This window comes from Lepisma saccharinum, chromosome 14 (genome assembly GCF_977018435.1).
Source record: "Lepisma saccharinum chromosome 14, izLepSacc3.1, whole genome shotgun sequence".
Lineage (NCBI taxonomy): Eukaryota > Metazoa > Arthropoda > Insecta > Zygentoma > Lepismatidae > Lepisma > Lepisma saccharinum.
This window is the reverse complement of record NC_139242.1, coordinates 63,315,563-63,383,512: the sequence shown is the minus strand read 5'-3', so window position 1 is coordinate 63,383,512 and position 67,950 is coordinate 63,315,563. Positions and strand designations below refer to the sequence as shown.

At 38.0% G+C, this 67,950-nt stretch overlaps 1 protein-coding gene across 1 annotated transcript; it reads left to right on the top strand.

Annotated features, from left to right (window-relative positions):
• Positions 1–29,782: 29,782 nt before the first annotated feature.
• Positions 29,783–55,616, top strand: TP53INP (Tumor protein p53 inducible nuclear protein). The gene is made up of 4 exons (XM_083135785.1): positions 29,783–29,851; positions 35,668–35,806; positions 36,604–37,145; positions 49,673–55,616. The coding sequence occupies exons 2-4, from the start codon at positions 35,674–35,676 to the stop codon at positions 49,820–49,822; spliced, it is 825 nt and encodes a 274-aa protein (XP_082991911.1). The 5' UTR covers positions 29,783–29,851; positions 35,668–35,673; the 3' UTR covers positions 49,823–55,616.
• Positions 55,617–67,950: the final 12,334 nt, after the last annotated feature.

The window sequence follows — 67,950 nt, the reverse complement described above, 5'->3', positions numbered from 1 at the left end:
AAATTGAGTCGCAAGCCCCGGAACCGTAAATTCATCAATGGATAAATGTCACAAGAACGTGTTCCCTATATCTCCTTACACATTTCCCTAGTGCATTCAGGAAGACAGCAGTACACCGTTGTGTACTCGATAACCTCACCGCAACATGTGGTGGAGGAACGTTGTTGTGTGTTCAACTAATCTGTTACAGTTGCCGTGAGCCGAGACAGTCATCTTCCTCTAGAATTGTGGTCTTGCCTGCATGGTTGCCAACTCAACAAGTTCATCGCTGATTTTCAGCAACAGTGCCAACAGTTTCTTATTTTAATTTTGTGATAGTATTGAGTAAATCAAGTGACAGTGATATCTCCTCGCAATTAACAGTAATTGTAAGTGACAATGATTAGCTTACCGAGTTTTCTGCAAGAAGCTTAATCACTGCTTGTACCAATTTTTTACATCGTCAAGGACCATATTCATTCAATGAGTTGGTAACTTGAGACTGGGTAAGATATTTTTCACTTCCTATGGGTGTCACGGCACACTGGTTGAGATTCCCTGTCTTAAAACAACTAGGACGTAGAATAAAAAAGTACCAAAAAACCCAATGGGCAATTTGGTTACAATTGCCTGAACTACAAAATCTGTATTCACACAAAAAATATCCTTTTAAAAGATCGCACAGCATTTCATAATACCCTTTACTCAGCAGAATTCGTGATGTCTGAAGCAAACACACATGAATAGTGAATACAATATATCGTCTTGCAGACAGCAACAAAGAAGCTTCGTGAATATTATTACAGTAGTGACACGAACTCGAATAACTAGTTCAGATTCTTCTTTATCCTGTCTGGAAAACTTGACCGCCGAGAAATAACATGTCTGAATTTGATTAGGCAACGCAACTGAAACGTTCAAAGCGAAAATGTCTTGCCCCCCGCCCCTCCACCCCACAAACGTTTGTATAGTGTCGTGATGGCACGAAGTTACTTTCCCCCCATAGTCATAACACAACCGGTTCCTCGTATTGCAAGACGAATTCAAGGCCGAAACCTACAAAACGTCAGACAATGTAAAGTGAAAGTCCGAACTGACGTAATGAGAAATTTGGGTTTACAGAGTCCGTCCGTTTTCAACTGTCTTTTTTTTCATTATAGTGTATAGATTTTGTGAATTCACCCGGGTTACCTATGAACACGGGGGAAAAATGCTAATTTAATTCAGCTTTATGAACGTTCAACAATAATTATTTTTATGATTGTCCATGTCTCCATGCATGGCTTTCTATCTGACATTACGAACCTTTGTCTTTCTCTCACATTCTGTGAAATGTACTTATTTCCAAGAATTTGAATTAGACATACGAGCCGGAAAAATATTTCTATATTGTTACTCATTCATCTCCTGTTTCATAAATTATCCAATAAGTTCAATATTCACGACAAATTTCTAACATTGCTTGAAGATTACCTTAGCTGTCACCAACAACGTAGCTACTGTTACTTCGGATTCGGAAACTGAATCAAGCTTTCTTCATGTTCTTTCTGCTGGAGTGCCCCGAGGCAGTGTTCTAGGACCACTCTCATTTCTCCTATTCGAAGATGACATGGCAGACAATCTTACAGCTCCTTCTATCAACTGCATTCATTGTTGCAGTTGACTGAAAAATCTTCATGGAATCTCAAATTCAATTGATGTTCATCGGCTATTCTCTGCCTTAATTTCTTCCTTTTCCTCCTTTTGTAATTTCCCTACATTTTCTTCATATTTTTTGTTTCCTTTTAACTTTCTGTCGGTTTCTTCTTCCTTTCTCGTTTTGTTTATTCTTTCTTCTCTCTCTTTCGTAGTTTTCTCCCCGCGTTATCCCCAGCTTCTTTATTTCTGTCTTTTTCTCTTTTCTAGATTGCTTCACTCTACCCGTGCGCGTATTTACAAACCCTATAGTACTGCAGAACCTCCAGCGATATTTGGCTACTGATTGGCTGCCATTCCGGAAGTTGATGCAGCGTTCCTTCAAGTTAACGCTAGATGGCAGGGTTCAAATTAACAGTGTAGATTTCAGATATCCATCCCAACTAGATAAGAAACCCATTTACACTAAGGTTCATTTCTTAGCAAAATTATTTAAATTAATTTTTTAGAAGACAGAAATCAGAACTCTTCTTGAAGTGAATGAATTTTCTATTTAAAGCCACATCAGTGCAAACATTGTAACTACCAATGACTATTGAAAAAAATATGTATATCCAACGTATAACGGTATAACATTTAAAACATTATATTTTATTATATAAACGTATATTTCTTAACATAATTTCGACAATATGATTACAAACTTTATTACTATATAATCACAAGGCTTATTTTTCCATACGTTTGCTGTAAATGAAGAAGCAAGGAACATTGGACACGGAACATAAACACTTCCGGTGCACACAGCCAATAAGAAAGCGTTATATACATCTGGTTCTGCAGCACTATAGGGTTTGTAAATACGCTACCCGTGCTTCTCATTTTAGTGTCCTAAACAAGTCACGACCAAGAACCTTGTACAAACTTAATGTAGAACATCGTTAGCCCAGTAAATAAAGGGCTATAAATAAGGTCAAGCTCAAATAATTTATATAAAGCTAAAAATTTCAGGATTGTTTTTCAAGTTATTTGGAATAACTTCCTGAAAGTCGCGGAGAATCGCATGTGTGCGTCATCCTCAAAATGGCGGACAAAGATGGCGGCCAGTCGATATGAGTACAGTTCGGAATTTTGGTCATAGTTCGGAAATGATAAGGCCTAGTTCACTTGTGTAAAATTATTTGAACTCTAAAAACACCTAATTTTAACTCTAAGTGTAACAGTTTTGGATCCAATCACTTTTAAAGAATTTACATCCATTTAAACCTGAAAAATGTAGGAATTTTGGCCCTTACTCTGGCAGTTTATGCAAAAATCTCCTTGTCTATTAAGAAATAGACAGTATTTTATTATTTAATTCTCATTAATATAGTTATTTCGACAAGTGGCATGTAAACGAATTTTATCAACACTACGAGAATAAGTTTCTAGTCCATCATTGCGGGTCACATTAGCTTTAATAACATTTGGGAGACCTCTAGCAACGGTCACAACCTCTCCTTCGTTGAGTGATGTATTGCAGATTACACATTCTCCGGACTCCATAGCGTTTCCGTCCAATGACAGCGTTCTCCGACCTGCTACTTCTAAAGTTGAAGAAACGATGACTGACTGTGAGACCTGCAACAATAGTAAATATTGCACATTCACAGTTTTACAGCAAAATTTGAAATGAAAGGTAGCAATTGTAACTACAATTTTTCACATTTATATTTCTAAAAATCTTTCTCCGCGATTCGGAAAGGGTATACAAGTAAAATTTGTTGCAGAGACTTTCATTGCACAAAAAACTTTGAAACACAATATGTTTCAAAATTAATTATCTGAGATAATTTTTATCCGATCTGAACAAGCTTTTTCTTTAAGTGTAAGTAATGATTAGCTCATTAAAAATATTACAATATTTACCGTCTAATTCTTAATCGATAAGGAGATTTTTGCATAAACTGCCAGAGTAAGGGCCAAAATTCCTACATTTTTCAGATTTAAATGGATGTAAATTCTTTAAAAGTGATTGGATCCAAAACTGTTACACTTAGAGTTAAAATTAGGTGTTTTTAGAGTTCAAATAATTTTACACAAGTGAACTAGGACTTACCATTTCCGAACTATGACCAAAATTCCGAACTGTACTCATATCGACTGGCCGCCATCTTTGTCCACCATTTTGAGGATGACGCACACATGCGATTCTCCGCGACTTTCAGGAAGTTATTCCAAATAACTTGAAAAACAAATCCTGAAATTTTTAGCTTTATGTAACTTATTTGAGCTCACAACCCTTTATTTACGTGGCTACATACACTGTAATTCTGCACGAGAGGAACGTATAATTCACGACAGGCGAACTCTTTTATTTTCGCAGCAAGAGCTGTGGGCAAGGTTAAAGCTGGATGAACGTTGCGGAAGATAAAATCATAATAAAAAAGACAGTAGCTTGTCTGCTCCTGCTCGACCAGCTGTTGATAAGATCACATTGACTTCTCTCTGCAATCTGAGAATGTGGGAGTAAGAGAGAGAGTGTGTAACTGTGAGCCATCATAAATAAACATATGGTAAGCAATAATCCTTATTCACAGATATCTAGTACTAGATTGGAAGTTTATGATTTATAGTACCGTGCATATTCCTCGCGCATGGCTAAAATTGCCTGTGAGATGGCACTGGAATGAATTGGCGAAAACAACAGCCAATTAGAAGATTTTGTTTGATGGATTGAGTGATGATACACAGTGCGGCAATTTGAAATCGGGACGGATTTTTTCTTTCGGGTGGCACCACTGTGCACTGTGGTGCGAACAAGTGAGGGGTATCTCACGAACAATCGATGCAGAGCTCGTTGACTTTGAGCGACATTGCCGATTGTGGCTTTGTTGAATGTGGGTACGTGTCGTGAAAGTGCGTCGTGATTTCAACATGGAACAAAGAGCAAACATTCAAGTTTTGTGCGCTCTTGGGTAAAACTGCTACGGAAACATTTCACACGTTGCAGCCAAGTCTATATGGATAATTGTTTATCCTGTACGCGTGTATTTGAATGGCACAGGCGTTTCAGTGAAGCACGGGAGTCAATTAAAGACGACGAACCTCCAGGCGCAGTAAGGACGGTAAGAAAACCGGAATTGGTTGGGAAAGTGAGAACAATCATTACCGAAGACTGAAATTTCAGACAGACTGTTACTGCAGCATTTTATCTTGGGGTACTGAAACGTTTGATGCAAAGAAAAACACATGTGAGGCCCGAGTATCGGGATGATGGCTGCTGGCGTCTGCTTCGTGACAATGCCACAAGTCACATGACTGTGATTGTGAAGGACTTTCTGGCCCTAAAGGGACTCTTTGTAGTGTAATACTCTGCCTACTCACCGGATCTGGCTCCGTGTGATAATTTTCTATTTCCTAAACCGAACTCTGCACTGAAAGGTTCCTACTTTGATGATGTACCAACAAACAAGAAGGCTACGACATGGATTTTAAACATCATTACACAAAACAAATTCCAGCAATCATTCCATGCACTGGTAGCCATTGCGCTACGATGTGTGGATGCAGGAGTGTCCTACTTTGAATGATCTAAGGTAAATAACATTCAATGAAGACTTGTTCATTTTTACAGCACCAGTCCCGATTTCAAATTGACGCACTGTGTATATTGAAAGTGATGAAAGGACAGAACAAAGTGCACCATTTCTCCAACCCCCACCCCGTTATATCCATGCCCAGGCCGGGATTCGAACCCAATACCCCTTGAACTGTAGCACTCTGTGCTAATCACTCCGCTCAAGATTTTGAGAAGTGAAAATACGGATAATATAGCGTTTAACATAAAGTGTACGTTAATGTCAAAATGAATAATACAATGAGTACAAAATATGAGTACATAGCAACCAGTGTCATATTTACGGAGGGTGTCTATCGGGCTTGAGTACCTCGAAATGTACTTGTACTCAAAGGAAATCGTTCATCACTTGCCGAGTTAAAAATTGTCATTTTGTAAAGTACAACTTACATATTGCAAATGTTCTAAACTACAACTAACTAACTAACTAACTCTCTAGCCTTCTTAAACCCGAAGGTTCATGGCTGCAGCAACACAGGCCTTCCATCTGTCCCTATCTTGAGCAAGATCTATATACTCTTTTCCATCCCTACCGATTTCCCTTAGGTCCATCTCAACGTTGTCCCTCCATCTTCGTCTTGGCCTTCCTACTGGTCTCTTACCATCAGGTTTCCCAACAAGAATCCTGAAAACTCCTCTTTCCTCTCCCATTCGTGCCACATGGCCTGCCCACCTAAGTCTTCTTGATTTAATTATTCTAATAATGTCTGGACATGAATACAAATTATGTAGTTCTAAATTATGTAACCTTCTCCACTCACCTGTCTCCTCATCCCTTTTAGGTCCAAATATTTTCCTAAGGATCCTATTTTCAAATACTCTCAATTTATGTTCCTCTTTCAATGTAAGGGACCAAGTTTCACACCCATATAATACTACAGGCAAAATTACTGTTTTGTATATTTTAACTTTTAGATTCTTAGATATTAAACGAGAAGACAAAAGTTTATGAAGAGAGAAGTAACATGCATTTCCTGAATTAAGCCTACTTTTTATTTCCTCTTTAATGTAATTTTCATTTGTTAATATTACTCCTAAGTATTTGAATTTGGAAACTGTTTCAAACGAGTTGTTATCAATAATTAGATTTTGATTATTACCTAACACTTGGTTTCGGCCTGTAAGCATATATTTAGTTTTCTCTTTGTTAACTTCCAAACCTATCTCTTTAGCAGTTTTGAAAAATATTTTAGCATTATTCTTAATTGTATTCACATCATCCCCCAGTAAGTCTACATCATCTGCATATGCTAACAACTGAGTCACACCATTTAATTTTAGTCCTTCTTTAGTTTCTTTTACCTTCCTTACAGCATATTCTAAGGCAAAATTAAAGAGCAATGGAGATAATGCGTCTCCTTGTTTTAACCCATCATGAATTGTAAATTTGTCAGACATATTAATACCCACACGAATTTTACTTTCTGTTTCACTGGTGCATATTTTTATCATACTAACAAGCTTCTTAGGTATTCCAAACTCTACTAATATATTATATAATTTATCTCTTTTGACCGAATCATATGCTTTTTTGAAATCAATGAATAGCTGATGGACATTTTGATTATATTCCCACTTTTTTTCAAGTGTCTGTCTGATGTGAAAAATTTGATCTGTAGTTGATCTGTTGCGTTTAAATCCACATTGATAATCACCTATAATTTCATTAGCATATGGGGTTAGTCTTGTTAAAAGAATGTTAGATAATATTTTATATGTTGTTGAGAGTAGAGAAATTCCACGGTAATTATTGCAGTTCATTTTATCACCTTTTTTAAACACAGGAACAATTATGGATTCTTTCCACTGTTGAGGGATTTCTTCTTTATTCCATATTAAACAAATTAATTTATGAATTTGACAAATTAATGAATTTCCACCATATTTAATTAACTCAGCTGGTATTAAATCAATGCCAGGTGCTTTGTTATTCTTTAGCCTTTTAATAGCATCTTTAACTTCAGTCAAGTTAGGTTCTGGGACTAAAGGTTCTGCTGTGTGTACTCCATTCACTTCTGATTTATCTCCTACATGGACATTTAAAAGGTCATTAAAGTAGTTCTTCCATCTATTTAGAATATCGCTTGGGTCAGCTAGAAAATCACCGTCTTTATCTTTTATCAAGTTTACTTTAGGTTGCCACCCCTTTCTAAACTCATTTACACCTTTATATAAATCTCTGATATTTTTATTTTTGCTGTTTGTTTCAATTTCGTTAATTTTGCTTTTCAAGTAATCTCTTTTTTTACTTCTAAACGTGCGGTTAACTTCTCGCTTTATTCTATTATAATTGTTTAGATTTGTATCATCAGAGTTATTTAACCACCTAAGTCTAGCCTGATTTCTTATTTCTATTAGATTATGACATTCATTATCAAACCATGGCTTACTTTTTCTCGGTTTATGGTATCCTATACTTTCTTTAGCTGCTGATTCTATTGCATTACGTATGTGCTCCCAATGTGTTCTAAACTACAACTCAAATCATTTATTTTGCGTGCTGAAAACAAATTTGCAATTTACGCAACTTAAGGACAATAAAAATAAGCTAGCCCGCGCGAATGAAATCTTAAATACGGCACTGAATAAAACTAGGAATTGTAGCTTTCTCGGTGACGTGATTCGAACAAGTGTTCTCGGATTACTAGCCAGGTTAAATCGACGTTAGCTTCCAACGTTTCGAGCGCATATAAGCTAACGCCGATTTAATCGATTGATTGATTGCTTTGGTTTATTTTACTTCACATTTCTGCCACTTTTGGCTAATCCCGAAGATGAGGAAGAGTGATGGTATTATGAAATTCATGAAGGGACACTCACAAGAACACCCATGTCCAGGCAGGAATTCGAACCCGGGACCTCTGGCGTCGTAGCGCTATTTTTTTTCAAGAAATTTCCTCATTTTTCATCCACTGATTTTTTTCAAGCGAGGCGACCGATTCCTTGACGCCAGCAACTTCCTTTGCGGGAAGATGGAAGTTGGAAGTGTTCGCTCAAACACATGAGTTTTACTGTACCTTTGAGTTTAACAAAACGTTCGCCTCAATGTTGTAGCGCTCGACGACCTTCCATGGTAAGTTTTATGATCCAAGTATACCGTAAGGGGTGTGGTGTTTGTGTTTGCACTTGAAAACATTGATGAGCAACGATATTACAGATATCTCCTAACAGGTTTTCCCTTCAAAGCAACAACCAGCAATAGTTTTACAGCTCCTTCGCCAAACCGTCAACGAAAAGTCTACGTCAATACACCTCAAGAGGATTTTGTCTCAAATACAGCTGACTTCGCTTCCTGTTCCTGGTTGAGACGAATGTCCTCATGATAACACACAGATTGCGAGTAAACAAACAAGACTGTGGTCATAGCAAACACGTTCTGATCAAATGAATGTCTAATGGAAAGACAACAAAACACCGCTTGCTAGACTTTATTTGTATATGTCGTGAGATTAGCTAATGAGAGAATGAATTGGCCACTACAAGGAAGCAGACACGACCTGCGTATCAAGTAAATAACAATTGCTTCTTATCTTATCAGATATGTTTGTAGACCGCTAAAAAAATGAATGGGGTGTGAATTAAACGAAGGGATGTGCCATGGACTTTCAAAATGTCCACCCTTGTCAACGGTGATTTTACCATATTTGTGTCACGAATAGTTTCCATTACGTTTTAAAAATTGAAATTATTTATCAAACACGTATCATTTCACGCTTGTAAACGTCATCAATGCTATAGACGGTACATTATTAAGAAATACCCAATAGAAGTTCAAGTATTTTTTATTACTGGCAAAAAATATAAATATATCAACATTTTAATATTGGATTTAACCCCAAAATTCCAAATCTGTCTTTAAGTGAGGATTTGACTGATGCAGTTTGAATTTTTGTTATTTAACGTTCATATTTCATCCACTTCTGGCTCATCGCGACAATGAAAGTGACGAAGAGCACTCATAATTGCACAAATGTACATTTTGCGTCCACCCGAGAGAACATGGCCCGCAAAGTAAGAAAGTTTAATTCACACATTTTGTTTCCAAATCGCGTGTAACCCTAAAACTTCAGTTTCATCTGACAGGTGGAAACAAACGGATGAATCAAATTACAAGCTTTGAGTTGAGAAAAAAACTTGAAAAGAACCCCTCACTTTCAACATGAACAGCTGTTGTTTTCTTGCATTCAAAATATAAAAATAACTTAGCTTCGATCTTTTTCTAGCGCTCCCCTGACCTTCTCCGCTCCCAGCTATTTGTTTTTGATCCCATCAGTGTCATTGAACTTGCAAAATCCGCGCTTTGCTGCTTCCACCCAGCAAATGAGGTCACGTGATATTGGGGAAACTTGCACAGCGTGGGACGGTCGCATAAAAACTCTGCCTATACGCTGGTCAAGTCGTCTGCTGGTCCCGCGCATGGGTGCGGCCATATTGGCAATAAACAACCGGTTGCTAAGGTCGGTAACATGGCGTTGGCTATAGAGCGTTGCTGAGGTTTTGGAAAGATGAGCCGAAAACAATGAAGGAGGGAGGGTTAGCATGTAAGGAGAACCACTTTCGTAGTTTCAGATGCACAAGATAAGAAGGCGTCGTCAAAGTAAGGGTGAAAGCAAGCATGAAGGAAAGAATATGATGTTAAGAAAAGCGATACTTAGATGTCGCACGTGTTGTGACTAGCACTTCTTCCAAAATTTTGCAATAGCTTTGTGTATGTGCGAAGAGATAGATGTCTTATTATCTTTCTTTCAGTGGCGGCAATTAGGGGGGGCGAGGGGGCAATTCCCCCCACTTTTTCGCCCACTTTTGCTCCCGCACTATGTTAAATCTTATCTACAAAGGAAAATTACTGTCTTTACCTCCCAGTTTTGACACCTTGCCCCCCCGGTTTTGGAACGCAATCGCCGCCACTGCTTTCTTTATATTTACGTAAACCAGATTAAATATTTTACATAACCAATGTAGCCTCTATTCCTTTGTTACGAGCCTATTACGAGGGCAAAAGGGTTGAACACAACATGTGCCGTTTCCTCTGTCCATCATTATCTTGTTATTATTTCAACTTATCACTTTATCATGTTCTTTTATGCAAAAATATTAGAATGAAAACAATTTGTTGTAATTAATAATGGGCTGCCAAGCTGAAAACACCTTCAGGTCGATCAGTAGGCTCCATGCGCCAGGAATGTATCCAGTAGCGTAACACATGCTCTGCGCACCCCAGCCCCCCGCGCAACTTTCAGTTGTGTGCCCATACTCGTCTAAAAATATACAAATATATTTCTTGTCTAAAATATTAATTCACGCCCACATTTACATTAGGTATATAAAAACATGAAATGCATACATGTAATTTGAATCAATGTAAAAACTGATACGAAAGGTTAAGACAACAGAGAAGCTGTAAAAAATTATATATGATAATTATATATGAAAACAGACTGTTATTACAAAAATTACGATATTGTCAAATGATCATTAGCAGTCCTCTGCATTTTTTCATGGAAGCAAATTCTTGTTTGATAGTTTTCGAACTCGATCACTCTCACTCCTGACATTGTGCTTCTCAAGTAATTTTTGATGAATTTTTTTAGCTTGGAAAATCATTTCGTCGAGGAAGAATTTTTTTAACTTCTCTTTTCCGTTTGTTAAAAATTGTAAGTAGGGTGAAAATTAGCGTTGCCAGTGTGTTCTCTTGCCTGTCGTCTACCCTTCGGCTACGTAAATCATTCAGCTAATGAAGTTTTGTTTTCTAATCTGGTAATCCACTTTCTACTTGTGATTAACATTTTCTGTTTGCAGTTGGGGGCATAAAATATAATATGTTCGGTTGAAAATATATTTTAACGCCGAAAGTGAACTATCGGTCTTTCTTAGTTTATCATTCTTACTGCGCCCTGAAGCTCGTGCGCCCCCACCCGCGCACCGCGAGGGTGTTATTTACGCCACTGCATTTATCACATGTTCAATCTTTCGTTCAATAGTCCTTAATGCACACAGCGATATGCATAACTCGGAAAAGGGGTGAATTTCCAAGAAGCGGGAAGATAAGCTTCTAGGGGAGAGATTTCTTTCGTATTATCTCAATTCCTCATAATCTATAATTGGCAGTAAAATATTTTCGATTAGAAATAGCTTATTTACGAGTTACGATTATTCAGAATTTCTGGAAATTCAAGAACATAATATATTTTGGAAAGTGCCATTCGTTTAAGATGTAAATGCGAACTTAATTTCCTGAAATAACAGACGTGATACACCTTGAGTTTACACATTTACTTTGGATGCAATAATAATAATAATAATACGGTGGAGGCACATAGTGGTTCGAATTACAATTTAAACTGTAGGTCCAGTCCCGATTAGCCTTATTGTGCATAAACTTGACTTAAAACATCAAATCAACCAATCAATAATAATAATAAATCATTGTTATCTTCATATGCATTTATTATTGTTGTTGATATTAGTAGTAGTCCCTATTCATTTGTGGTTGCTGTTCCGGCTATTGACTGAAATCACTTTAGACACTCCCAATATTACTACTACTACTATTAAAATATGTCAATGGCCTGACTACCCCTACAAGAATTTCTTTCGACGTCTATGACTATGTACTACACATATGTATTCTTCCGATCGAGAAAATGCATTGTAGTTTTTGAATACCCATTAGTGCAAAGGCACGAAATAAGCCTAATGTGCACAATGATTGTAATCATACGCATAGCAATAAGACATATCTGACCACAGACAAAGAACCATGCGACTTCCGTTCATTTACCCGTCAGCAAGCCTGTGTAGCGGAAACCGAAGAAATCGTAAGTTGCCGGTCACTTTCATGGAAAGTGCCTGCTTTTGTTCTTCCATTTCTTCTTTAACTTGTCACCTGTAAGCAACCTGTATCTTATGTACGTATTCTTCTGAATCTAATCTTTACAATGGTGTAAGATACATATTACCATTTTCGTTGAAAAACCCTGTCACTAAGAACAAAAGGTATCCCTTGCGGTCCGCTTCCAATACTCACTGCATGGGGAAAGTACGGACAGCGCGTTGTATATTGCCAGGTATACTGTTGCTATGGCAACAGCGCCGGAAGTGACGTTCACTAGACCAGCGTATAGACAAGTGGAAGGAAAGAAGGGGGGGATACTGCGAGTTTCAGTAATTGCGTTCTACTGACTCGATTGAAGAATCACGTAGTAGTTACGCAATGAACCAAACGCTTGGTGATGCGTTTAAAGTATAAAAGGTAGTTGGTTTACGTGTTTGTTTATTTCCGTTAGTCAAGCAGAGAAAAATACATATCCTGTAAGGTGTGTGCAATTGCGTCCGCTGAACCTAAAATGTATTTCAGTCAGAAACAAAAGGAAGTTCTATATCTACATGCTTCCAAAGTGAAATTAGTACTTCCAAAGCTATTTGCGCCCTTTCTGCTAATACAATTCAAGGACAATAAAATATATTAGTGTTGGAGTTTTTGCCTGCTATTATAATGAGTTATTGACTCAAAATACGAGATCAAAGAAAAATATAGTTTTCTTGCATACAGAAATTCTACAAACAATGCAGATTTACAGGTTTATAATCATAATTATACAGTATATTATGGCTTCAAAGTTATATTTGGGTGGTATTTAGGAGTATAATCCCCCGGAAAATACCCCCCCCCCACAAACCTCTTCTGCCTCCCCACTCAATTTTTTCGGTGCCGTCACTGGAATTCCGTTCGCTGCACAGCGACAACCCCTACCATTGCACTGGTGGCGAAGCGTGGTTCCTTCAACGAGGAAAACAATGACATAAGCAATGTATATATGAGGCTTCTTTAAGACAAATATTCATTGGAGGCCGTCCGTGTATATTCCTTGCATGTTGAATAGAAATTTGGAGAAAAGAAAATAGAAGGAAATGGCGCAACACATTTCCCAATACAGAATTAATATTAAATAAGTCCACACAGCGAAAAAATAATGGGGTGAGAACAAATAGAATAACATGAATAGAAAGAAATAAGAAAGAATTATCACGAAAGGAAGAAGTCAACACGAAACTGAACTGCGAAAGAACGAACAGAATTATCGCAAAATAAATTATGCAGAAAATAAGGTCCAGTGTACGAAATGAACATCGACAAAAAGGGAATACTCTAGAAACAATAGGAGAGAAAAAAGAATAAAAAGAAGAAAAGTAAGTAAGGGAAAAGAGAGAGAGAGAGGAGAGAAAAGAAAAGTAAAAAGGTATCCTTACAAATCGCCGTAAAATTTACAACCTTCTACCTTTAAAATGTACAAATTTGACAAATTAATTAAAAAGCAAAAACAGATTGCAACAGTATTTTTTTGTGAGCGTAGGCGCATTCATGTTGTCTTTGTGCTGTGGCTAGAATGGGACTTAAACATACTTTGGAATTTTAAACACAAGCATATGGGCCTGTAGTATAGAATTGAGGCATGTCTTCTTTCAAATTTAAATATTTTCTCTTCAATAAAGATAGATAATCGTTATAAATTACAATTGAATGCACCGCACCCTATTTAATAAAGAACTGAATCAATAAAATTACATTAATTACGTTAAGTATGTAATAGCTATTAATACTTTAAAACAGCCGTGGTCATTTTTACGGTATAGTTGGATGGTTAGCGGAAATTGACGGTCTCTGGCCGTTATTTCTTCAGGCAAATGTCAAGTGTACAGAACAGTTTCATACATTCAGGTTAATAGTACTTATCTAATATAAGTGCCTCGCCGATGGCCTGGTGGTAACGCTGTAGCCTTGTGGCCAAGGTGTCCTGGGCTCGATTTCCGGTGGAGGAACATTGCACAGTATAGTTAGTCTTCGATAAAAATAATTTAAAGAAAAATAAATGGATTAAGGAAGTATATGTCACTCGAAGGTTACCAAACACGGTCTAACTTTGTCTATCTAATATACTATACTAATAATGAATATGCAACATGCAGATAATGAAAAGAAAATAACGGATTCAGAAGAAAGCATACTTTAATTTTGTAACTACGTATTTTATAAGGCGAAAATTGTTTGTAATTCCTTTCAAATTGATTATTATTTTGTTTTTTTAAACGATAGTTATATTTTACAAAGATGTTAATCGAGACTGAACTTACAGTTTATGCAAATCGGTTGGCAGTGGAGAATCAGATAATTTATTCGCTGTCGTCTTGTAATCAAGGGGCCAGGGTTCGATACCCGGTGTAGGCACATAGAGGTTGGGATCCCACTTTAAACTGTAGGTCCAGTCCCAATTAGGCTTACTGTGCATAAAGTGGACTTAAAACACCAACTCAAACAATCAATAAATCAGATAATTTATTGAGAATAAATCGGCTTTTGTACATATTCATTCATTATTTTTGTTAATATTATTAATATTGAGGTGAAATTTGTAACTGCGGAAGAAAGTTTAGAACTGAATACTTTGATAAAACTTGAAGAGTCGAAATAGCTAATAACAATAATAATTATTGTAAAATAATAACTATTAGGAAATAACAAGAAACATTTTATTCAAAATTTATTACAATTCCTACTATTAGGCCTATATGGGGAGGCTTTCTATCACTCCACTAGATGAGTGATTATTCAACACAAATTTGCTTCATTATTCTTCTGTACATTTCATACAGTTAGTGTAATAAAATTCAAATTCTTGCTAACAACTTTTATCAACCTCGTTCAATGATTGATTGATTGATTTGGTGTTCTAAGTCCACTTTATGCACAGTAAGGCTAATCGGGACTGGACCTACAGTTTAAAGTGGGATCCGAACTACTTGTGCCTCCACCGGGTATCGAACCCGGGACCCCTTGATTACAAGACGGCGACGCTATCACTGCGCCATCGGCGGGGCCCTACACTTCGTTCAAGAAAAAGATTTAAAAAGTTAGGGAGAAATTATAGTCATAAAGTTTACGTTTTGTGACCTCTCCATAAAAATCTATTTTTTTTTATTTTTTTTTTTTGAATTTTTGAAAACTGTGAAATCATTTATTCTTTGGATTAAATGGCAGAGTGTGAAGTCAAACTGGCTCCTACATTTTACGCTCAATTTCTATATTTTATGTAACGCATTTTTAGCTTAGTTTATTCTGTTCAAATACGAACTAACTACACTTTATGTCTGTTGTTAGTTATTAAAATAACAAACTGAGAGGAAGAAAAATGAAAAGAGAAAGAGATTAGTTTTCGCCTCTGTGATCTTTCATGTTTCTTTTCCAAGATTTTTCAATTTCTTTTACGAACAATTCATATTATACACTTGATAAAGTAAACTCAGAATTTTGCCAAAAGTTCAGGTTTCGTCTATTATATCCCAAAATATACAGCAAACTGTATTCATTCCCCGTTCTATGTCAACGCTGAGCATACCGCCGTTTCCTGTGTTTGTAACTAAGCAAACGCAGGAAACAATAGTCGGGAGGGTTTGAGCCCTCGGTAACTTGCGTGCATATTTTACACGGTACCTGCATTCCTGATAATCGCTGTAAGTTCAACGGGGAGAGGGTGAAGCGACAAAAAACAGGAGGCTTATGCGAGGAAACGCGCTTGTTACTACCTTCGTTTGATTGCTTTGTTTTGCATGGCGGAAAACAGGTTCGCAGGTCAGAGTGAAGCATGATTTCAAAATTACTTACATTGTATACACATCAGGAGAAGTAACTTGAAAGTAATGCCGATGGGAAATATAGCCAGTCTAGATTTACGTAAGGTAAATCAAGCTATTTACAACTAAGTCGGGGGTCTTCTTGGTTCCGCAACTTGATCGCAAATCAGTTAAATTAGCACTTATGTAGAAGCAAAGTTTCAACTTATGAAAATGAATCTGTCGTGTGAACCTTTATACACAAACGTTTCACAATATTTGCGCTCGAATTTATCCAGATGGAAAACAGAACGATAGTAGAGATACAAAAATTGTTGTACGGTAAACCCTCGTTAACACAAACTCGCTTAAGACGAACACTCGGTTAACATGAACAAAATGTTGTTCCCGGAAGGGATGTATTATATCTTCAGGAAAGTTTTATCGGTTAACGCGAATTTCGGTTACCACGAATTACGAACTGTTATTTAGTCCATTGCGTCATTAGATCTCATTTAACACGAACTTTCAAATTTTTATTCTTTATAACATTGCCAGTACGTGTAACATCAAGATTAAAACTTGGGTGCAATTGCTCGACAATTGCGTCAACAATGAGCTTATACGTATTTAACCAACAAATTCATTTTTGTGTTCAGATGTGTTTTTCTATTCTTTAAAACGTAGCCAGTACGAGTTTGATCCGAATTGACCGCTAGTTTTACGGAAGCTATGAGTACAGTTGGCCGTGACGTTACCAGGCATTTGCGTTCCCGTCTAGGACAGCGCAATATACAGGAATTTTTCACCAGATCTATGAGTACTTTCTTTAAAAGTTAATTACTGTAGTAGCGTTTTCTATGATGACATACACAATACGTATTGTAAATGGTTAATCTGTAGAAAGAACTGTATTGCAACAATAAAATTTGTGTCCCCGGTTAGCACGAATTTTTTTAACACGAACTCTTGATTTTTCGGTCCCTTGGGATTCGTGTTAACGAGGGTTTACTGTATTACACTTATCAGCCTTCAGCGCAAGAAACCCAGATAAGATTGCCGAGCGGGGGGGAGGGGAGAGAATCCGCTCTGCAAATAGAAAAGCTCCCCTCCGAAAATTTCAATAACCTGATAGAGCATGTTCGCTTTGGCTTTCTTTCATTTACTTTAATGTAAAGTAAAACGTACTTTTTCTGGCTTTTTTTTTTTTGTAATAGTAAGCACTGATTCAGTCCTCTCCATTATCAAGTCAAAATAATGAACAAATGTAAAGTATCGTCCGTCATTGAAACTCAACAATGGATACAAAGAGGTAGGGCTGATACAGTGTAAGCTTCTAAAGTGCGCGTCAAATCTCCTGCATATGGCGATAGCCAATAGCAGCGCACTGCAGCGGTGCCATGTCGAAATCTCACACGGAAAAGAGACAGCGTGGTTGAGCCAGACGCCTCGTCAAGGAGAGCACGGCAACGCCGCACGTCTGTGATTCGCTGGTGCTGTACACCCGTTCAAGGCCATATGCAGGAGATTTGACGCGCACTCTAGTCAACAGTTTGCTATAAATGGTGGTGACGTGCTTGTGCAATCTTATCGAAATTTACTCCTAATTTAATGTAATTTAATGACATATCAGAGGTTAGGGGCAATTTAATAATATTAGTATTGCTTGTATTAGTATAATAATTTGGTGCCTATGACACCCCCCCCCCCTCCCGGGAAGTTTGATATCTCCCTCTTACGAAAGTGCCTGGATTTAACACTGTGTGTACGTATTGGATGTTTTCCCCCAGTCAGATGTTGTATTTCTCAGTATACTTTGTCCCAGGGATCTCTGGAGCATGCAAACTAAAACTGCACAATTGGTGACTCGAAAGGGCTCCATCAATGAACGCGTGAGAGGGAAAGGTGGGACATGCGGGAGGCAACACGACTGCAGCTACCTTGGACTGCATTGCTCCGCCCACTCGCTTTCTCCCATTCTCTACCGTTATGCGCGGCCTTGCTTCACATATTCCTGGGACAAAGTATAGACATTCTACTTTCTGTCCACGGAAGAACCCGAATAGATTCACATCACAAAGCCGCGCTGCAAGATGATGTAATAGGTTTCCGGCCGCTGTCATCTTTCCGTGCAGCAATCTGAACTCGCCTTTCTACGCTGCAAGCGGATGCGTGTAATGTGACCACAAGAGAGGAAAGCGTAAGAGACTTAGGCCGTGTCCGAAAGGTGGAAGACCGTACTTGAAGCGAGCATCCTCCGAGTATGGTCTTGGAGTGCGGTCTTCAAGTCGTGGACTGGAAGTACACGTCTTTCGAAGTGCACTTTAACTACAGCGCCAAATACGATCAGTAGATAAAACTGAGTACTCGTTGTTTTCCTCGCGTTTTAAACACTTATTATTCACCATAGAAATCACATAGCATTTTCAAATGTTCGTACACATACATTTCCACACATTAGAAGAACTATAACCAACAACTTGCTGGCCCATAACGTATATCTATCTACCTGTGTCGCTGGCTTTCTACCTCCGTGATTTTAAACAAATGAACAAAGAGTGCGGAAACCACGTGACCTAGTCACCAACCATCTGCACTGCGAACTGTGCACTTGCGTACTTCTGCTCTTGGCGCTTTCGAACTGTACTAGGTGACGTCACTTCCGCCAAGACCATACTTCAAGTCTGTACTTTGTACCTTTCGGACAGAGCCTTAGAAACAGAAACTTTAAGAGACAAACGGGAAATGAGAGAAACAAATAAATAGAGAGAGAACGAGAGTGGAAGCAAACACAGATATATATATATATATATATATATATATATATATATATATATATATATATATATATATATATATATATAATATATAGATAGATAGATAGTTGTTAAAAGCTAGCAGGAAGTAGAGAAATAGCAAGTCAGGAAAATGGAGAAAAGCCTATGTAGAGAGAATATATATAATATTCATCATAACAGTGTGTACATAAGATATTTTATTATATTAATGATATATTTATTCGATTTCTCTGCATGTTAACAGTGCCTTTCTGATCATTAAAATCTCTGTAGATTTTTAAGTGCAAAATGAAGCAGGACAGTAAGTACGGGTTGAGAAGAAAGATAAGACTCGATTTTCATAGGCCCCTTCGCCCCTTCGCCCCTTCGCAAACTCAATATTGTTGCTCCTGGCTACTATTACACACCCATCATCGTCTTTCCACCATGCTACACACCATTATCTTGGTTTCTTGAAGTTTCATCGAAGCTGTGCTGAGGGACAAGTTTCATTTTGACACTGTCAAATTCCACACCAGCTGCAATGTACCGCTTGCTTTTACGAACATCGCACAAACCTTTATGGCATAAACAAGCAATACACTGAACCCAGTCGCGCGCTCTTTTGTAATATAGTTATTCCAATCACGTGACGCCTTAATGCACTGGTGTGTGATACATGTACGTACGTAACAGAACACGTGCGTCTTGACGTTTGAACTTTTGTTTACAGCAGCAGGCTTTTGCAATGCATAACTGCGAACCGCTAAGAAAATAGCATGTCTAGAAACTCATTCTCGTTTTTGTGTAAAAATGAATGGAGAAGAGTTTCTGATTTCAGTATTATTACCCTTTCAAGGACATTATCTCACCAAAGAAGGTTTTAGAATTGGACATAAGTGTTTTTGCTTGTTTCTTCACTAATTTCATCTAATTATCAATCTTTCTCATCGCCGAGATAGCTTAATTAGCTAGAAAAGCAAGGTAATGTCAGGAAAAACACGAAAGATTTAAGCCGGTGTCCGTGGCGGATTGGCTAGCACATCTCGCAACAACGTCAAGGGTCCCGGGTTCGAATCCCGGCCTGGGCATAGATATTTGTGAGTATCCATTCATCAATTTCATCATATCATCACTCATCCCCACCTTCGCGAAGTTAAATAAAGCAAATCAAATCAAACGCAAGATTTAATAAACCAGAATCTACAAAATACACCGAATTACCACATAGTGCAATAATTGAAGTGCGTGGACAGACATTCCACAACGTCGAAGGTAATGAATCTCTTGTTGGTAATGCTATAGTATGTATGAGTGAGGACAAATTTCATACTCACGCAAAAGAAGAATATTTCTTAAGTGGAATCGTAGTGTTTAAAAGCCGAAATGTACATCAGATCAGCGGGGCCTGGGGCATACGATATATGCGGGGCATTTTTCAGAGGCCCGAAAAATCAGAGATTTTTGTACCTTGCTCTGAAATACATGTGCTACAAAATCTCAATATAAGAATTATTACAATTAATAAACGAGTAATTTATGTTTTCCATATTATTGCCTAAGACCAATAAGCCGAACAATTGAAGGTTAAAACCAAGAATTCTGGGAGGCTAATAAAAATTTCAAAATAGGCGTTTCTTTTCATATCCGATGTGCCACTGCTGACATGTTCATTATATTTAATTACAAGACAGAGTATGTTTAATATCAAACAATTATCTTACGTATTGAAGTGGCAACTTTTAATCATATTCAATAACATTCTCTATCATAATATTCCTCTATTTACGTTTCATTGAATTTTGACGCTGTAGAGAATTTACATTTTAAACATCATATGAATTAATGTTTTCACTTCAAAATATCATTCTGTAATCAACTATTTTTGATTGAAACGTTTGAACATGATCATTAATTTGTTTAGAATATGATTTCAGTCAGGCACGTATCCAGGAATTCCTTTCGGGGGGGGCTCAACACAATTTTTTAAAGGGTATAGTAAGAACCTCACAATTGTATATTTTAGACCAATGGTGGCAATTGGGTTCCAAAACGGGTGGGGAGGGGGGGGGGGGTGCGGAGGGCGTTGAAGGAAAGTTTACTTTCTCTTGGTAGACAAGGCTTAACATTAAGAGGCCATAATGTTGAGGCAAAAAAATGGGGAGCAACTATCCCTTAAATCGTCGCCACTGTAAGGCTGTCATTTTAATCACAACGTGAAATCGGAACATTTTTTACCACTCGACTCCTCTGTTTCCATGCATTAACATTGTGCGCCGGAACCATCTCAGTATGTGTGTTTGTCCATTTCTTCTCATCAGGCATAAAAACATCTATGGTGTCTTTGAGTGTTTTTACGAAGCTGTTACACATGCACGGGATGGACAATCCACTCGACAACGCGAGATTCAAATTGTGGGCTGCGAACTGGACGCAGACAGCTCTCGAATATGTCTCTCTGATTCGAGCCTGAATACCACTAACGTGTCTTGTCCTTCTATGTTTGCAGCTCTTATAAAAGCCGAAACCCACCAAATTGTTCAGATTCAGGCCTTAGCACTCACAAGTGTTCAAAAATGCCTGTCACAGCTTCCGCTGTCTTGTCATACATCGGCACGAAACAAAGGAAATCTTCTCGAATACGACTGGATCACGAAACAATTAATGCACAGTGAAAACCCTTCCGTTCCCAACACATCTAATATTTCGTCTCCCAGTATGATCAAATGCTTACTCATTTATCTCCAGTGACGTGCCCAAGGGAGGGTTGGTGAGGTCATAACCCCATTTGGCCCAGTATTCCTTATTTTTTTTAAACATAAAAGAAGAACGTCAAAGACAGGAAAATATGACAAAATCAGGACTGACCACCAAAAATTGTAGGTATGCGTAACCCCTCTCTCTTCCGAAAATCCTGGGCACGCCACTCTTTATCTCGGACACATTTTTAAAAATCAACTCACCAGAAGTTTTTATCATTCCGTATTGGAGATTAAAGTAAGATGCGTTCTTCCTGCAGGTTTGGATATGATCCTTTAGGGTGCTGTCGTCTGCCTGCCTTCACACCTAACCTTAACAAGACCCTAATTTTCCATCCTTGTGACTTGGATTTTCAAGACTTAGGAAGGTTTCAGACCGAAGGACACGCGATACATGTCGATTGGAATGGGCCAATCAACAGCAACGTTTCACACCGTAGCGACACCAAAGGCCGCACAAACCTAATTTCGACTTGTGAAATCCTCAGGCGACACGGTGTGAAATCTCCCTTAGTAGGCCACTGTCATTGTCACCTCGATGTATAGATCGACCACAAGGAAAACACCTTGGGACGAGAAATCCCCGTGCAGCTTTCCCTTCTTCCCTCCACCTCGGGCCATAAGGAAGCATGGTCCACTCTCCCCCTCCCCTCCTCGCGGGGGTACGGTGCACAGCAGTCGCGGGTCTGCGCAAGTTGTTTTGCTCGTGGTTCCACTATAGTTGCTCTTGTTGACCACAGAAGAAAAAAAATCTCCTCAACCGGTGGGAATGCTCCTCAGTTTTCTTCTCTCTCCTATATTTTCTGTGCTTGTTCACTATACAGGCAACACCATACGATTTGATATACACAGGACATGTACTATGTAGACATTTTAACGAAAAATCGGTTGAAGTCAAGGATGGCTAGGTGGCTCAGTTGGTAGAGCCCTGATTCGGGTTCTGGTAGAGCCTGCAATTTCCTCCTAAAATGTCTACATATGCAACATCTTCTTGCTTTATCTTCTCGACATTCATAAAAATGTCGGCAGTCTCTTTGTAGTTAAGTGTTTGAATGTGTTTCGAACCCAGTAAGCTTAAACAAAGTATTTTTATATACTATGAAATTCTCGGACTGCATATACGAAATTTAGTTCTGGCAAAACTAAATCATCACTCAAAACTTTGATTTTCAGTTGATCTATGCAGCTTATTTCTGTTTTAATAAACCACTCCAATATCCGGTACTGCCGAAATATTCACGAGAGAGAAAGAGAGAGAGAGAGAGAGGGGGGGGGGCCTTGCTCTTCGGCCCTCGACCAGAACTAGCACTACACTGAGGCCCCGGAAGTTCTGCTGTTGTCAATGTCTTAATTTTCGAATCACTATATCTTATAAAGCAACCAGAGGACGCTGACTGATCACTAATCGACTGTATGAATTGTCACACTTACCTCTGAAATCTCATTAACCGATTATTTGTACAGATCAACCGATAAATCGAATCCGCGTATTTATTTCCTCGTTATATTCTAGAACGTTCCGCAGATAAAACGATTCGTTAATATTGCCAGTAGTTGACTCCTTCTCTCATTCAAGAACGTGCCCTCTCCCGCCTTCCAGAGATTAGAAATTACAACGAATCGCCCTACGTGTGGCGCTACCTTTGCTGTGCAGCTTCCAAATGGTGATAAGTCTCTACATAGTGCGCTGCGACAACACCGAAAACGCAAGAAAAGCTTACGTGCAATATTATCAACAACACGGTTATAGAACATTCTCAGTATTGTCTCGATAATTGTCTATCTCCTTAAATCATCGTCACATTATTCCAAAAGCCAAAAAACTAATTTTATCTAGTGTAAAATAAAAAAAATCCTGGGGGGCTCGAGCCACCTCAACCCCACCTTGGATACGTGCTATTAACAATAATAGGGTTATAGAACACTCTCCGTCTTGTCTCGATAATTATTTCTCTCAGATTTATAAATTTATTATCTTCACATTATTCAAGACGCCAAAAATCTAATTTTATCTAGTGTAAATTGAAAAATTTCCTGAGAGGGGGTGGGCTCGAGCCACCTCATCCCCACCTTCGATACGTGCTATTAACAATAACAGGGGTATAAAACATTCTCGTCTTGCCTCGATAATTATTTCTCTCCTTAAATTATTTTCACATTATTGAAGAAGCCAAAAACCTAATTTTATCTAACGTAAACTGAAAAATTTCCTGGGGAAAGGGTCGAGCCCCCTGTGCCCCATCTTGGATACGTGCTATTATCAATAACAGGGTTACGGAACATTCTCCGTCTTGCCTCGATAATTATTTCTCTCCTTAAATTATTGTCACATTATTTTATTTCACACCACAATAAACAAAAAAAACTCATTTTATCTAGTGTAAACCTAAAACTTTCGGGGGGGGGGCTCGAGCCCCCTAAGCCCCCCCTCTGGATACGTGCCTGATTTCAGTAATTTTGAATATTTTAAAGTTCGTCCAAACAATCCATGAAATCAGGAAAAATCAGATTAGTCGCTTAATTGGAAGCATCAGCATCCAACAAACTCGCAAACAATTATTTCTTTGATGAAGAGGTCATCTCGTAATGCAAGGGTAGGAGAGAGAGGGCGAAAGCCCATTCGCTTTCTCCCCTTTTCTGTAACGCAAAGCGCGGCTTTGCTGCACAGATCTTCAGGGATTAAAGTGAAGACGAGAGTGACGTTAGCTCTCGAAAGCTCGGAAGCCTATCCGGAAATCACCTGGTTGATATCCAAAGAAAAGCTCTTCATCATTCGCCAGCTTCAAAAATGATTTATTTATCTGACGCGGAGCCCCCCTGAAGCGCGGGGCCTCGAGCGAGGGCCCGAGTTGCCCCTCCCTAAGGCCGGCTCTGGCTGCGATCTCCCAGTACTTAAGTTCTAAGATGCATAAAATATTTACAGTTGTGCAATGCTATTTACAACCATACTATTACTGTAATAATGATGATAATGAACAGTGAATTATGGTCTAATTCTTTCCATTAACATTGAGAAGTTTCGTATCATAAGCAATCTCTAATAAAAGTACTTTCACGATTTTACCTCGGGCAAGCTGTGGAACAGATGGTAATTGACAGTCAAGTTGAATGTCATCCATTGAAACGAACTGAAAGAAGCTATCTTTTCTAACACAACCAGTACATCTACGATGCACTCCGGCTTTCCGATGGCATAGCGGTAACGTTGTCGCCTTGTAATCAAGGGATCCCGGGTTCTTGACTGTACCTTCATAATATTTGTGTGTGTTAGGAGGGGAGGGATATTTTTTAGTCAAGAAGTGATATAATCATATATTTTGTACCTCGAGGACATTTCAGCGGTGGCTCAAGGTATGTATGTATGTAGGTAGGTACGTGTAATCAATCATCTCTCTCTCTCTCTCTCTCTCTCTCTCATAGATGTTCAAAGCAGGGAGGACACTCCTCTCAGTAATGAAGAATGTGTTTTTTTTCTTATCATAGTGGTGCATTGTAATTTAAAGCTATAACCACAGACAGCTTTGTCTGTGCTATAACGATACTTTGTGCGTAAAATGTATGCATAAACGTAGATCGAAACTGGTTGCTGTGCGGATTTACTTAAGTTTCCTAACAACCTGTGAGGTATTTACCAAAATTCACAACCTATATAACAAGTAATTTAACGCAGACTTTTCGAAAGAATTTCTCCACATAATGTTATAACAGTTGATTTCAATTGCTTTCTTTTGTAAATCATTGCAGAATTTGGAAACTCAATCATGTCAAAGAAACAGTAAGTTCGTTGCACGGAAACCTGAGTGCACTGTCAGTGCAACTGCTAGAAGAAAGAACGCGCAACACGCACAATTGATCGAATGTTTTTCACGTCTGCCTTCTTCATTCTCTCCGCTGATGTCCAGTTCGTTGACCTTGGGCAGAAAAGGAAAGAGGAGGAACGTTTCGATTCTAACTTCCAGAACTTTCAATGTGTTTTTTGTTTGTTTGTTTGATTGTTCGTAATTTATATTGTGTCAAGGATATTACCTTGCGAATGGCGTCTAGATTTCACTTCAGAAACAAGTGGTAGAGGTACGTGTAGTGGCTGTGTTGTGCAGTTAAAAAAAAAAAAAACAGAAAATATTTTTCTGCATTTCTATTAAATGTTTCCCAAATATTCCGCCACGATAAAAATATTCATATCAAATATGCACTGTTTAGTTAATAGAAGATATGACGGTAATTTCGTTAAACAAATGCTAAAATTCCTTCCAGCGTGGGATTGCTACCAAAAAATTACTTTATTTTCACTGTATTTGCATTGCTATAAGGTTAATTAATTGTATGGAAATAAGAGTTCGTCTTTGTAATAAGTTACGTTCTTGATGTAGGCTACATAATATTATTAAGTTCTACATACGTTCTCTTCCATTTTAAATAATCATGAGTTTTAAGAGCCGGCCCCCGTGTCGGAGTGGTTAGCACATTGCGCTACGACGCGAGGGATCCCGGGTTCGAATCCTGGCCTGGGCATGGATGTTTGTGAGTGGCACAAAAAGCGAAGTAAAATAAGGCAAATCAATCAATGAATGAGTTTGAAGACAATTTGAACTCACCAACTTCATATGTATGCGTCCTTTCTATATCGGATATATTGAACATCAACGATGGTTTCCATTAACTGTAGGGATTATTACTATTACGGGGCAACGGTGTGTTGGAAGCAGTCCCTTGTTCGATACTTGATAAGTACCCCAGAATTTAAGTGTTGACCCAACATTATGAGGGTAATTGGGGACGAAGTTGAAAATAAATCGTAGCGGGTACATACATATAGCCACTACACTATGGTCGATGGGGCTCGATGCGCTGACTACACGTCACAAAACGAAGAGCAACATGTGAGGATTTGTCTCTCAGAGGGTTTTGTTTTTAGTGCGTGTCAGGAATGTGAACTGAGACTCATTTTAGAATATGAGGGCCGCACTGAAAGTTTCAGGAATCAGGTACTGGCAACTATGCAATCTGTTAGATTTTGTTATATTTATAAACTGTGATATTTGTCGACCGTAATTACAAGGACTGACGTAACACGGATTCGTTTTCGTTTCAGGATAGAAGTTTGAAGTGAGGTGTTTGTAAAAAAAAATGGAATTAACAAGAGAGAACTTACGTGCCATAATTTATTATGATTTTCGGCAAGGTTTATCAGAGCAACAGTGTGTTACTCGAATGATCGAAACTTTTCTCGAAGATGCCCCATCAAAGACCACAATTTATCGCTGGTTTGAAGAATTCAGATGTGGCCGGGTTAGCCTTAGTGATGAAATTCGAGAAGGCCGCCCATCGACAGCCATTGTGCCAGAAAACATTGATGCAGTTCGTGAACTAATCAACGGTGATCGACACGTGACTTATCGCGAAATTCAGGGTTCCTTAGGTATTGGCATGAGTCAAATACAAACAATTTTGCACAATCATTTAGGAGTGAAAAAGCTTTGTGCCCGTTGGATCCCACACAATTTAACAAAACAACAAAAAGACGACCGTGTGTAGGGGTGCAAGGCTATGATCAAACTGTTCAAGTCGGGATCATCAAATCTTGTGTTTAACATCGTCACAGGCGATGAATCATGGATTTACTCTTATGAACCTGAAACAAAGAGACAATCTGCTGTGTGGGTGTTCCAGGATGAGCCTAAACCAACGAAAATTGTTTCTGCACTGTTCGTAGAACAGTCAATGCAGAATAGTATACCACAATTTGCCTGCCACAAGTACTCCACGTGCTCAGAACTTCAAACCCCAATCGTCGAATCATTCTGCATCACGACAATGCCAGCTCGCACACAGCATCTGACACAAGGAACTTTCTGGACCATGAACAAGTTGAACTCATGACTCATCCAGCTTATCCACATGACTTAGCCCCATGTGATTTTTTTTGGTCCCAGCAATGAAGAACAAGTTGCGTGGTAAGCGATTTTTCACTCCCGAAGAGGCTATCGAAGCATACGAAATGCATATCTCGCAGGTACCAACTTCAGACTGGCATAACTGTTTCAACAATTGGTTCCATCGCATGAAACAATGCATTGCTGTAAAGGGTGAATATTTTGAAAAGCAATAAAAAATTGATGTACTTTCATTCTTCTTCTTTATGTCATTTTCCAGAAACTTTCAGTGCGGCCCTCGTAGTCATATTTTCTCCAATGTAAGCAATATCCTAAATGACAGGCAACCTGCTTAACTCTACTGTTGTTTCAGGTTCCGAACACGAAGGGGTAAAGCATGGGTGCCCTCATAAAATTTTCCAACGGGGATCAAAACGAAAGAACTGTGTCAATTTAGATATATTGACATCATGTTTGCATTTCATCGTGGGAAAGAATTATTTTAAGGGAGATTGAAAGAAGCTGTAATGAATGAGAGAAAGGAAGAGAATTAAAGACCAGACACAAAAAGAATGAAATGGAAAGAAAAGTGAAACGTAAGTAAGAAAGATAGAGAGAGAGAGAGAGAGAGAGAAAAGAGAGGGAAAAGGAATAAAGACTCGGCAGAGAGGAAGAGGGAAAGAGAGAGAGAGAAATAGAGAAGCAAGACAGAGAGGCAGAAGAGGAATATTGAAGAAAGACAGAGATAGGAGAGAGAGAGGGGGAGGGAGAGAAGGATGATCGATAGAGAGAAATAATAAAAATGGCAGGGAAGGGAAGTGGGGACAAAGAGAAAATATAAGGACACCATAGTAAGAGAAATGATCGAGAAGATAGGAAGTAAACACGAGTGATAAGGTACTAAAACTGAGAAAAGGAGAACGAAAGCTTGAAAGTAGACAAGAGTTAGTTACACATTCCTCACCACTCGTGGGTTTAGAAAAATAAGTGCAGGTGGCATGCTCTCTACGCTTTCTGCTGACTAATAATTTATATTTTTATTGACATCGTAAGTGAAGTAGAGAACTTGGCGTGTAAATTACTGCACGGCACGCTCCAAGTAGTTGAAATGATAGAATGCCTAGATTTGTAATCCCCCCGGTTTGTGCTCCGCTAGTTCCGCTAAGAAATATGACTCAGTATAACAACAAATGACTGTTGTGTGAAAGTTGAATTTAATCCTTGGGCGTTCCTTGGGACCGCGTCCGCTTCCTATCAACGAAATTTTGAATAATCTCGAATATATTGCTGTGCATTACCAAATTAAAAGAATGACATGACGATAAACAAAATAAAGTTATTAATATAGTTACAGTATATATTACGGGTACAATGTTATATCATGTGAAATCACTGTCTCTATAGGATTGTCGTATTTTCCAGAGCTCTGGTTTCTAGACTCCGAAAATAAGTCTCTTCTCCGTTGATAAATGTCTTAATTTTCAAATTGAGGAGTACTGAGACACCTACACGTTAAAAAGATAAGAGAGTAATGTATAAATTTGAAATGTCCAGAGTATAATTAATTTGTAAGATAAGTGAAGATAGCACATGAATTCAGATTTTAAAGATATTTTATGGAACAAGAATGTCATGTTATCTAAGTTAAATTTGCCCACCTGCTCTCACGTTCCCCGTCCATGTGTCCGTATCTTCATTCTTTTCTCACTCAATAACATTTCGAGATGTTTCATCATGTGGCATGTTTGTTTTCTTGATCTCTGTGCATTAGCGTGCGCAGGACTTTTTCGTAATTACTATTTTAAATCTTCGTTTCAAATTTGTTCAGACAAAAATGGTCATTTTAAGGGAAATTTACCTTTACCACTAGTTTTTCCCCGAGTTCGTTGTTACTTTCATTTGAAAATTTTGATTTTCTTGAAATTTCTGGAGGGTCTGTAGCCTCATCAGCTTCCCTCCGTGTATAAAGCGACGTAAAGCAAGCAAAATACAAATATTAGTCTTATTTTTCAACTCTATGTTGAAACCTTTGGTTTGTTTGTCTCTCAGTCAGTATTCAATTATTCCTTGCCAGGTGCCAGGTAGTCACGTAAAGTGAATGTGGCTAGGAGTAACTAAATCAAAATAAAGCATCCATCACCAGCTATAAACTTTGTTTACCATGGGCGTACATAAGTAATTTGCGGATGAAATGAAAATCAACAGTTGTATGTTTTCACCTTGAACAAGTTAAAAGAGGTCAGGAAAAGAAGAGATTGAACTCGCTGACATCGTTTTTAGAGTTTACGTCTTTTTTGGTGGTAACCTTTTATTCGTATTGTCCACTTCTTTTTATTCAAACTCCTTTATACACTTGTTATTTTGAGGCTAACTGCGGGCAAGATACCGTTGCGATACGGTGTGTGATTTGGTACAACTACAAAGTTGACTTGAAACGCGTAAGCCAGTCAACCAACCAGATGGCAGAGGAGGACTGGCAATCAGCTGACAATCAGCTGGCCTGTGTGTTCCCCTCTTTTCGAGTTGGTCGAGTTCATTGCTCAAGTGCTGGGGGGAGACGGTAGCACAGGAAAAAGAGGGACGCGGTTGTTATGCTTTGTGGTGAGTACTTGCCAAATTGCTGGTAAAAGAAAGGTTTTAGAGGAACAGGTATGTTTTTCCGTATTCTTTATGTATTAAGTGTTGCATGCATTAAAATTTTGTTTAGGTAGCTTAAGAAAAGTGTGATTTTTGAGTGTTCGAAAAATTCACCCAGAAACAAGTTTAAACTTGACATTCCTTAAAAAAACACTATGCACTAATACCCGAAAATAACAATTAACCAGAATAGGATAAGAATTGATGTGATTTTTTAAAAGGTTTTGATTCCAAGTGAATAACATTATCATCATGAATGTTAGTTGCACTTTTGTTTTTACGAAATGTCTTTTGTCTCGTTCAAACATTTAAAAGGCCCAGAAGTCGAATTAAAAGACTGCGAGAATACGAAATGTATATATGTTTTTCAATTTTCTCTACATTTGGAATCGCGATTATTTTTTATTTCCAATTGAAATAGGGAACAATGAACAAAAATGCTACAAAAAGAAAGAAAAATCGATTAGTTGACGAGCTTCTTGTTGGCTTGTGTTTTTCCCCAAGTGTTTTTTTTTGGGGCCCTCTGACCAAATGAGGAGGGATATATACCAATTTTCGGGTGAATATAGAAATTTGTACTGTGCAAACTGTCATAATACGCAAATGTAGGCTTCCTCCGTCATTTTTTAAAAATAGAAATAATTCGCGGAGTGTTGATACGAAAATAGAAGACGCGCCTTGAAATACGTTTTTTAAGCAAAATTAGGCCCGTATTTGTCGCGTAATTATTATCATAGAATTCGTGTTATTGTAATTATTATGTGCTTAATTAAATTGTTGTAGCAGTTCTGCAAATTCGGCCCTTTGTGTGAAATATCAATACCAAGTTATAAATAGCAATGTTTCGTAATTTTCTGCAACCCCTGGAAGATGCAACACTGCGACAGACAGCGATAATGTTGTTTTGAAACTGATGAAAGTGCAACTAGCCTTCCTTATCAGGCCCCTAGCCAAGAATTCTTTGTAGGGGGGGGCGAAGTCAATCCTAGAGGGGGCAAATTTTTAATATGTTGTGTCGCATTGGCAGATTTAGCAGGGTATACAGAGGCACTTGCCCCTTCCCCAAAAGAGGTAAATAACAGAAAAGGGTTGATATATTGAAACTGCAACGAACAACAGAAAAAAACAACTTCAAGCAACATCAAATAGCAATATTTCGATAATGACCTTTCCAGATTGCCAAATAATATAAAGTTTAACATAAAAAGACTAAAAGGGACTGTATCTACCTGATATTTACAGGTCGATAATGTTAATAGACGATAAATATGTAGGCCTACTGTACCAACAGCCAGGGCAGGATTAAGACGAAATTGGGCCTGATGCGCAAAGAATAATAGTAACTGTATAATATGCAGTGGCGTAGCATGGACATTTCGGGTGGGAACGCCAAGTCCGAAGGAAGAGTTGGCCCTTTCTTGCTTAATAATTTACTTATGGTATTAGTCGCCACAGGTATTATTTGCCTGAAGTAAGCTGGGTTTTCAATAAAACATCATCATTGCATGTTTTAGCTAGAAAATTAGATGCCTCACTATGCCACAGATGTTTTGAACTCTGGTGTTCTATACCTTTTTTTATATCTTTCTGCATGACGCAAGTCATTAACAACCTACCTGAATCACAAGCGCCTCTGCACAACAGTAGACGTCATTGTTGTGGGCGATCCAACTACTGATTGATTTGGTTTATTTTACTTCGCTTTTCTACCACTTTTGGTTAATTGCGAATATGAATATGAGTGATGATATTGATGAAGGGACACTGACAAAGAACACCCGTGCTCACGCTGGGATTTGAACCAGGGACCTCTGTCATCTTGGCGCACTGTGAAAAGCAGAGTGGATGATCCAAATATCGTACACTCTACTGACGTAACATTGCCGATTAGTAATTCAGACCACTGTTTATTACATCTTGAGAATGCTGATAAACATTTTAAAATAATTTTGTCCAGAGACCATTCGATGTTAAGACTTTTCAAATGAATGCTAAACATTTCCATTCACACAGTATTAAGTAGTTAGATAATAACGAAAAAATACAATAAAAAAATAATAGTTTTGCAGGTTAAGTGGTAGAGCAGCCACAGGCTGAATTTCTACCACGAGGACTTCACCAACTTATTTGACAAAAACTGTGTTGATATTTTTAGTTTCTAATACACATCGCTGTTCGTGCAATAAAGTATACAATGCAGTGGCCATTAAGAAGTAGTATATTTGAGATTGGTAAAGGTACGTCAGTCAATATTGCATATTGTAGCATCACATAGCACGAGTTGCATGAGCGCGAAGAGCCAAGAACCGGGTAGGAATTTTGCCGCTGTCGTCTGCTTCAGAAGGCAGGAAGGGTCACATGAACCAATCACGGTAGACCTCTCGTACGCTGGCGTAAGAGAGCCCATTTACGCGCGTGCTGTAGAAATGGAAGCTTTCCCTTCATAAAGGCAGCAAGGAATATAGGAGTCCTGTACGCCGAACCTACTCGGCATCCTGCCGGGAAAGGCATTGAAAAGAGATGCTAGACCGAGTGTTGAGAGTGGAGCGTTGCAAGCCGATCGCGAAAAATAGCTATTATAATGCCATGAAGGTCAAACATATATGGAATTAGTCACGTTTTTTATAATCACAGCATTTAAGCATTTTTGAAATTTTAAATCTGGGAACGCCGGGCGTACTATAATGCTACGCCACTGATAATATGTAACACTGTGTCTAGGCGTCCAAAATTGGGGCTCCAAAATTTCATTCTAAGATTTATTTTCAGGTTAATATAGCAAAACTTTGCCTTGTAATCAAGGAGTCCCGGGTTCGATTCCTGGTGGAGGCACATAGTGGTTCAGATCCCACTTTAAACTGTAGGTCCAGCCCCGATTAGTCTTACTGTGCATAAAGTGGACTTAAAACACCAAATCAATCTAATAATATAGTGAAAGAAAACTGTTCAGCTTTCGGAAAATTCTCGTCTGTTTTCATCTGGGCCTATTGTGTTGTTATGCAAGAAAAATCGAATTAATGAAACAATAATGTTTACATATTACACTGGGGAACAGTGAAATTGCGGCACAGTGTTTGAGAGCTAATTTAGGGCAATTTCATGCTGCTGAATAATGATATAATAATATATTTCCTGAATTGGCTCTAATTTATGAAATAAATGCAACTAAACCAAAATGGCGGAAACATAAGACATTCATATAAATGAACTTCCAACAACAATTTAATATTTCTTTTTTTGATTACAATCATTATTATAAAAATACATTTATATAGGCCTATGATCAAAATAATTAAGAAAATATGTACACAATGAAGTAACAAACTATGTGAAACGTTTTCTATATGATTTCCTGCTGTATTGCTTTTGAGGACAATCCCTCTGTAAGCTCCAACAGTAGTCGGCCATCACGTGGCGATCCCACCGTCCCTGGTACCTTTCTTCTATTATCCTTATATCCTGATGGAACCTTTCTCCCTGTTCTTCACTAAAATCACCAACGTTCTCAGGGAATCTGTCAATGTGGCTACGTAGAAAATGTATCTTCACACTCATATGAGCTCCCAATTTCTCAAAATTTTTCAACATATTTCCAACTATATCGGGGTACTTTTCTGCTCTGTGATTCCCCAAAAAGTTTTTGACGACGGACACAAAGCTCAGTCAGGCCTCAGATTCGATGTAAGACATGTAAGTTGTAAAATTGGCATCATTCGTATCAATCCCTAAGATTGTATGTTTATTTTATTAAGTCTCTCTGAACGCTTCATGTTGACCAGGGCATTCACTTGTTTTATTTTTCCCTTGGGGGCCAAACTTTTATCGTCCAATGCTTTTCTCTAGCACGACTATCCCACAAACATAGGAAACAGGGATACTTTGTGTACCCACTTTGCTGTCCTAGTAAAAAGATCACCATCTTCAAATCCACACACACGAGCCACTTATGTTCAGCATATTCAATTTTTTTCTAAAACCATTTTTATGTTTTGGTATTCTTCCTTAAGGTTTGTTGAGTGTCCGATATATTGCCTAGCAATGCTTGATAAGTTGCCTAGCAACAATTTACAAATAAATAAATAAGTTTATTATGGGAATTTCAGCCCATTATCAAACTTTGATATTACCGAGTAAAGCGTAGAGTAATTTTACCTCCTATATTTTCCATGGTGTGTTTATTTTTACAACTGGAGTCAATTCAACTGAACCAATCATACAATTGTCAATAACAGCTGTTTTGTGTGCTGAAACTGTTATTAAACTTTATGCCGCAAAATAAAATATTTTTTTTGTTCCCCAGTGTTATCAACACTTTGATGAATTGTGTAAAAATTTGTAATACTTACAAACAAGCAAATATTAGAGGTTAGAACATTTCATATCAAAGCTGTAGATCTTAGATGAATTCAGTTAGGGGTGTAAGGGTTGACCCTAAATGACAACCTCCCTTCCACGCGGTACACATTGGACTGTTTCTTGCAGACTGGTGAGGCTCTGGCATCTGGACTTCAGTACGTTTAATGCAGGAGCGTATATTCTAGGCTAGCGAGGCTATCTGCGAAGCCTGAAGTCTAGAGAATAAAATAGAGGAGAAAAATTTACCACAAATTGTAAATAATATTATTCATATCAGCGAGACGATGATGCTGATTCTGGAGTTGGCAACCTGATTTCTTATGAGTTGGCAACCTGATTTCTTATGAGTTAGCAACCTGATTTCTTATGAGTTGGCAACCTGATTTCCTATGAGTTGGCAACCTGATTTCCTATGAGTTGGCAACCTGTTTTCCTATGAGTTGGCAACCTGTTTTCCTATGAGTTGGCAACCTGTTTTCCTATGAGTTGGCAACCTGATTTCGTATGAGTTGGCAACCTGATTTCCTATGAGTTGGTAACCTGATTTCTTAGGAGTTGGTAAATTTATTTCTATTCATAGCCAACCACGTGAGATAGCCCAGATATTGGACTCAGTATACACCACTTTTATAATCCTTCATGGGGTTCGTGTTGTGTGCTGTCCTTTTTTTTATTATTGTCCCTTCATCCATATCATTATTCATCCTCATCTTCCCGATTAGCCAAAAGTTGCAGAAAAGGGAAGTAAGAAAAAAAAAAAAATGAAATAAAATTTCGAATTTAGTTAGAAAATGCCAGAACTCTACCATCTTGGTCTTTTCCAATGTTGGAGTCGTTAATGATGTTTATTTATTTATTTCCGTTCATAAATTATAAAATATACAAATGTACTATGATGTCAAATGGGTTAGCCTATATGTGCATTAAATAGACTTAGAAACAAACTTGTCAAATCTCTTATTGCATCATCTTCTCATTTCTGGTCCAGGTAACGGCTGCTTTTGCAACTAGAGAAAACAGTTTTCTTACTTTTAGCAAGTGTAGTGTGTGTTGAGGAAATAAAGATTATATTGTGCACTCAGATGCTTGTTTACCACATTGTACATGCAAATTTACAAATCTTAACAAATGCCACAAATGGGGTAGAGAAAAAGCAATATTTTTCTATTGTAAATTAATTGGATTAATGTTAAGTAAAAGAAAACAGAATAATGTATTGTTTGATGTTTAATTTTTATAGAAGTTTATATAGCCGTAACATTTTTAAATAGTACTTCCTAGGTAATAAAATATTATAATTTTGTAATTATTATTGAATGCTATCTACTTCAATGGATAGTAACAGATTAGTTTTATTTTCCAAACTAATGTGTAATTTTTTTATCACTGAGTTACCAAACCGGTTTTCCCACTCTTCCCTTCAGAATACAATGCTGAGCAATTTGGCAAACTATCTGTACAGGGGGCAGGCTCAAGGACAGGAAGAATCAACTGCCAGCAATAGTGATATTACTCTCAGGGCAATCGATACAGATGATGATTGGGTGCTTGTTGAGAGATCTGGTAAGTAGCAACTTTTTTTTATTATTATTATTTTATTTTATGTATCAACTGTATGTCATTGTTAAGTTGTGTGCCAATTTTTGAAATTAATTATTATCATTTCTTAGTTATTACCTTTTGTAACTAACATTACTGCATGTGAAGCTCATTAAAATCCTGAGATAATAAATAAATTCAGACTGCAAATTATAGCACACATACACTTTATTATTTATAATATGTTTTGTATCATGGGTGTTTGGAAGAGAGTAGGGGATTGGAGGGTTAATTCTGCCTAAAGTATTTCAAATTTGAGGGTTGGTATTACTTGAGGAATTGTTATGATGATTGATTAATTTGGTTTATTTTTTACTTTGATTTTCTGCAACTTTTGGGTAATGGCAAAGATGATGAGTGATGATATGTGATGAAGTTGATGAAGGGACACAAGATGCAGAACCCAAAATGTTATGATGAATACAATTTTCTGTACATGGTAATAAAATGGTGCACACTAAGCACATTTGTGCATATGCACACAAAATAGTTGCAAAACCTTTCGTAATAATTCTACAGTGGTTATGAAGATTTTAAAGAAGAAAGAAATTCAAATATATCTCTTTCTTGAGCTTTGCACAAAAACTACTTTTCCTACTTTCTTATTCATTAAAAAAGAAGCCAAAGAAAAATTCTTTTAAGCGATCAGATTTTATCTCTTTAAATTTTATGTTATCCTCAGTGGTTGGAAATTTTGCTTGTACAGTAAATTCACTATGTATTAGGTCAAATGCACTATCTAAGTATTGTCTTTGTTTCAGAAGAGAGCAATGAAAGGCAAGAAAAAAGTCCAACCGGAGGAGTTTCTTCCTCGGAAAATAACGATAAGACTCAAGCATCACTGCCAAATCCTAGTTCTATCGTGAGGGACTGTGTAGTAGTATCAAGGTCCTCGTCATGCTCTTCTCTGCCCCGTCTCTCTTTTGAAGAATCCTGGTTTGTGACACCACCCCCGTGTTTCACATCAGAAGGTCCTGTCAACATGGAGACATCGCCACTTGAGAACCTTCTGATCGAGCATCCGAGCATGTCTGTCTACCAGCATCGTAGCTGCAGTCAGCGTCGCAGTTCAACAGGTTCAAGTCCAATCTCGGCCTCTAGCGACTCTTCTTCCGACAAGGAGGATGAATCACTGATAGAGGTTTCGCCTGTTGAAGGCAACAGGGAGGATGCTCACGTGCAAGATGAAGTGGCTAATAGATCTCATATTGTACCTCCTCATCGGTCGGCAAGGTCCATGCTTTCTAGGTCTACGCTTTCATATTCAGAAGAGCGTCAGTTCCATATCAAAGCTGCTCAGAAGGTATGTAGAAACTTTAGTTTTTCTGCAGTACTTCTAACTTGTTACAGGTTATAGATGAGCTTCATGACATTTTCAACAGTTCTCTTTAATATTTGAGAACCATAAAAAGTATACATTCAGCATATTCACAGTATTCTAAAATTGTGTCTTCGTCTGCAAGCAATAGTGAAGCACCATGTGATGCCCGGAAGCCGGATCCATCCTAACATATTTGTATCTTATGGATTATTTTATTACCTAATAATTTCATTAAACAACACTTTATACAAGAAAACTTAAATTCTAGATCTTATGATAATTACAGCAAATTTTCATCCCGCCTGGTACTCGATTAACACATGCAGTGAAGCACCTCTGAGAGGGCCTCAGCTGGCCCCATAACATCCTGTATGATTCAAGAGGGGAAGTCTAATTTCAAGGCCAGCTTCATCTCATGGTGCTTCCTAGTAAGGCAAATAAACTTCCTGCAAAGTTCATTTCCAAACAGTGATGGAAGTTCATTGTAAAATATCATAAAGTAGAACACTGTTAAGTTGCTGTTCTTAGCGGTAGATTTTACTTTAATAATAACATTTTATGGCTCAAAAGATGTTACGGAGTCATTGCATATTCTTGTTACTTCAGTATGGCTGATCTTTGTAACCTTTCTCTCCCATAACCAGTAACAGAAGGAGACTGGAGATTCCACTGATGTGCATAGCTCATTTTAGTCTTGCAAGTTATCCTCCACAGCAGTAGCAATAAAGCATGTGGTCTCAGAATATGTTTTGGCAGGTGGTTCTTTTTTTATGGCGTTAAATAAAATTGCAATGCTTCTTTCGCCCACTCGGTAAACTACTTTGATTTCAAATTAGAAGGAAGATATTTAAGTTATTTCATACTCCTGCTCATCTATGTTATGCCGACAGTCGAGGAATAAATTCAGTCTGGGGGTCGTATCACTGTTTGACATCACCTGTTATTTACATGTATGTTAATGTGCCTAATGATTTTGTATAATGTGATTGAGGCAATAATGGTATATTTTATTTTGTAGAGGCCATGTTTTTAATATCTTAACACACAAAACATTGCTGCTTCTAAAAAAAGTACAGCCATAACTATATGAACTCACCCCGTCCCCCATTTACACGTCTGTGTCTACCTTTCCAGAAACACCACGCTTCGCAATTGTCGGCAAGCATCAACATTATTGAAAAGTTATGTTTTTGAAATGTAAGAAAATGTGAATTGACATCAGATAAAAAATATAATAGGACTTTAACCATATTTGATTTCAAATTAGAAGGAAGATATTTAAGTTATTTCGTACTCCTGCTCATCATTGTTAAGCCTACAGTCAAATAAATAGGACTTTAAGTATTTTCAATTTGAAAATTAATTTTAGAGTTAACCATTGTCGTTGTTGGTGGTCACTATTATTGACATTACTTATATGTCGTGTTCAAACAGTATGAAGTCAAATCTAGACTAGGGATGGCCAAACGGATCCGGATCTGAAAAATCCGGATCCGTTTGGATCCGGATCCGGATCTGCTTGGATCCGGATCCGAGAAATCCGGATCTACTTGGATCCGGATCCGTAAATTCCGGATCCGGATCCGAAAATTCCGGATCTGGATCCGGATCCGAAAGTTCCGGATCTGGATCCGGATCCGAGAGTTCCGGATCCGCGGATCCGGATCCGGGTCTGAAAGTTTCGGATCTGGATCCGGATCCGAGAGTTCCGGATCCGCAGATCCGGATCCGGGTCTGAAAGTTTCGGATCTGGATCCGGATCCGAAAATCCGGATCCGGATCCAAGAGTTTCGTATCTCAATCCCATTATAATATTACCACACCTTAGTCCTACAAGAATTTTTTTCAAGTGTTGTTCCTAAAATACTTTGCTACGCATCGGCTAACACACTCGTGCACAAATGTCCGAAGTGATTTTGTAAATGCCATTGAAACGAATATGTATTCATTCGAATGTATTGGAAATGAAAACACACATAAATGTGAGACATTCCATTCCAGGATGAAACCTTTAACACATATAACAAGATAGAAATGTTATAGAAAAATTATACAATTGTTCTACAGTTACAGTTTTACAAATTAAAATAAAACATTATAATATATGTAGTGTTAAATAATTACAAAGTGTAAGACTAACAAGGGAGGTTATCTAAAGGTCCCCCTCCGATTTCCATGAAACTTGGCAGTATAGTGGGGCCCAAAGGAAGAATTACGTGTTTTTTTGTTTCAGCTAAAAAACGGTTTTAGGGGGCAAAACCCCCTCAAATGTCAAGATGAGGACAAATTGAAGTGAGGATCTGACCCCTGTGTCTTTCCGATTTCCATGAAACTTGGCAGGTGTATAGTGGGGCCCAATGGAAGAAATACGTGTTTTTTTGTTTCAGATAAAAAAACGGTTTTAGGGGGCAAAACCCCCTCAAATGTCAAGATGAGGAAAAATTGAAGTGAGGATCTGACCCTGTGTCCCCCTCCGATTTCCATGATACTTGGCAGGTGTGTGTATAAACGGGCCCAAATGAAGAAATACGTGTTTTTTTTTTTTTTGTTTCAGCTAAAAAACGGTTTTAGGGGGCAAAACCCCCTCAAATGTCAAGATGAGGACAAATTGAAGTGAGGATCTGACCCCTGTGTCTTTCCGATTTCCATGAAACTTGGCAGGTGTATACTGTATAGTGGGGCCCAATGGAAGAAATACGTGTTTTTTTGTTTCAGATAAAAAACGGTTTTAGGGGGCAAAACCCCCTCAAATGTCAAGATGAGGACAAATTGAAGTGAGGATCTGACCCCTGTGTCCCTCCCATTTCCATAAAACTTGGCAGGTGTATAGTGGGGCCCAATGGAAGAAATAAGTGCTTTTTTTGTTTCAGCTAAAAAACGGTTTTAGGGGGCACAACCCCCTCAAATGTCAAGATGAGGACAAATTGAAGTGAGGATCGGACCCCTGTGTCCCCCTCCGATTTCCATGATACTTGGTAGGTGTGTGTATAAACGGGCCCAAATGAAGAAATACGTGTTTTTTTTGTTTCGGCTAAAAAACGATTTTAGGGGGCAACCCCCCTCAAATGTCAATATGAGGACAAATTTAAGTGGGCATTTGATTTGTGTGTCCCCCTCCGATTTCCATGAAACTTGGCAGGTGTATAGTGGGGCCCAAAGGAAGAAATACATGTTTTTTTTTTTTGTTTCAGCTAAAAAACGGTTTTACAGGGCGAAACCCACTGAATTGTCAAGATGAGGACAAATTGAAGTGGGGATCTGACCCCTGTGTCCCCCTCAGATTTCCATGAAACTTGGCAGAAGAAATACGTGTTTTTTTGTTTCGGAAAAAAATTTGTTCTAGAGGGCAACCTCCTCTCAAATGTCAAGATGAGGACAAATTGAAGTGGGGATCTGACCCCTGAGTTCCCCTCCGATTTCCATGAAACGTGGCAGGTGTATAGAGGGGCCCGAAGGAAGAATTACGTGTTTTTTTGTTTGAGCTAAAAACTGTTTCAGGGGGCAAAATCCCCTCAAATGTCAAGATGAGGACAAATTGAAGTAAGTATCTGACCCCTGTGTTCCCCTCCGATTTTCATGAAACTTCGCAGGTGTATAGAGGGGCCCAAAGGAAGAAATACGTGTTTTTTTGTTTCGGCTAAAATACTGTTTTAGGGGGCAAAACCCGCCTCAAATGTCAAGATTAGGACAAATTGCCGTGGGAATCATCTGACCCCTGTGTCCCCCTCCGATTCCCATGAAATTTGACAGGTGTATAGAGAGGCCGTATGCCCCCTGTTTCTTCCTATGCCATATTTACGTGGTTTCGGGGACTTCAATTTCTCCTCATCTTGACATTTGAGGGGGGGGCTCTATACACCTGCCAAGTTTCATGGAAATCGGAGGGGGAGACTTAGACCTCCCTAGTAAGTAAGTGTATTAATTAATTACAAACCGCGCACGCGAGCACACACACTATATATATATATATATGTGTGTGTATGTATATTATATATATATGTATATTAGCAGGTAACAATATGTTATAAGCACATTCTTACTTTCCAAAGAAGCGCATGTGGGATGGCAAAACGGATCCGGATCCGAAAATTCCGGATCCGGATCCAAAAGTACCGGATCCGGATCCGAAAGTACCTGATCCGGATCTGAAAGTACCGGATCCGAAAGTTTTGGATCCGGATCCGAAAATTCTGGATCCGGATCCGAAAGTTCTGAATCCGGATCCGAAAGTTCTGGATCCGGATCCGAATCTGAAAATTCCGGATCCGCGGATCCGGATCCGAAAGTTCTGGATCCGGATCCGGATCTGAAAATTCCGGATCCGGATCCGGATCTGAAAATTCCGGATCCGCGGATCCGGATCCGGATCCACAGATCCGGATCCGAAAAATTTTAGGATCCGGAACCAACCGGATCCGGATTTCGGATCCGCCAGGATCCGGATCTGGCCACCCCTAATCTAGACTTTGCTAAGCCTCATCTCTACACCTTTCCAGTATTACATGGGCAGATAATATCTAATACTAAACTGACATTCTTCACAATTATCCTTGCCCCCCCCCCCTTTCCCTTCTTCCTCTCCTTACAGGTACATGGGATGTAAGGCGTGACCTTTTGAAAATGCCTTGAAAAGTCAACCTCACATCCCTGGTAAGTAACTACAGTGTTCCAGGTCAATAAGGCTACAGCCAGTATAATCCTCTGTAGGGGCTTCTGTTATCTTCTGTTTTGTCCTTATATATGCGTGTTCACCTCTTTGCAACCTCAACCATAAAGGTTCGGTTGGCCGACACCAGGGCAGCTGTTTTCGAATTTTCCTCTCCTTCCAAAAAAATGCTATGATATTCCAAAATCGAAAAAATTATACATGCTTAGAATTCCTTGTAGAACATCCATGTGGTTTGCTTTCACTATTGTGTAGATATTCTCAATAGTTCTGTGGGTATATAAGCCTATTAAACTATTGATAATATCCAGACAAAAGCAAATCACATGGAGATCCATGTGGATGCTTTAGAAGGAATTCTAAGCATATGTAATTTTTTTGATTTTGGAAATCATAGCGGTTTTTTGAAGGGGGAGAGGAAAATTCGAAAACAGCTGCGAAAGGTCCAGCCAAGCCCTATCCTAGGTAAGGAGATTTTAGTCTTCAGGGACACGTGTTGATTTTAACAAATAGCCTTAGTGTTGAAGTGCCCAAAAGTTATACTTCATAATCAGCCTTACGTACCCCCCCCCCACACACACATACATGTACAGTGTGTGTGTGTGTGTGTGTGTGTGTTTCAGTCAAAAAGCACTGGAATGGCATTCCAGTGCCTTTATAGGTATAAAGTATCTTATTTGCTTACATAGAGTTAAAAATTTGAAATGGAAGTTTTTAGACAATATTATTTTGATTTTAGTCTATTTGAAAATCATGCTGATAGGCATTGTCTAGAGCCACGATTGTGAGCATGGAGCTACACACATAAAGATGCTAATCATTTGTTCATTCAATGCCCAGAAAATCAACAGCTCTTAAAAATTTGAAGCGTTCTTTCAAACAAGTGGGTGACTTCCTGCTACAAAACTCTCCTGTATGGCAAAGCTTTGAACTTCTAGTATTTCACTTTGAACAAGCAAAAACCTACACATGCCATGCAAAGATCGGCTGATGAAGGTCTACATAGGAAGATTACAGATGCAAACTTCATTTTAGTTTTAGTGTTGATGGTTGATCCCATATGCTAATGAAATTATAGGCAATTATCAATGTGGATTTAAACGTAACAGATCAAATTTTTCACATCAGACAGACACGTGAGAAAAAGTGGGAATATAATCAAAATGTCCATCAGCTATTCATTGATTTAAAAAAAGCATATGATTCAGCCAAAAGAGATAAATTATATAATATATTAGTAGAGTTTGGAATACCTAAAAAGCTTGTTAATATGATAAAAGTATGCACCAGTGAAGCAGAAAGTAAAATTCGTGTGGATATTAATATGTCGGACAAATTTACAATTCATGATGGGTAAAAACATTGCTCTTTAATTTTGCCTTAGAATACGCTGTTAGGAAGGTAAAAGAAACTAACGAAGGGCTAAAATTAAACTGTGTGACTGAGCTGTTAGCATATGCAGATGATGAAGACTTCCTGGGGGATGATGTAAATACAATTAAGAATAATGCTAAAATATTTTTCAAAGCAGCAAAAGATATAGGTTTGGAAGTTAGCAAAGAGAAAACTAAATATATGCTTACAGGTTGAAACCAAGTGTTAGGTAATAATCAACATCTAATTATTATTGATAACCCAGTTTCCAAATTCAAGTACTTAGGGGTAATACTAACAAATGAAAATGATATTAACGCCATGGATCAAGGAAACGACTTTGCCACCCTTACGTCTGAGACATCTGGTGGTGAAACTTCCGAATTACTAGTAACCACCGACGATAGTTTCCAACGCAAGACTGTGGCTTATTCCGCGACTGAATATAGTTCCCTGTTTGATTTGCATTTTTCTCCGTCGCTGGAGTTCTTCGTCTACAATTTACCTGTACTTAGTGCAACACACGAAACGTAGATGTACTTTGGCTGTATGTTATGCATTAGAATAGACAAGATGAGAAAGGTTGTTTTATATTTCGATTTAATTTAGCTAAAAAAATAAAAGGTGTAGTTGAATGTTTGCAAACTACTGCAAGGAAGTGTTATGGTGTTCTCTGTGTACAATGTTACCATTTGATTCCTTTCCTAAAATATAAGTTAATTACTCTGTATTTTACTTACAAACAGCGAAAAATAGTATACGCTAAAATAAAACTTTCACCCACAAAATACGAAACACGTGCCGACCCTCGTTAAAGCTCCCCTCCCCAAACTTCCGGCACTGTAAATTCCTTCCTCGCAGAACATTCAACCAACACCCCCCGACTGCTTTTGTTTTGATTTTGTCTGTCCCCGAGGCAAGGTTGACCACTGAACTGAATGTCTGTAGTGCTAGCCCTTAGCCAGCGACTCAGGTTAGGTTGGAATTTCCTATGTGCGATTGTTTTGGTTTTGGTGACAGCAGGGGTGGAAACTATTCAAGTGGTCAAAATTATTGATTTAATTGAACAAAGTAACAAAAAACTGAACAAATACTGACAAATTACTGACCACTTACTCACTTATTTATTGGAACGAACCAGTCTCGTTACAAATTGTATGGGGTCCACCTTTATATGAATAAGCTTTCTTAGAATCTAAGTATTGAAAATTGAATTTTTGTATTATAGTTAATATTCAGGATTGAATACACTCTTTATAGTTCTTATTTCCTCCACTCGTCTACTCCACTTTTCAGGCCGCCTCGATAGCGTAGGGGATAACGTTGTGGGATTGTGATCAAGGGCTCGGAAACTCCACTACTCCAGTTCCGATTTGCATATCTGAGCAACTAGTGAAACAAAAACTTCGTCACTTTCCACGGCAAGGATAAATGGTGATCCGATGATACAGGGAATAGAACAAATGCCCTAAAATATGTAAGCCATGGCCATAATTTGAACCTAGAGCCTTTAGAACAGAGGTCAGTTAGTTCTGTGCCACCGAGGTAGCAGCTTTGGAATAATAAACTCCATGGTGAAAATTTCGTCTGAGGTTCAATACCTACCGAATGGCTTATCTTTGGAGCACACCTGCTCAGCGCAACGAGTCCAATTGTTTTTATCGTGCCGACCTTCGTCGCCGAATGGTTGGCACAGCGCGCTACGACGACAGGGTTCCCGGGTTCGAATCCAGGCTTGGTTATGGGCTTCCATGTGAGCGTCGTTTCATCAATTTCATAATATCATATCACTTGTTCTCATCTTCGAGATTAGCCGAAAGTGACAGAAAAACGAAGAAATATAAACCAAATAAATAAATCGATCAAACCAATTGATGCTGTTATTTGGCTTTCCAGGTGAAGCTTAATTGGCTTTCCTTTTCAATGAACTCGCCATTATCCTCACGATGCTTGGCCAACATAGACAGTTCACACAGAAAGCAACATTTGGCTACCTGGGACTGCATATGAATTAATAATTCATTTCGTAATATTGGTATGAATATTATAAATTCGCTTACACATAAAAGATCGTTATTAAAAATCGTAATTAAAATTATGTTTCAATCTGAAAAAAATGACATAAAAATATATTAAAGGCCCACATTAATACAACGTCAAGGCAAAAGCAAAATATTTCACCAGGAAATACTGTTCTTTTTGCGAACAACAGAATAAATTACGCACATTTCAAGAACCAAGAACAGTAAAATAATACTAATAATATTAAATAATGCAACCTCAGAAAGTGGAATATATCTGACTTCACTGATTCACTCATTCTGTCGTTTATGTAAAGAGTAGCTACTTTCCTACTTTTTGTTTACAAGACGGTTCACGAATAGGAACTCGAATCTTTCCAATGTTTCTGATAGTTTCGCCTGAGAGTCAACCTCCGTGGCGGAGTGGTTAGAACAGCGCGCTACGGCGACAGGGGTTCAATGACGATGCCAGGGGGGGGGGGAGATGTCCCCTGGCACCTCGCCCCCTAACCCCCAACTGAGGTTAATGAAATATCGAATAATAAGATAGTTCATTTCTAAGAGTATGACAATTTTCACAGTTTTCTAAGTGGTGTATTCTGTATGCTATCACTTTTCCTGCTTATAATACCAACACCACTATAACAAAAAGTAATTTTGTTTTAGTATATATATGTGTGTGTGACTTTCGTTCAAGATTCCAGCGCCGACCTGGGCATAGGTGATATTCATTTATGTCCTGTAATTTTCGCAAATAATCTCAGTTTTAACCAGTTTTAAGAACTGGAAAAAGTGTTGAATTGTTGCAATCTACACTTCCTTCCATTTTATAAGGGGTTGTCACGGACTTTTGACTCACCCTGTATATTGCAATATGTATACTTTACATATGTTTCTTCATTGAAATTCGTCCTACAGGACAACTTCAGTAAGCCAACTTAACGTATAGGGTGTGTCTTACTGAGTTTATGTTTGGGTAGCGCAACTGTAAGTGTTGCAAAACTTACCTCAAGTTCTCCAAAAATTAACTTTTCCCCAAATTTTCTTATTTTCTTCTTCTTCTTCTACAAATTGGGCGTGATGGAATCTAAATGTACCACCCTGACACTGGATACACCTGCACTGCACCGAGTGTTAAAAAGTGCAGCCAAGTAGACTGGGCTAATTAGTAGAGGGGTACAAAGGCCGCCAACATGAAGCTCTGCAATTTCCTTCAAATTTTGGCCGGGGTCTAAAGGTTGATACTTTAACTGGCATTAATTCTAAATCTGAGGGTGCAGGACAAAAACCAAGTTCAGATTCGTCTTCAGCAGCTCGAAAAAATTTTCACTGTCGACCAGTGTTATCATTCATCCTCGTTGTCGCGATTAGTCAAAAGTGGCGTAAAGGCGACGTTAAATAAGAAAAAATAAAGTTTCGTCTGAATAAGAAAATTCTCAAAAGTATTTTTTTTTTAATCACTGTCAATACAAGTAATTGTGGAACAACTCTACTTCATCAAATTCTTCTAACGCTGGCGCCTTTCCTTTCCCGTATAATCAAGGGTCCCGGGTTCGGATTTGGTGAGATGTAAAAGAAAAATAGTTGTTTCATCCTTGCATTTGTCTTGGAATCTTGTGTCTGCCCATAATCTTATCAATATTACATCCTGTCGTATCTTTACGGCATATTTTGTGACCCTCCCAGGAAAATTTTATGCATCCACCTATGCTTGCAGTCAGTCTATTTCGTATCTCCTTTGTCTACAATTATTTTTGTAGGATACCGTACATAAGCAGTACGGATTTCATGAGAAAACGTAAACTATCATTTGTGAAATTATTCAAGGGAAGCATCTAGGTGAAAGAAAATACTTTTACACAATAATAGAATATGCAGCTTATCGTGCAATCAAAACAATAATTATTCGCACATTTTGTAGACCCTTTCCCAATGGAAAGACGTAACAGTTTCCAAAAAGAGGAAATGTTTCTGGTTGTATCGCCTAATGACTGGGATCTGTTGTATCATAAATAAACACACCGTTGTGTCATTCCGAAAAGTTGACCTTGACTCACCTTGACCACTCTCAAGTGAAATGACAAACATTTGGAGTTCGCTCCTACCGAGGGACGGAAGAACCATAGCGGTATCCTCCCTCAGGCAATGTCTAGGCTTCAGACCAGCAAGGTTTTCTACGACCCATGAATTTGCGGACAAAGTTGTTCGCGTGATGACTGCGCAGTTTTAAATTATCTACATTACAGGAAGTAATATAAATGCATATTTACATTTATCTATATTGTTTTTGTTATTCTCGCCAAATTTTCAAGTTAATTGCTCGCCTCGTCTTTCTTTTCCCTGACTTGATAGAGACAATCTTCTAAATTTTTTGGCGATTGTGTTGGTTGACAGCACTCGACGAACGTGAAGCTGCCCAACTCAAATATCCCTCCGCCTCCTGGAAGTTCCAGGAGTAATGGTAGGTGGCAGCACAATATGCTGCGAAAAAAATACGCTGCAGACTTCGAATATTATAGTAATTGCATAATAATACGCAAAGTTCCCAGTGACAAGTATACATCAATCGCAGCATAAATGTTTCCTCTAGTGAACTATTATGTTGGATTTATAATATTCTTCTTGTGAAATAAGAAAATTAAGTGGAAAGGCACGTCAGCTGCATTTTGTCAGTTCTTATTATTTTGCTCTCAATATAATTATAAAATTTATGCTTCGAAGTATTAGAACACAGGGGACGGTTACGAAGAACAAAGCCCTACAAGCAGATGGTCGAGGTTCCATTTCAGAGCAACGCAATTATGGTAACAATTTACCATGTAAATGAATGGGACAAATTTTCAAGATGGCGGCCATAGTCCATCCCGTTAAAGAGGAAATAAAAAGCAGGCTTAATTCAGGAAATGCATGTTAATTTTCTCTTCATAAACTTTTGTCTTCTCGTTTAATATCTAAGAAACTAAAAGTTAAAATATACAAAACAGTAATTTTGCCTGTAATATTATATGGGTGCGAAACTTGGTCCCTTACATTGAAAGAGGAACATAAATTGAGAGTATTTGAAAATAAGATTTTTAGGAAAATATTTGGACCTAAAAGTGGATGAGGGGAGAGGTGAGTGGAGAAGGTTACATAATTTAGAACTACATAATTTGTATTCATGTCCAGATATTATTAGAATGATTAAATCTAGAAGACTTAGGTGGGCAGGCCATGTGGCACGAATGGGAGAGGAAGGAAGAGTTTACAGGATTCTTGTTGGGATACCTAATGGTAAGAGGCCAGTAGGAAGACCAAGACGAAGATGGAGGGATAATGTTGAGATGGACTTAAAGGAAGTTGGTAGGGATGGAAAAGAGTATATAGAACTTGCTCAGGATAGGGACAGATGGAAGGCCTGTGTTGCTGCAGCCATGAACCTTCGCGTTCAAGAAGGCTAGAGAGTTAGTTAGTTAGTTGGTTGATGCACTTTAAGAGTTATCCAAGCTTAATTTACATTTTAAAGAAATACTATTGACTTGTACACAGCTCACCGAGATGTCCAATACCTTCTTGAACTTTTTGAGCAGAGGAAATGCACTCAGGGACAGGCTTTCTGACTGTCAAGAAACTTAATTTTTGTTGTGTTGGTTTGCACAGGAGAAAAAAATTAGTAAATTCACCCATTTCTGTGGTGGAGTATTGTGAAAGTTTAAAAAATTCCATTGCTAAGAGACTTCTCTCTGTTGATGACCTGGACATTGTTAAATGCTTGAAAATTTTAGATCAAAATAAGTGGTCTACGAACCAAGAAGATCGTTCTTTTTATAGAAGAAATTGTTCAACTTGGCTGGTTTCAGATTACGAGAGAAAAATGATTCAAATACGAGAGAAAAATGATTCAAAGAGTATTTAAAGACACCAGAAGAGATGCCTGAAAATCTCCTCAAGCTGAAAACATAGTGTATTCTATTCCAATATGAAGTGAAGGAGGGCCGACCTCCATGGTGGAGTGGTTAACACAGCATGCTATGACGCCAGGGGCCACAGGTATAAAGCTGGTCAAGTGAGGAAAGGGAATGATAAGAAGATCCTTGGTGCTTTGAGCCAAAATGTCATTTTTTTTTCTATTTGGTCAGATTTATCCACACACCTACAACACTCCCAAGATTTTACACAAAGCCCCAATTTATGGTCATTTTGTCTCTAAATTTACCTTTACCCATTTACCTTTACCCTCCCCTAAAATGAACGTACACCCTGCGATGGAAAATTCTAGATAAACTCCTGACATTGGTCACTAATTTGTACTCAGTGACTTTCTTAATCACAGGTTTACTCCCCTAACTTTTCCATATATTCCAGATTTTCCAGTCAGTAAGAAATCCTGGATTGTAAAGCATTAGAAAGCTATATAGTATATGTATATGTGTATATGTATACCTTATTGAGCAATGTTGTTCTTCCAGGTTGAATTACGTAGAGCATATCGAAACCTTAGACGTAATGTCCTGGATCGCAGCAACAAGGCTCGTGAAGTCAATTCTAGGAACAGGCACCCACGCCGTTCAGAACGCATGCATCGTCACTCAGGGGCAAATAACAATAGAAAATGTTAGCTTTAATTCTAGTGTAATGTCTTTCAGATGATAAGAAAATTTTATACTGGGCATTGGAGCAGATGTAGGGAGAAAAACCGAAAGATAACGTATGGCATGTGTTCAAAATAAATTATTTGCACTACTGGAATGCAAAATTAAGTGAATATATACAAAAGCCATGATATTTTATTTTTAATTGTGTCAAACAGTCATGCATTAACTTACAATGCACTGTTTTTTGTTATATCTAACATTACTCTCCTTGAGATATATTTAATATTTAAATGAAAAAAAAATTAGTCATTGTAAATAGCCTGTAGTATTTTTGTTTATATTTTGTGATGTATTACATAATTTTATTTGATGTATTGAAGTTCTAACAGTTTTTTTTAATTATCAGAATATTTTAAATATTAATTACACCTGTATATAGATGTTGATGCACTTTTATAGATTCCTTTTATGTGTGTGTGTGTTGGTGTGTTTCCAGTGTAAAATCACAAATATGCCTTCAAAAGGACACTGCTTGGTGTGATAGAGTATATGTGAGAAGATATAGTATTGTGAAATAGCTGTTTGTATTGCATGCAGATTGGAAGATTGTTTTTTCTAGTAGGTAGGAACAAAGAGCGTTTGATCAGATAGCATGGAGAACATGCAGAGGCAGTTGATACAATCAGAAGTGTTAAGTCTGGATGGATATGTAATTTGTTGTGTGCATGTATATTTTTCGTACTATCACATGAAGGTGGTAGAATGTTTCATGTCATTTATTGTCTGTTTATTTGGATCATGCTAAATGTATTGTTTCCATACCCACATGACAATAATGTAGTGCAATGCTTATTTCGTGGTTCTTGCTGCAGATTGTTTTGTTTTATGATGTTAATTAAGGAACAAAAACTATATTTTTTAACTACATATGATCGTGTAATGTTTATACTTAAACTTGAATCCCTCCTTTAGTTACTAAATATTTGTATCCTGGACAAATAATAGTCTCTAGTTGTTCAGTTCAACATTAATTTGTACTAATTGGAGTAAGCTACAGAAACTTGCATGGATGAGAATATTAGTTTAGAATTGTTGTACACTCCCAAGTAACCAAAAGTGGTTGGTCCAACGTTGGGCCAGCCGTACTGAAAATGGTTGGCCCAACATAAAAACATACTGTTGGCCTACGGTAATTTTTGCTGTGGTTCCAACATTGGGTCAATGTGTGGTTTTTATGTTGGGCCAACATATGGTTTCACTATGTTGGCCCAACGTATGGTTTTACTACGTTCGCCCAATGTACTGAAAACTAAAGAAATGGATAGGTTTGTTTTCTGATATACATAATTTATTATGAGGCCAAATGTAAACAATAGTTCAAGTTATTTACAAAAAAAAAACAAAAAAAAACACTTTCTCAGTCACATGATATCATTGTTTTCAAGGCACCATACCTTCAAGTGGTAGCACAAAAACCTTCTAGAGTTTATTTAGTTTTCCATCTTTGGAATTTAGTCTGCACATAACATTGCTTAACCACCTTCACAATAATACCTGTAAGAATGTTCTTGTTCTACTACAGCAAAAGAGGCAAACAATAAACAATTCCCAACACATCTTTCATCCATGGCGGCTGACAAAGGACTGGTGAGTGACTGCACTGCAAGTTAAAAATAGCTTCTACTTTCATTAAAAATATATTATATTTCCAGTATGGGCTGTGACTGAAATATTCGAAAAGGAACACTTATTTTACACTATAATTTTCAGCATTCTCTTGAAAGTTGTTTATAAAATTGATTTTGACTCACGTTTCCATGGTTGGGCAAATGTTGGCAACCGCCATTGGCCCAACGTAAGACCAACGTCAATTTGCCAACCAACGTAAAGCCAACCTTTCCCACGTAAAAACTGACATTGGCCCAACGGTGGTGGTTACTTGGGACCATCCAGTAGTCAATTTCCTCTTAAGACTGTCATATTTTAGCATATAACATATTACAGCTACTTTTCTAACTGGCAGATAAACATATGTGTGTTATATGGTTAGTTTCATCATTAAAATACGTATTTTTGTACTGAAAATGATCCAATACTTACTTTTGCTTGGCAGGTATATGATTCCACTTCATATGTGTTAACAGTACAAAATGTTCGCGAGAGAATATAGTTTTTCATGCACTGTAACACTCGTGGAAATTTTTCTGTGTGTACCTAATTCACATTTACATGAACACACTGGTCTTGTATTAATTGAAAGAAAACTTCAACCTATTTTATTAATGTAATTTTTATATATAAACATTACATGATGATATGTGGTACATGACATGAAAAGGGCAGCTCTTCTTTATGTAATTTCTTTGCATAGTCTGTAGATAGTGAGATAACTTAAGTGATGTAGTATTTAAGAATAAATTCTTGAAATATGTTTGATAACCTGATATCCCAAGCAAATTTGGTCATTGAAGACAGAGTTTTGTCTTTTTAATGAGCTTAATATATTTTAAATAAGATAAGCATTGTTAGGAAAATGTTTTGTTTTTGTACTCAGATGTATTTATTGCTTAATATTTTTTATGAAAAGAACCCCTTCTGTAATGTGAAGTAGACGTCATGTGTAATATGCCAGGTGCTGAATTGTAATGAAAATTGATTTCTGTATTTCACGTCCAAAGTTTCAAGCTTATGTGATTATGGAGTGAGTTACTGTATATTTCAGTGGCATTAGTCTGTCTGCTTTTACAAGTTTGTTTCCTTAGCCAGTGCAATAGTTTTATAATCTAACAATATATTGGATACCAAGTATCTCAAATATTGCTGCATGCAATTATTCATGTTGCATTATTTTATGTTAAATGAAAATTTTGGATATGGTGAGAAAAATAAATGGTTCTGTGAGATGTGGGTAACAATGAAACTGTCAATACCAGTGATTTTATTTCAAGTTGTGTTCAGCAAACAGTGTTTGTAAAAGATTGTATTTCCTAAAGTGACAAATGTGATGTTAGAACATGTGTAGCCAAAGTAGTGCATATAGCAACAAAAACATGTGAAGTGTCCGAGATTTCATTCATTTTTCCTCTGGCATTCATTATGTTCATTGCTATCTCTTATATGACAGATCTTGTAAGAACAGATTATGTAATTAGTTTCCACATATCATCATATGAGAACCAAGGAACATAACTCCGAAAATACAGTTTTCAGTTTTGTTTAATAAATAAACAATAAAATAAAGCTTCCACTGTAATTAGATAATCCATTAGTATCTGTATTACTATCACATTTGCTTTATGCATACCATAATTTCATATGCATATTGAGAATGCTTTTGAAGTGACAAAAATAGCTGATGCTAGTGTTTATGTGAATAGCTAAAAATAGAGATACATTCTTATGAAATCTTGTGCATTGTTATAATGTAACTGGTGTGAAATCATTTGAGTATACAGAAACTGTTCCAAAATTTATTGTGTGTGGCAGATGATACTTCAGAAGATAGAAAATTTAAAGCAGTAATATAAATTATGATGTGGATAGTATATTACATAGTATCTTACGGTTATTTAAATAACAGGATTCATGATTGTCGAATAGTACGCTTGTAATAGAGGTGATAGGGCAACCTATTTTGAATCTAAAATGCTGAAACCAACTATTAGTTCACTGATTAGACTTTTAATGTTTTACTCTTGCTAAGAGTAATGTTGTCCCTTTGACAAGTGTGCCTCCTTGATTTGGCAGTTAGCATTTCGTGTTGTAATTCCCAATTTCAAATTTAATTTTTCCACACTTCTGTTGAATTGCAACTAAAAGTAGAAGTAAGCAAGATAGAAAATAACTATCACATGCACGTATGCTCACACGTATGTATCTCGTGTATGCTAACAACCCATCTGAATTTTCTTCATCTAATTATCATGCTATTCGTTCTTAAGTATCTTGGTAATTTATGCATTGTTACATTCAATCTCTGTTTTTAGTTACATTCAAATGCTCACTATAGTAGTTAAGAGGTTGTAATTTCAGATGAGAATAATAGTTGTAAGCTTGTGCTAAAGTATGGTGTTCTCTTCAACAATACCATTGAGTAGCTTCTGTTTTTTAATATTTCTTTGTTTCCTATGTTCTTGCATAGGGCGCTGTTTGCAAATGAAAGTCTTATGAAAGGAAGACTACTGTGTTAGAAATTTTCTATCTCTTCAGCATTTCTTATTCAGCTGAGTGTCATTGCTAGATAAATTAAATGGCTCATTAAAGAAAGTCAAACTAATTGTGATGCTGGTTTTATGTAATAAATGTATCACAGTCATAAAAATACATAAAATTTTGCATGTGCATGTGTAAGGTATCTATGTAGGAATAAGGTAATTAGTAAGCTTTTATCTATTTGACTGTAGAGAATCTAAATTACTTGAAATATGTCAAGTTATATTTTCTAATGGGACAGTTTCAAGTTCAATATCATACCATCCTTACCAATTCTGAGCTTGTTGTTTTTTCTGGCAAGCTTCAGGCTTCATTGTGTCTTTTTTTTTTTCTGAAAGCAAAAATGAATCTTATAGTAATTGTTCTAATTATTCATGTAAGTCAAAAAGCCCCACTGTGATATACTCTAATTTTGCATTATTACAGGTTTCGAGAAAGCAATATTATTCAGTGTAGAACATAAATTGTGCTCTTAAACTCGAGTTTAACAAGATCTTGTTAGCTTTTCGGTTGTGTTCAAGTGGTGTAAACTTGTTGTATTGTGGCAGGTATGTAATGTGTACTATGATCATGCAACCCAAATGCTGAAATGCATTGTTGCAATCTTTAGAACATTTCTAAAACTATTGTTGTCTCCATGTTGAGTTAATACTCACATCTAACGGAAGCAAGGGGCCAGGAAAAGTCACAAAAATTATGTACTTACACAAAGAAATTATGTTAGATACTGAATCAGAATCGGTTGACCAATGTTTAATGTTGTGACACAACCATGATAAATTACAGTATAATTGTTACTTTGTGTGTGAGTATGTGTGTTTGTGTGTGCCAGCTGAATAGATATGATGGATCAAGAATTGAAGACAACAAATCCTACAAATTCAGGTGTAGCAGACAGACATGCCCAAAAAACAGATTAATTCACTGTCTTGCAAGTACCCAGCAATATTGTGTTAATAGTTTCTAAAACAAATGATTACCTTTATTGTTCCTACAATAAGGCAATTTATTTTTTCAAACATGTTTCCATAGTGAAGGAAGCAATTACTATAAGATGAGCAATTGCCTCATCCTTATTGTGTGTGCGCATCCCACATAGTGTGTGTACATAGTACCCTTACGAATTATTCTAAACTGACTGTAGTTTTTATGTTTAAAAATGATCTCACATTAGTTTTTTATGTCGAGGTCTAAAAAAAAATACCAAATAATGCGAATGTGAGAAATGAAATATTGTGTGATGTACTGTAGTAAATTTGCCATGGAAACGACATATTTTTAATGTTTCCTAGCTGAAAAAAATTTAAAAAATAAAAATAAATAGCCATTGTTGGGCTGTAACATGTTTTTCTTCAAATTGTGTGCAATTTCCATTGTGAAATATATTATGTCAAATAATTGATGGTATGTACTATTATACAAAATATTCACTTAATATAGAAGCTAACCAAACTAAGAGAAAAATACTCTCAAAACACAAAAAAAGATCGTATAGAATTGATTGGTATTAACTTTATTTTATTGTATTTTCAGTAATTTACCATAGTGAGAAAAAATTGTCAAGCACAAAAATGATGATATAAATTCAATATATTCTAGACACTCATTCTGCTATTTTCTTTCAGTGTATTGTATCCTTGTGAATTTTCTACAAGTCAAAGTGTGCAATAGGAGGCCAGTGTTGGAATCTTTACAGCTACTTCTCATTATTTTTAATGTTTTTTCTCATCAGGGGTTCATCCAGAATTTTCCACCTGTTTCGGGAGGGGAGTATAAGTTTGTATTGTGTAAGGGTAAAATTAGAGCCAAGGTGACCATACCGTACAGCGCACAAATGTCCAGGGAATATCCAATAATGAAATGAATGTGTTTTGGGTATGCGTACCAAAGTTCTGGATACTCCGTAGCTGTCACGTGGATATCCATATGTCCATCCATGGGACATTCATACAGGATATCCAGGAAGGATTTTTCATGAATATTCTCGGGATCAGTTTTGGATATGCTTTGGAGATTCTTCGCATAATTTTTGCATATGTTTTGGACAATCTGGATAATTTTTGAACATTCTATGGATTGTTTTTGAATATGGTTTGGACATCAGTGCTATTTGGTTTTGCATGAATGGGGCATTATCCTGGACATTTTTATTTGATTGCACGTAAGAACAGGCTGCATTCTGTACCAGAATTACACCTAATCTGTAAATTATCCTGATATTTTTCACACATATTTTGGTTATGGAAAGAACATTCCTGGACTAGATTTACGCACATCTAAATTTTTGTGCACACATGTAAAATTTTCTCCTCTGTCTTTCTCTCTCACACAAAGATGCTCACAAACACACACACGTGTCTGCACATCTGATAAAGGTTTTATATTCAGACACACATCAATGACGAGCAGAGTATCCACTAAATTTGAGCTTATTCTTGACTACCTCGTGTAAGCAAATCACATAGATTTCAGTGGAGTAACAAAACAGTGCTACATAAAGAACCAAATTGGAAACAGGAAAATGAAAAAAGTAATAGCACAAAATAAGTATAGATAAAAACACTAGACAATAGATAATATCAAGTTAACATTGCATGCTAATGTTTGTGTCGAACTATTCTGGAATGCAGGGAGAGAGAGGCAAGAATATGTTTTTGAAAGGAGGGTGCATTCTTATATTTTTATTTATTCTTGCTGTACTGCTACTTTTTGCTAATTGTGAAATTTGTGAAGTGACAACATTCGCAAAGAACTTCCATACCCAGGCTGGCACTAGAACCTGGAAACTTCGGTGGCAAGATTGAAAGTCGAACACTTAATATTCTACTATACTATACTATATTAGAATTTGCCTGCCTGTATCACTTGTAATCAGGGAGGACTGTGTTTAATATGCAGTGGAGACACATTGAACAGTGGTTCGGATCCCACTTTAAACTGTGGACCCATTCCTAATTAGCCTATCAGAGTGTAAAGGGGAACTACAAGTGGTGATGAGAAAAATATGACATGACAGGATGCTGCTTGAGTCTGTAATATGTGGGGTGAAAGTGGGTACATGACATTACTGCCCCATAATCACCATTCCTGTTCAAACACTTATCACAGGGTGAGATTGAGTTGTTCATGTTGGTCGAACAAAACTTGGCATCATACATTTGGAACAGTGACGTGCGGTGACGTCGACACTTGGGGTAGCAATCAGTGGCATGCTCAAGGGGGTGGTGGGGTAGTGGTGTGGCTCATACCCCTCCCTCCTTTACGGCCCAGTATTCCTAAAAATAGAACGTCAATAACAGGAAAAGATTGCAACATGACGAATGAGTACTAAAAAAAAGTACACGTAACCCCCACCCCCCATTTGAAAATAAAAAAGATTTGATTTGACTACTAAGCGAGAGATCCTGGGTTCGAATCTCGGCTTGGCCATGGGTATTCTTTGAGTGTGTCCCTTCATCAATTATATTGTATTATCTTCGAGATTAGCCAAAAGTGGCGGAAAAGCGAAGTAAAATAAACCAAATCAAGCAATCAATCAATGATTTGACTTGATTTTTGTTACTTAGCATCGCTTTTTTCTCACATTTGGTTAATTGCGAAGATGATATGATAAATTAATGAAGGGACAAATACAAAGAACACCCATATCCAGGTCGGAGTTCGAACCCGGAACTCCTGGTGTCCTAGTTTGCTGTGATAACCACTTCCCCACGGTTGGTTGATTTGGTGTTTTAAGTCCACTTTATGCACAGAAACAAAACAGGTAACAAAAAACAGTTTTTTGTAGTTTCTTCAATAATATTCATTTGCCTTCTTGAGTTCTGAGGTACATTTTTCATTTCAAATTATTTCATTATTCACTGCAGAGTACGTACAACACAGGAACAAGAATGCACGCTCATCACGGGTTCGAATCCCGGCCTGGATTGTTCGAGGTCCCTTCATTAATTTCATCACATCATCCTCATTTTCACGATAACCAAATGTGGCAGAAAAGTAAAATAAACCAAACCAACAACATTATGAATGTGCGTTCTCTTGCCCAATTAAATACATCCGTTGGAGGCCAAGAGATTAGTATATTTAAAAAAAACAACAAAAAAAACTGCTTAAACGAGAGCGAGAGAGAGCCTGAGCAAATATTTGTAATTTAATCATTATATATTCCATATTTGAAAAATATAAAATAAAATAAAAAATAAAGAAAGCATAACATTATTGACTGCACATAACACGTTCCCATTTCATAAATAATAAAACTACATCCCATATTATACATACATATTGTACAACGTGTAAAATGTTGTGTAAATACAGAGAACATAAGTACTGCAGAAAATTTTCCCTTGAGTTCTTTAGAGGATTTACAAAGGAATCGATGGAAACCAATCCCCTATCTGTCCTATAGGAGATAGACTGGGGGACCTGAAAGCATGGGCTTTCAACCATTGCAGCGGGCACGAGGGGGCAAGGGAGGTAGAGGCAGAAATCTTCCCTTTGCCTTCGGAAACCGGTTTCTACCTGGAACTGCTAAGGCGGGAGAAGAGCGAGCTAGGCCAGTTTTGTCCGTGGATCACACTGAGGGGCGAGAAGCGCGTGAAAAAGAAAGTGTTGCACATGAACTGTGGCTTTAACAAGACAATAAATATTGTGATTTGAAAATAATTAGAGATGTGAGATTGATTAATCTATCTCGGCTAGACTAGCTACTCCTCGGTGCACGTCACTGATTTGGAACCATCTGGAGGCAGTGGTTTTCACATCTTCATTGCGCTGAAATAGTGTCCAGTCGTATGTGTTTAGAGTAGAGAAAAGATGGAAATCAATTAAAATCAATTGGTGCCAAATCCAGAATAAAAATATTGGGAGAGGGTCAAGCTTTTCCAGTGAAACCTTCACAAGCAAGCAACAATTTGTTGATGTGTGTATGGCGACAGCATTATCATGAAGAATGAACACACTGCTCCATAGAAGACCTGGCTGTTTTCTTCTGATGACCTCCCATAAATGCTGAAGTGTCCTGCAGTAGGCATCGGCAGTAAAAGTTCATTCTTGTTCAAGGTATTCCACCAGTAAGATGCTAGATGTGTGCCAGAAAACTATCCAGAAATTTTCTGGCTGATGGGGTCACTTCAAAGCCACAACACCATTTTGCTACATGCTGTCTCGACGTCACACCTTCACCATTAACTTCCACCTGTTCTCTATTAGTCTGGGTAGCAGAAATATTTCTCGTCGACAAAAAATGAATCAAAACCCCTATGGCCAATTTTCCAAACATATGGAAATTTTGAACAGTCGCTGCATACCTATTATTGGCCAGACTGGGACACTCCTACACATGCAACGAGATATACACAATATCTGTACACACACATTTAATTGACTTTACTACAAATGCACTGACATTGATGGCCTTTGTAACATATGTCAGAAATGTGTATTTGGGGCTAAATTAAGTTTTCATTTATTTAGTTTTACTTATTTGCTAGAGGACAACTGGTTCATGGCGGGCATTCAACTGAACTCCTGGCATCACTGTCAGATATTGTTTGTAGGGTATGCAGATGCCATGACCTTGAGCTGCCAAAAGTTGGCCTTGTAACGCATTGGAACCTGGAAAACTGTTCGATAAGATGGCGGTTCTCTTGTAACAGTGCACCAAGCAAGAGCAGCAAAGTGTTCTGAGATTTTTGTTAACAAAGGTGTGAAACCTGTAGAGATTCATTTCTGATGAGAATTCAGTACGGTAACTGGTGTATGAGTCGTACACAAGTGTATGAATGGACTGAGATGTCCAACAACGGGGTCACTATAGTGGAGGGTCCTCCTCTCTCGGGTCCAGCAGTCAAGGAAGACATTTCAGTTCAGCCATGTACCTAGAACGTAATACTGGGAAACCAGTGAGTGTGTCACAATCAAGAAGTTGCATCACTATTGGACATTAGTGTTGGATCAGTCCATGTTATCATGGGGTTCCAAATTTTGAGGTTTAATATTTTTTTTAAACCTGCAGAACAAAGAAATAAAAGAGTATTTTTTTATTTCTCAAATGTATGTAACAGTTATTTAGCAGTAGTTCGGGAAACTATTTTTATGAGATGGAAATTTTCCCATTCTGACCTACCGATGCCATGGAGAGAGCGCTTATCAACAACCAAAAGGAAAATGTGTTATCATATGAATAGTTCCAACTTTTAAATATAATCAACACATGTGCGTTAGACAATTATAATTTTCGAAACACGTAAAATATTTTCATTTGATTTGATGAAGTGCCAGACTGCAGAGCACGATATCGTTACTGTACTTGTAGGCAGACTTTTGTTCCCATAAGGCATTGCGCAGACAGAGCAGACAGTTTGTGTCCAATAGTTTCGCTTTACTGCCTAAATCCACTGATCTCTCCGTATCGGGTCTGTCTGAAAACGATGCATAGATACCCGAGAACAATTGTTTGTTCCCTGTCTCATGTTGAAACCAAAAGCCACATAAATATTGTCGGCTTTTCCGAAGACACTGCCTTTACACCATTGAATTCAATGTTATTATTTTCAAAACCGGAAGTGCAGTCCCCGCCACCGCCAAGGAAGCACAGAAATGTAAGCATCCGGTGAATAGCGCCCATTTTAGCTGCATATTTGTTTCACGCCAAAGAGAAAATGCCGACCGGGATAGTTTTCGTTGCCACGGTCCATTAATCGTCCTCCTCTTGTTATGATGTCTCAATTTAGCTCCATTGTAAATTCCACACCCTCAAATTTTATAATATTCAAGGCGCTGTAATCTCGGTTTCAAGGCAAAGAATCACGACGATGCCTGTACACTTTCGAATAATGGAGTTTTATTATGATAGGAAATCGGAAGAAGTTTGGGGCCACAAACAAGAAAATCAGCTGTTACAACTGAAATTTGCTTTTCACAGCGGTCCACTTTTGAATCATCGATTTCCTTTTCTTTAGTGTGTATGCTGATTACAAATTGAGGTGGTGTAAGTTTCTTATTTTATTTTAATTTAATTTCTTTTTTCTATTCTAATGTGCAGAAGAAATGAATGTGAATAAAATACATTATACGTGTGAATATTTTAAAACGTGAGACGATGTGTGGTGGCATGCGTTGCACCAACGGTGGCCTGATTTCTTCTTTCGACCCAATTTCTAGCTCATTCTGTCCTTTTTCTACTTAAAGCTTTAATTTTGGCAATTGGAAGGAAAATAGTAGCAGTATTCTCCTACGACTTTATTCCTCAAGTCGCTCGCCATCTAGCATGCAATGCCTTATGGGAACAAAAGTCTGCCTACAAGTACAGTAACGATATCGTGCGACGCGAAAACTAACAGATGAGAAAGTACCACACCACTAGTCCAAGTTCAATCAGCATATCCAGCTCAGCATCGTGTAATTCAGCCTTTATTACATAATGAGATGGAGGTGACAAGAGTAAATGGCGAAAATTGACCCAAAACAGGGGCATGCAGTAACACCAGAACTTGGTCGTGACCGCTGCGAAAGGGCACGGCAAACAGTCAGGGCCTTCACAAATGAGATTTGGATTGAATAAATTTTGTTGATTACAGTGGCTGCTATAATTATGTGGAATTTCTCTTAGCGCGGTTGAGATTACAAATTGAGAGTGAAGAAGGAGGTAGAGATTATCAGTTGAAAGTAACGACGAATCAAGTAAGAATAACTAATTGAAAGTACCCTGTGGCTGTGTAGTCTTGCTAATGGACCATGTTAAAAATGTAAACATAAACATTGATGAGGTCTTGCCCGGTCCCCCCGGAACTTCCGGTTTAGAACAGTTCCCGTTGTTTCCAGTACAGATTCACCGGCATACGAAGTAAGAAATGAGCGCTTGTTTTCATCAATTGTGCGACGATAGTCAAGAAAGGTATTTGTTAAAGTTCTACTATGAAGGAATGGACGTCAAGAATCCGTCGGATGATCAACTGCAGAGCAGATTATTAAAATATGACGTTGACGTGTCTTTGTGGCCGCCAGTTGTATAGCATACTACCACTACGTATCTCATGTACACGCACGACGAACTGAAAACGTACGAAAGTTTCGATATATTCAATTATTTTGTAAATGGAAAAGTGAGGGAAAGAGAATTCTATAAAACTAGTGCAGAAGTAATGACACATGCAAATGCTAGTAAATATGTGTGCTTTCAACTTCGCCGGGAGAACCTATGATATGACATGCCATTTTCACTTGCACGAATTTACTTCAAACAACAAGGGAGTTTTCAGACTGAAGCGACAAGCGATATCGAGATTTCGCACAGAAGCATTCGATCTAAAGCAAACCATTCACCACGGTTGCGCAAATAACAGGCCGGGTCAACACAATGCACAGTATTGATAAAACGGCCCAGTCTGAGCAACATGAAAGCGAGAAGCGACACCTGCAATTTGTCGTATCGCTTTAATTGGGAAGGTGTAAGGTGTTGTTTATTTTTTTAATGTTGGTTTTCCAAGAGACACGTATCGCTTCAGTTTGAAAGCTTCCTTTCGAACCAATTCACCACGAGAAAATGCACGTGTCGCTTGGACTGGTCTGTTTTCTCAGTACTATGCATCGTGTCGCCTCGGTTTGTTGTACTCGTATGCAAGGTGGATGGTTTTCTTTAGAATAAGGGGCCGTTGCTTGCCGCTTCGGTGTGTAATCTCCGTGCCACTTAAAAGTGAATCCTCAGTGATCAACGAAATGTATCGAACCGAAGGGACGCGACAAGCTGCACTTGTCGCTCAGATTCTCAATGGCGTGCATTGCGCCGCCTGAGACTTGATTTCCCATGCGCGGTAAATGCTTATTTATAGACTAAATGGGTCTGCGTTGCTTGTCACTTCGGTGTGAACCACTGCTGTCGCGTGTCGCTTCGGTTTGAAACCTTACTAAGAGCCGTTCTTTTCACCACAACACAATACGCAGATAAGCGATCGACATGCTTGTAACAAAATGCAAGTCGTACAAATCCTTTCCGGGTACCAATCCTTTTTTCGTTCTGCTTGTATCCACAGGTTTCGTCTCTCTACGTCCTTCGGAAACCTACGAAGTGATACTTGACTCAATAAATTTGTTCCCGATCGAACTGTGCAACCATATGCTATGCAGCTGACACGCTATTTCCTTGTAAAAGAATCTCCACTTTGCCGTTTCATATTATCGTCCATAGCACCGTAAGCGTAACCGGATGTTCCAGGGAAGCCAGACGAGTGCGCATGCTCCGCAGTAGCTCCGCATTTAACACCAACTATATAAGGTGTAAATGTATAGCATACCAGTGGCAGTGATAAAGAGGCAGAGGCATACTCGTCGCCATTTTTTTTTTGTAGGTGTTTTCTTGTGGATACAAAATTTGTATCTAATAGTAATAAGCACAAAAAATAGTAACAGTTATTATTTTAACTACTACGAACAGTGCTAATAATAATTCGAGATGGACGGGAGCGAGACTATTTCGAATTTAAGGAAAAAAGTCTCGGACGTGTGGAATGACCTAAGGATAATCAGAAGACGCGAAAGACAAACCAATGGAACAAAATGAACAACTACAGTAGTGGCAGTGATGTAAGGAAACGAACAGGTAAACATTGAACTTACACTTTATGTATTACCCATCTTAAAAACAGCTCAAACGTATTTGAAACTTTCTACATGTTATCATTTTGTATCATTATGACACATGCTTCCCCTCGGACCAGTATTTATAGTGTGTTAATTTTCTTTCTCGTTGCACAAATGTTTATTGCTCATTCCAGTTCTAGAAATATTTTTAATGTTATTCGTAATCCCTTTAATTTGCTGCGTGATTTTTGTGTTATTTAATATTAAGACCTATTACTGATGATGTCACAGAATAATGACTCATCTGTATGTATACATCTTGTAAGACCTGATGCTATGGTAATTATGGACAGTGTTTAGTTTTTAGCTTTTGCTTTCGCACCCCTCAGGATAAGTCACGTATCATATCTGGTCATCTTGCTCCGAAATAACTACAAGTATTACGGTCACAATGGCAGTCTTACGGATGACTTCAAGATGGAATGTTTACTGGAAACCGAACGATTGAAATGTAACACCACCGAGAGTGTAGATACGTTGATTGATTGGTTGATTATTTTTCGTCGCTTTTCTGTCACTTTTGTCTAATCACGACATAAAATGGTGATTACATGGAATTGATGAAGGGATACTCACAAAGAACACCCGTGCCCTGGCAACTAATAATCCCCACCTCCCCATTACTTTCAATTGATAATCCCCAATACACCATTATTTTCAAATTATAATCCCCACCTTCTTATTACCTCCAATTGATAATACCCACCTCCCCCATAACTTTCAATTGATAATCCCCACCTTCCCATTACCTTCAATTGATAATACCCACCTCCCCCATTACTTTCAATTGATAATCCCCACCTCCCCATTAATTTCAATTGATAATCCCCACCTCACCAGACGCAGACGTTCGTAATTTCACATATTGTGAGCGAAAAGGCAACAGCACGAACAATTTTCGCTTTCAATTGTTCGTTGACTAAGTCATCAATCCTCTCCTCAACTGCATTTCTGATTTTTTAAATATTTTTTTTTTATTAGCGTTGCTTTTCTGCCACGTTTGGCTAATGGCGACGATGAGGATGAGTAATGGTATGATGAAATTGATAAAGAAACACATATAAAGAACACCCATGCTCAGGCCAGGATTCGAACCCGCAACCTCTGGTGTCGCAACGGGCTGTGCTAACCACTCCGCCACAGAGGTTGGCAAATTTATTTCGTGATAAAGAAATACTTCTGAATGAATTAACTATCAGGGTACAAAATTTCTACGATTTTCACTATTCACTTCACAACAAAAGTAAGCATTTCACTTGAAAAATCTACATTCCTCTTCTATAGTCCTTTTCTTACTCCCACGAAGTTTGGGCAGCCATAAGGTTCTCTGAAACTTTTACAGAAACTGACTTTTCTTCCAGGTAAATCCTTGAAAATCAAGAAACAGGCTCATAGGCGACAGAAAGTATGCACGCTGCCCTCCCCCAGCTGGCAAGATATTTTCGTACTTCAGAAGTAACCTGTCCATCAGCTTGCTTAGTTGACACAACACCTACTCTATAATGGAATGTATACCTGTGTAGGGAAAATTGGTCAATGTGTTGAAGTTTGGATGAGTCTGGTCTTGTATCACGAGAAAAGAGAAAACGGGATAACTACAAATGTATAGTTAATTTCAAGCATGAAGTGTTAAGTGGGGCCAAGGCGGGCCGCATTAACGGATGCTGGGGCCCACATGCGGCTCGCGGGCCGCGAGTTTGACTGGCCGAAATATCAGGAGAAAAGTTGTTACGCTTCTTCCAGGAGACTCGAACCTGCGCGCGTCCCGTAGCTGGAGCCCAAAGCATGACGTCTTAGATAGGGATGGCCAAACGGATCCGGATCCGAAAAATCCGGATCCATTCGGATCCGGATCCGGATCCAAAAGTTACGGATCTGGATCCGGATCCGAGAGTTCCGGATCCGGGTCCGAAAACTTCGGATCCGGATCCGGGTCCGAAAGATTCGGATCTGGATCCGGATCCGAAAGTTCCGGATCTGGTTCCGGATCCGAGAGTTTCGTATCTCAATCCCATTATAATATTATCACACCTTAAAAGGTATTATGATCTTCGATTACAAAGAAATTTTTCGTTAGTCCTACAAGAATTTTTTTCAAGTGTTGTTCCAAAAATACTTTGCTACGCATCGGCTAACACACTCGTGCACACATGTCAGAGGTGATTTTGTAATTGCCATTGAAACGAATATGTATTCATTCGAATGTATTGGAAATGAAAACACACATAAATGTGAGACATTCCATTCCAGGATGAAACCTTTAACACATATAACAAGATAGAAATGTTATACATATATTATACAATTGTTCTACAGTTACAGTTTAAAAATTAAAATAAAACATTATAATAGGGGAAGGTGGGGGAATGGCGCTCAGCGGGCAATGGCGCTCACCCCTCTGTAGTCGTTACGGAGGGTGTTATTGAAGAGTAACCCGTGCTAATATCTAGAACCCAGTACTACGAGGCACCAAACAAAAGGCGGCACATGTGGAGTTGACTTTTAAGAAGCAGGGTGCGAAAAACGAATTCGTCATATTTTGTTATAAAATTGGGAAGGAAAAAAGTGCAAGGTAAGTAGACGGAACGTTTAAGCTACAGTCTTGAAAATTTTACAGATATAATAATAGTATCTCCTGTTTATTTCTTAATTATTATAAAGTAAACATTTGAGGTTCTTCATGAGACGAGAAACAAACATCATAATATGGCACCTATCGGGTAATGACGCTCACGCTGTTTGTAATGGGTACATGAAGGGTGCAAAGACGTTTCTCATAATAAGCGTCCCATTTGTGCATTTTTGTGCAAAATTGTGCTCAATTTAATTTGTATCTGCATATTAATAAATATAAGTACTTAAACATATAGTTTCTGTAAAGTACAAAAATGGTATTGATTTACTGTTAGGATGAGTACTGAGTGCCATTACCCTACTAATAGGGCAATTGCGCTCACACGCACATTGTTACTTTTTGACGTTTACAGAGATAACTATTAACGACAGGGAGCAAAGTGATACGCAGAGATGTACTACAAACATTGCTTTTTCAGGCCCACATTTTCTTTTTGTTTCACTGCGTACAGTTTTTGAGACTTTTAAAATCTCCCTTAGGTGGTCGCAATTCCCCCAATTTCCCCTATATGCAGTGTTAAATAATTACAAAGTGTAAGACTAACAAGGGAGGTTATCTAAGTGTCCCCCTCCGATTTCCATGAAACTTGGCAGTATAGTGGGGCCCAAAGGAAGAATTACGTGTTTTTTTTTCCAGCTAAAAAACGGTTTTAGGAAAAAACCCTCAAATGTCAAGATGAGGACAAATTGAAGTGAGGATCTGACCCCTGTGTCCCTCCGATTTCCATGAAACTTGGCAGGTGTATACTGAGGCCCAATGGAAGAAATACGTGTTTTTTTTTTGTTTCAGCTAAAAAACGGTTTTAGGGGGCAAAACCCCCTCAAATGTCAAGATGAGGACAAATTGAAGTGAGGATCTGACCCCTGTGTCCCCCTCCGATTTCCATGATACTTGGCAGGTGTGTGTATAAACGGGCCCAAATGAAGAAATACGTGTTTTTTTTGTTTCAGCTAAAAAACGGTTTGAGGGGGCAAAACCCCCTCAAATGTCAAGATGAGGACAAATTGAAGTGAGGATCTGACCCCTGTGTCCCTCCCATTTCCATAAAACTTGGCAGGTGTATAGTGGGGCCCAATGGAAGAAATACGTGTTTTTTTTGTTTCAGCTAAAAAACTATTTTAGCGGGGACAAAACCCCCTCAAATTTCAAGATGAGGACAAATTGAATTGAGGATCGGATCCCTGTGTCCCCCTCCGATTTCCATGATACTTGGCAGGTGTGTGTATAAACGGGCCCAAATGAAGAAATACGTGTTTTTTTTTTGTTTCGTCTAAAAAACTGTTTTAGGGGGCAACCCTCAAATGTCAATATGAGGACAAATTTAAGTGGGTATTTGACTTATGTGTCCCCCTCCGATTTCCATGAAACTTGGCAGGTGTATAGTGGGGCCCAAGGGAAGAAATTTTTGTTTCAGCTAAAAAACGGTTTTACAGGGCGAAACCCACTCAATTGTCAAAATGAGGACATATTGAAGTGGGGATTTGACCCCTGTGTCCCCCTCCGATTTCCATGAAACTTGGCAGGTGTGTGTATAAACGGGCCCAAATGAAGAAATACGTGTCAAGATGAGGACAATTTGAAGTGGTGATCTGACCCCTGTGTTCCCCTCCGATTTCCATGAAACGTGGCAGGTGTATAGAGGGGCCCAAAGGAAGAATTACGCGTA

What these genes read in the sequence shown, in the direction of transcription:
- TP53INP (XM_083135785.1), top strand. Translation starts at nt 35,674, where the DNA reads ATGCTGAGCAATTTGGCAAACTATCTGTACAGGGGGCAGGCTCAAGGA. An exon ending in GGTGCTTGTTGAGAGATCTG is followed by an intron (nt 35,807 to 36,603) that starts GTAAGTAGCAAC and finishes TCTTTGTTTCAG; the next exon opens with AAGAGAGCAATGAAAGGCAA. An exon ending in ATATCAAAGCTGCTCAGAAG is followed by an intron (nt 37,146 to 49,672) that starts GTATGTAGAAAC and finishes TTGTTCTTCCAG; the next exon opens with GTTGAATTACGTAGAGCATA.